Genomic DNA, 72089 nt, shown 5'->3' with positions numbered 1-72089 from the left:
ATGCACTGTATATTCTAATGGGGGAGGGGTGGCAATCCTAGTACTTTGTTGATATTTCTACTCTCAACCATCGTCCATTTGATTCTGCTGTGAGAATTCTGTCAGTATATTTGCATGTGTTTGTGTTTGGGCTGAGTCTGATAGTGTGTGTGTGTGAGTCTGAGTGTTAAGCTACCCGTTTCATTACCCTCTATGTTTCATTCATGAGTGCACTCCCCCTGCCTCACCCGTTCTCCCAGCTCTCTCCCCCCTCTCTCTCCCTCTCACCCCTCGCTCTCTGCTGGTCTGATGCAGGGCCCAGTCACGGAATGATACACCAGCCAATCACGCCAGACAGGACCAGAACCCAAACACACACACACACACACACACACACACACACACACACACACACACACACACACACACACACACACACACACACACACACACACACACACACACACACACACACACACACACACACACACACACACACGGATCCATTTATTTTTAATTGCGATAGTCGCATTTTCAACATGAGAGTGGAGGATGACAGGATGGAAGGGGAGGAGGAGAAGGAGGAAAAATATGAAGAGGGAGTAGTCGCGAGATTGGTACTGTTCTTAAAGAGTGTGATGCTGGGTCATTGTGTCTATTTGGTACGAGCAGTCAGGTAAAGTGTTCCGTGAGAGTGTGTGAGGCTGGGTCTGGGTATGCGTGCAGCGCTCTCCAACCCAATACCCTGGAGACCCCCAAGGCTAAAATGTGAGGCCACACACACATACACACACATACACACACATTGCTGAATGTGGTGGCTGGGATCCTGGCTTCGGGACTCATCGAGAAGGATCTGTAAGGCGGATGCACAGCATAGTACGTTTAATTGTGTAGTAGTTTGATACGACTGAACCTTTGACAGCCTATCAGCCCCTGAAAAGTAAGTGTTTAGCAAATACACTGCTCAAAATGAAGGGAACACTAAAATAACACATCCTAGATCTGAATGAATGAAATAATCTTATTAAATACTTTTATCTTTACATAGTTGAATGTGCTGACAACAAAATCACACCAAAATTATCAATGGAAATCCAATTTATCAACCCATGGAGGTCTGGATTTGGAGTCACACTCAAAATTAAAGTGGAAAACCACACTACAGGCTGATCCAACTTTGATGTAATGTCCTTAAAACAAGTCAAAATGAGGCTCAGTAGTGTGTGTGGCCTCCACGTGCCTGTATGACCTCCCTACAACGCCTGGGCATGCTCCTGATGAGGTGGTGGATGGTCTCCTGAGGGATCTCCTCCCAGACCTGGACTAAAGCATCCGCCAACTCCTGGACAGTCTGTGGTGCAACGTGGCGTTGGTGGATGGAGCGAGAAATTATGTCTACCAGACAGACAGACTGACTTGTATAGCATCTACCAGACAGACAGACAGACTTGTATTGCATCTGCCAGACAGATAGCCTTTATAACATCTACCAGACAGACAGCCTTTATAACATCTACCAGAGAGACTTATACAGCGAATAAACAAGTCCACCAAACAGACATTCTCATTAATAGAGGAAGGGATGAGCCACATGACGTTTGAGAGTCAATTGGCACTCTAGTTGGAAGGTTTGGAACAGTGTTGTCCTTTTTTTACACCCGTAACCATGTGTGTGAGGTTTATACTTTCGTTTCAATGTAGATTTGTGTCAGACTACCAAGAAACACTCTGTGTGACCTTGACTTAGCCCACTAAATCACAAAACTAACATAAATGAAAGAGTGAAAAGAAGGAAAAATATTCCATAAATGGAATAGAGCTAAGCAAAGGCAAAATCCTAGAGGAAAGCCTGGTTCAGTCTGATTTCCAACATAGACTGGGAGAAAAATGCACCTTTCCACAGCAAAGTAGCCTAAAACATAAGGTCAAATATGCACTGGAGTTGCTTACCAAGAGGACATTGAATGTTCCTTAGTGGCCTAGTTACAGCTTTGACTGAAATAGGTTTGAAAATCTATGGCAAGACTTGATAATGGCTGTCTAACAATGATAATCAACCAACTTGACAGAGCTTGAAGAATTTTTTAAAGAATAATGGGCAAATATTGTACAATCTAGGTGTGCAAAGCTCTTAGAGACTTACCCAGATAGACTCACAGCTGTAATTTCTGCCAAAGGTGATTCTAACATGTTTTGACTCAGGTGGTTGAATACTTATCTAATCAAGATACAGTATATTAGTGTTTTTTTACCATATATATTTTTTTAAATGTTACAATTTTCCATCCACTTTGACATTACAGAGTATTTTGTGTAGATTGTTGACAACAAAAGGGGCAGCCAGCGGAAAATACGGAGCGTAGGGGTTAGTAATGTTCTCTAGTTGTGCCGTGATTGGCTCAGTGTTCTGTCCCTCATGGGGACACTACGTCACTGCTAAATCTACAGGGAGAGCTCGGAAATTCAAGCTCCATGGGTGCTGCCATAGAGTTATATTAGAAGTGCCCATCCAAGAAGGCTCACGGTCATTGGCCACAGATAAAATGACGTCAAATCACATTATAGCTACTGTATCTTTGATCGGACTGATGTCGACATCATACTTTCAAAATCTTAGCTAGCTAGACAAGCAGTCATCGTCATGAATTCTGTCGACAATCTAGTGGCAAATCCTTTTCAAACCTTGTCATATGAAGAGAATTAACAGATTAAACGTATCGGTGATCATCGGCCATTGGACATAAACATTACACAACAAGTTGAAAATTGTAAATTCAACAATGAGTGGTTTGGAAGGAATCAGTAGCTAACTGCAAGCATTGCAAAGCAATCACTAGCCGGCTATTCAGTGGAGTGGGTGTGTGGTCCAAGTCTGGGTTTAAGGGTCTCTTTTCCAAGCTTAAAAGGATAAACATTCAACAGCATGGGCCAGAAAAGGTTTAATACATTGGCCATGCTGTCAATCCAGCATGACTTCTGGCGCGTAAAAAAAAACAGGAAACTCGGAACTGGGTATCTCAGAATTCAGTAAGTTCAAGACAACTGGGAACTCAGAAAAAAATGAGAAAATAAAATAAATTCCAAGTTGGGAGCTCAGGCCTCTTTCTAGAGCTCCGACCTGAAGATCACTGACGTCATGATTCAACCTTGTTGAGTCCCCAGTTGTCTTGAAAGCACCATAAATCCAGAGAATGCCAGACTTTGATGACAACGTTTGATGACAAAATTTGCAACCGCGCCACCTTCCTGTTCAAGTAAGCACAGCACAACAAAGTGAGTCCAAAAATGTATTGTATGCTGCTTCATAAATTATGTAATATACCAGGGAGATATGTATACTGTAGCTAAGAAAGTGAATTCTGTCGCTGTACATAAAAGAAATCCTGAAGAAATAGTTATATTGACTATGTCCATCCTAGCTCGCTCATTAATGTCTTAATTGAAATCCTCTTATCCACTCATCGTCCCCTCATGCCATAGTTTGTACATCTCAATTGTCACTAGAAATCACATTTGGTTAAGCAAGTCAGCCATATCAGGTATGTTTCGTTGCCAGACAAGGCTCCTCTGATAGCCAGGTGTAGCAGTGGTAAGGTGTTGGGACTGCTTGTTGGGACACTGCTGTTGGAACAGCTTTATGTAGGCCCTAACAGTTTGTGGGCACCGTTTGTCACCGTTATAGTGCAATTAATGTATTGATTAATGTTGTGTTGTGGCTTTGCTTGCATGCATCAACAACAAAAAAATTGAGTTTTTCCCACTAAGATTTACATGCTGGTAAAAAAGAAAATCGCCACTGGTAGCAAGGGTAGAATTATAGTTTGGTAAAAAGAAATAGGGTGTCACAACGTCTACGGAAGGTGGCACCTCTCCCCGTTCGGGCGGCACTCGGCGGTCGTCGTCGCCGGCCTACTAGCTGGCACCGATCTCCTTTTCATTTTCATTTGGTGATGTCTGTTTTGTGTTAGCACCTGTTTTGAGTTAGTTCGTTAATGGGGGTATTTAGTCTGTCTTTTTAGGTTTAGGGTTGTGCGGGATTATTTGTGTCTACTATCGTAGGGTTGGGGATTGGTTTTTCTCTGCCTTTCATTCATTTTGTATACGGGTTTCCTGGGCTGTCCCGACTCGGTTTGCGTGTTTTTGCCTATTGTTGGATTCCTTGTTCCTTGCCTTGTGTTTGGCAATTTTGGACTGGTGTCTATTAAACGTGTTTTCACGTACCTTGGTCTCCTGCGCCTGACTTCACCACTCCTGCATTTATAGAGTTCTTGACATAGGGAGTGAATCAGTGACAACTCACTTTAACATCCCCTGCTCTCTCTCGTTTCGCTCTCATAAAAGCAGATATGCTTTCAAACATGTGTGAGTAAATTCTTTAGCGTTTTATTTATATTGTCCTACCCCTGCTCATTCAGGGGTAGTATGTGACAGGGGTAGCTCTCTCTCCTTATCTCTTAATATAGCAACAGGGGAGCTATTGCATGCTGTGAACACTAACCATTGGCAAGATCTACGGTTAAACTGGGACATTCCATAAACATAAACACGCATTCACATACACAGCACTTTCTCTGACATACTGAGGAAAAAGATCTGATTCTTCCAGGTGGAGTTTTTTGTTGTTGTTGGTTGCTCTCCTTTCCTTTTCTTTCATTAAAGAGTGTCTGCCCAAATGTACCAGTTTTCATGTAAAGGGGTTGGTAGAGAGATAAAGAAGTTGTGTTTTTTCCCCTCCTCATTAATAGTTCGGTGACTTAGAGCCAGACAGGAATTTTGTCACGCTTCTTCTTTATGCTCCTTGACGTGTTCTTCAAGTCACGGAGGTGGAAGTCAGAGGTTTGCTGCTTCTTGTCAACAGCCACCTACACAAGACGCTTTATCTACCATACTGCAGCACCATGGCCTGTTTCTATTTAAGCTCCTGTCCCCTCCTTCCTTCATCTCTAATTGTAGCTTAGTGACACTATTCTGTGCACATGAACAGTCCCTACCTAATGTGTAGGGGACAAATCCTAACTCTAAATCTGCACATGATTTGCAAATCTCTAATTTACATTAAAACATGATGTATGTGAAAGGCTGAGTTGCGAGCATGTGCCTAAAGTTTCAGGAGGAGAGAAGAGGGGATGATGGGAGAGGAGATAAGGGAAGAGGATGGGAGAGGAGAGGAACGGAGGAGAACAGAGGAGTGAATGGGATAGGCGAAGAAAGGAAAGAAGAGGATGAGGAAGAGAGGAGTAGATGGGAGAATAGAGGAGAGGAGAGGAGAAGAGAAGAGAAGAGATTAGAACGGAGGGAAGAGAAGAGAAGAGATTAGAACGGAGGGAAGGTAGAACATTAGCCCAAAAAGCATCTACCGCCCCCTTCTCACCCGTCTCTCTCTGAGACTGTTATGGCGACGCCCACACTGCTGAAAGAGAATCAGGTTTCTGATTAAGCCCCGTGAAGTTGAATCTGAGGTCAGGATGTGTGTGTGTGTGTGTGTGTGTGTGTGTGTGTGTGTGTGTGTGTGTGTGTGTGTGTGTGTGTGTGTGTGTGTGTGTGTTGAACGCAATAATCCACAAACAGGAGCTTTCTCTTTCTATCTCCCCTTTTCATCCACCACTTTTTCATCCTGCTTCTCCTACTAGCCCAATTGTCCCACCCCTCTCCCTGGCCTTCTCTTCCCATCACCTCTTTACAACCATCTTCCTCCTCTTCTGCATCCCCCCTCTCATTCCCACTCCTCTCTTACCTCCAATCCCTCCTCTCCATTTCTCCTCCCCCTCTCTCTCTGATTCAACATTCCCCTTGGCTATACTGTTGGAAGCCTGGTTTATCATCATCATTATCATCATGTTAATTTTAGAATCTTATCTCCTTAAATAAAGAGTGTGTTTTGTTCTGTGTGCTCATATCCCCGGGGTGTGATCACTGTAAGTAGAGCAACGCTAGCTTGTGTTATGTAGCGTTAGCTTGCGTCAGCCCCGTGTTGCTCTGAACTATGCTGAGTGTAGGGTAGCATATCTTGCGTCAGCCTAGTGCTAGCTTATAGGGGCACCGGTGGCAGGCAGCGCGGGGGAACATCAAAGCGATAATTTCCCCCCCAGAATGGAAAGTTGGGTGCACACAGCGGGCACACACAAACACACACACACTAAACACAGGCTGAGTGCATACAGCGGGCATGAGGGGAGAGGTGGCTGCTCACATCCACGCAGCAGTTACTTTTATGGAAATTAATCCTGATTAACAGACAGTGTTGTTATTAAATCATGATGTTTGACTGCATGCTTAGGGAGGAAGGTCCACACGGGAGAGGGTCAGGGAAATGGGTACACTCAGACAGACATATTGCTGAATCTTCTTTAAGTCATTGATTTACACATACTAAAGTGCATGCATGTACATACTGTAGGCACACGCACTTGCATGCAGGCAGGCAGGAAGGCACACACTCACACACACACAATTGATTTTCTGCTAGTGTCTGTGTTAACACTGATATGAATGATGTCTTTGATGTTTTAGCACCTTGGCTGGTTTATTGACGTGTTTGAAAGCACATCATTACCCTGTCAACGTTTTAATGTGACGTCTCTTCTAAAACCTTAGCAACTGGGACATGAATTATGAAATGTTCAGTCACACTCCAAAGTTATATTAATAGTTTATTTGAAACAATGCCGCTTTTGACCAGATCATTTATCTTCTTTAGTGTCTGTGAAGAATAGTTTGTCTTGTCTATGGTCTGCTGTGACAAAAACAACACATTATGCTATCAAAGCAATCATACATTTAGTAGATGCTTCGTCCTTTAATTTAATTTGCTTTGAATGAGGCCATTAAGGAGAGAGGGAAACGGTCCTGCTTATTGCCATTTTAATAATTCATAATTGTTTAATATGTTTGATAAGGGACTTGGAAATCAGGATTCCTCTCCAGGGAGTTCATTCAGCACAAATACTTATATAAATAGATGAATAAGTAAGTAAGTAAATCAAAAGAGGAAATTGTCTTGTGCCATGCTCTTGTCTAAGCTTATGCGCAATTCACAGCAATTCAGAGCATTATAGAAAGTCATCTTAAAGTCTTACTGATAGTGCTTCTGGCCTAAAGCCTCATACATATTTTTTTTATATCGTTTTTTCCCGGTCAAGAAGGTTAATACCATTTCTCTCTAATACGCATGAATACAGAAGGCTACGGCTAGAATAGAACAGAGTAAAATAGAATACTGTAGCAATTTGCCCATTTAGACTCAATGCCCACTGCTAGAAATGACAGCACCGATGTGAGCAAATTATCAGTGGCATTTGACCAACGGAGAAAACAATGTAGAGTGTCATAATAAGCTTAATGGTAATCTGAATGAGTTCATGTGATTTGTTCTGCACAAATATTAGAAAGATTGGACATGGCCAATGGGTTAGCATTTGGTCACTTATCATAGAGTAAACATTTAGAGAGCAATTACTATTCATTTCATGGCAAACATCCTGTACTAGATAGATATAGTAGCCTACAGCTTATATCCTAGCTGGCGAGACCGTGTTTACAGTATAGGCTCTTACAGAGAGGATGAGTGATAGAACGTCTTTGTTTATGGAACGTGGGGCTAAAAAGAATGGGGTTTGTCTTGAAAAAGTCCTTGCAGCTCTAACATTGACAGTACAAAGTCTCCTTTCAATCCCCCTTCTCTTTGATCTTCTATATGGTATTGACTGATACTGTACTACAACCCTGATATCACCTCATCTACATACTTTACCTAGGACACTGTCAGAAAATCCAAACAACTCAGCACTGTGTACATACTAAAGTTAATGTGTTCACATTTATATTTAAATGTTGATTTATATATTTATATTTACACTGTCAGGCTATGTGTACCTCATGCATAATACATGCCATATTTACCCAACAATAGCATGAGGTCATGAATGCATAATATGGTTTGTGTATAATAGTGCATATCAACCATGTTTGATTTATCTGTTTTCTTGTTAGTCCTGTTAGGGGACACAGATCTAGGATCAGTGTACCTTCCCATATCACTAACCTTAACCATTATGCCTGGAAATCTGCAAAACTGATCTTAGTTAATTGTCAGAGGGCACCTGGACACCAGAACCACACATTTTTTTTCACCTCTCATTGTGAGTAAGCAAAGAAACACTCAAATATTAACTCAGATGCAACTCTATATGCCCCTTCTATCAGCTACTGTTTTAGCAGTGGTAAGCATCTTTTATAGCAGAAAAAGAGTGAGCTGTTGTTCTGAGTGTTTCTCCATTTCCCTGGCTGCATGGCATTAGCTTTGCTGTAGGATGGAGGATGGGGGATGCTACAGGGGAGCCAGGCTGTACTTTGCTGCGTTCATCTTTCCCCTCGATCCTGACTAGTCTCTCAGTCCCTTCCGCAGAAACACAGCCCCACATCATGATGCTGCCACTACCATGCTTCACCGTAGGGATAGTGCCACGTTTCTCCAGATGTGAAGCTGGGCATTCAGGCCAAAGAGTTCAATCTTGGTTTCATCACACCAGAGAATCTTGTTTCATCTGTCCTTGTGTTTGTCTCCACCCCCTCCCGGTGTCACCCATCTTCCCCACTTATCCTCCGGGTATTTATACCTGTGTTTTCTGTCTGTCTGTGCTAGTTTTTCTTGTTTGTCAAGCTTACCAGCGTTTGTCCTGTCAGCTCCTGTCTTTTCCCAGCTTCTCTTTTTCTCGTCCTCCTGGTTTTTGACCGTTGCCTGTCCTGATCCTGTACCTGCCCCCCTTGACCCCATGCCTGTCCCTGACCCTGAGCCTGCCTGCTGTCCTGTACCTTTGCTCCTACTCTGGATTATCGACCCCTGCCTGCCTTGAACTGTCGTTTGGCTGCCCCTGTTGTTACAATAAACATTGTTACTTCACACCGTCTGCACTTGGGTCTTACCTTGATAACAGATAGTTTCTCGTGGTCTGAGAGTCCTTTAGGTGTCTTTTGGCAAACTCCAAGCAGGCTGTCGTGTGCCTTTTACTGAGGAGTGGCTTCTGTCTGACCACTCTATCATAAAGACTTGATTGGTGAAGTGCTGCAGAGATGGTTGTCCTTCTGGAAAGCTCTCCCATCTCTACAGAGGAACTCTGGAGCTCTGTCAGAGTGACCATCGGGTTCTTGGTCATCTCCCTGACCTAGGCCCTTCTCCCCCTACTGCTCAGTTTGGCTGGGCAGCCAGCTCTAGGAAGAGTATTGGTGGTTCTAAACTTACATTTAAGAATGATGGAGGCCACTGTGTTCTTGGGGACCTTCAATGCTGCTGAAATATTTTGGTACCCTTCCCAGATCTGTGCCTTGACACAATCCTGTTTCGGAGCACTATGGACAATTCTTTCGACCTCATGGCTTGGTTTTTGCTCTGACATGCACTGTCAACTGTGGGACCTTATATATACAGGTGTGTGCCTTTCCAAATCATGTCCAATCAATTGAATTTACCACAGGTGGACTCCAATCAAGTTGTAGAAACATCTCAAGGATAATCAATGGAAACAGGATGCACCAGAGCAACATTTTGAATCTCATAGCAAAGGGTCTGAATACTTATATAAAGAAGGTATTTCTGTTTTTCCTTTTTAATACATTTGCAAACATTTCTAAGAACCTGTTTTCACTTTGTCATTATGGGGTATTTTGTGTAGATTTATGAGGAAAAACAATCATTTAATCAATTTTAGAAAAGGCTGTAACGTAACTAAATGTGGAAAAGTCGAGGGGTCCGAATACTTTCCGAATGCACTACATGTACTTTTTACTCCCATACAACTTCCGTGACACCTAAAAGTACTAGTTACATTTAAAATGCTTAGACAGGAGAGCAATGTGGTCCAATTCACGCACCTATCAATATAACGCGATGTCATCCCTACTACCTCTGATTTGGAGGACTCACTAAACACAAATACTGCATTTGTAAATTATGTCTGAGTGTTGGAGTGTGCCCCTGTCTGTCCGTAAATCAATAAAAAAATAAAGGATAATTGTGCAATCTGGTTTGCTTAAAGATGCACTATGCATTTCCTGGTTGCTAAAATTCAAATAGTTTGCCTAATTTCAGTTTATGTGACAAAACCAGTAAGTATAGTGTAGAGAATCATTGTACCATCTAACCCGCTGCAAAATATATTTTCCATAACCAAAAATATTGTATTTTCAGCTGTTTGAAGCTGGTGTACAAAACCGAAAGTAAGAACAGGAAGCATAGAAATAGCTCACATAGAACAGATCGACCACTTCTTAGACTTGCTTTCATTGAGAATTACAGATCTATAACTCTCATTTCTCTGTGAATTTGGTTGTTGCCCAAAAAGTAACATATTGCAGCTTTAATATCAGACATTTTATGTATAGTATTTACTTTTAGTTTATACTTTTACTAAAGTATGACAATTTTGTACTTTTTCCACAACTGTACTTAAAGAGATTTTAAACCAGATACTTTTAGACTTTTTCTCAAGTAGTATTTTACTGGGTGACTTGCAAGGGAGTGATTTTCTATTAATGTATCTTTACTTTTACTCAAGTATGATAATTGAATACTTTTTCTACCACTGCAAGCACACACACTCTCAGAACTCCTATACACACGAACAGTCAAATTGTTGAGGGAGTTAGCACATAAGTATTTTGCTGCACCTTTTATAACTGGCGGAAGGCTTTAACAGTATGTGGGTTCTTTTTATATCTTTCCTCTGCCCTGCTAGTGTATCAATCCCATTCTCAATGTGGTAATTACAGTTCAATCTAGCATATGCGTCTCTAGTATTTTAACAGTGACACTGATGCAGCCAGCAAAGTCTCTTGAAGTCAGTTAGCTAGTGTAAAAATAGAATATATATGATTCCTATTTTCAGAATAAGACAGAGAGATGGAGGCATCAGTAGGAGCTAAGTTTGTGTGCAGTTATTAAACTGGTAGGAGATTCACACCCTGACCTTATACAACCCTATGGCTCCCAGCGCTCTATCATGTACTGCTTGAACGCTCTCAATCAACCCATCTCTTTCTTCAGATGTCAGACGAGGCTACTGTGTCCAATTAACACAACAGCCAACCCACAATCACACCCTGCTGCCACAGACACATACCTTGACAAAAATGTCTGAAACAACCAGGAAACAATACACAGTATTGGACAGTCCCTTCTGGCTCTGTGTCAAGGGCAAACTTAATTATTTATTGGATGTGATGCATTGACAGCAGCACATTAGGATACACAACAATTTAAATGTAGTGTTGCATTGTTCCAAGGTTGTTCAAAAGACTTCATTATATAGCGGAGATGAAATTTACATTGAATGCTCAAGCATTTTAATGAAAGTGTATTTTTGATGGGGAGTTTTACATTAAATGCTTAAGGATTATAATGAATCTCTAATGTTGGCGGTTTCTTTTGCAATGAGGACCTGAGTATTAGCGATAACAAACAGCAAACACACTCTGTCATGACTCATCATGACCCACTCTCTGTCGCCCAGCGACAAGTCAACCAGGGGACAGTCTAGAACACTCACAGTTATCATGAGTAGGAGGGGTACAGTGTCGTCATGGGGATGGGTCAGCAACTGATAATTCGGTGTGGGATTCCATGGTAACAAAGCACATGGCCATAATGAGATTAATAGTGTTCTTTCTGTCTCGTTTCACTTTCACTGAGGAGAGGATTAGCTCTAGCTCTCTTAAAGGTGAATGAGAGGCCAATTACTCAGACACCCTGACCAAGATTCAACAGTGATTTTTTTGTTAAGTTTCTCTGGTTGAAGTGAAGTTTAATTGCACAGAGAAGCACAGACGCACTCAGCAACAATAAGTCAAGCAGTCGAAGTCCATTGTTTCCGACCTGTGACAGCCTTGCAATCGGGCAGAGTTTTGTTCCAGCAGTCCCAGTCAGATCAAAGCATTCAGAACCACAATGTTGGGATTTTGCAACCCTGAACCTAGCTTCTTGTCCACAACTGAGATCAACCCCAGGACTAAACCTAACCCTAACCCTAGCCTCTTGTCCACAACTCAGATCAGCCCTAGCACTAAACCTAACCCTAGCTTCTTGTCCACAATTCATATCATATCAGACCATGAGACATCCCAAAAATCAGTCTTCTCACAAAATCGTCTGTAGCGTCCGAAAGGTTTGGCATACAAACTATTACAAGCACACAGTGGTGTAAAGTCCTTAAGTATAAATACTTTTTGGGGGGTATCTGTACTTTACTTTACTATTCTTTCCGTGGCCTCCAACTGCTCTTAAACGTTAGTAAAACCAAATGCATGCTTTTCAACCGTTTGCTGCCAGCATCCGCCCACCCGACTAGCATCACTACTCTGGAATGTTCTGACTTAGAATATGTGGACAACTACAAATACCTAGGTGTCTGGCTAGACTGTAAACTCTCCTTCCAGACTCACATTAAACATCTCCAATCCAAAATTAAATCTAGAATCGGCTTCCTATTTCGCAACAAAGCCTCCTTCACTCACCGCCAAACATACCCTCGTAAAACTGACTATCCTACCGATCCTCGACTTCGGCAATGTCATTTAAAAATAGCTTCCAATACTCTACTCAGCAAACTGGATGCAGTCTATCACAGTGCCATCTGTTTTGTCACCAAAGCCCCTTATACCACCCACCACTGCGACCTTGTGGTGGCTAATTTCTGCATTACCAAATGAGGAGAGTTACAAACACACCTGTCTGAGTTAAACTACATCTTTAATACTTAAGATACTTTTGCAAAAGCACTTGACCTTCAATGATGCCATTGAAAAGGTGACTACACCTTCAATACAAAGAGCTTTTATACTCAAGGTCCACCCCTCTCAACGTACATGATGAACCACAGATACATAGAATGGGTCACAAGGTTAAGTTTTGTATGAAAAGATATCTATAAAACACAGTAGACAGCAACTGCTATCTCAACAGTGTTCATTATATAGACCGGTGTCTGGTCTCCCTAGAACCGTCCCTCCCTGGTACGGTATAAAACAGAACTATTAGCTCACTGGGATTCTCTGCCTCTACCCCTATTACGGGGGCTGAGTCACTGGCTTACTGGTGTTCTTCCATGCCGTCCCTGGGAGGGGTGCGTCACTTGAGTGGGTTGAGTCACTGACGTGGTCTTCCTGTCTGGGTTGGCGCCCCCCCTTGGGCTGTGCCGTGGCGGAGATCTTTGTGGGCTATACTCGGCCTTGTCCCGGGATGGTATGTTGGTGGTTGGAGATATCCCTCCAGTGGTGTGGAGGCTGTGCTTTGGCAAAGTGGGTGGGGTTATATCCTACCTGTTTGGCCCTGTCCGGGGGTTTCATCGGATGGGGCCACAGTGTCTCCTGACCCCTCCTGTCTCAGCCTCCAGTATTTATGCTGCAGTAGTTTATGTGTCGGGGGGCTAGGGTCAGTCTGTCACATCTGGAGTATTTCTCTTGTCTTTTCTGGTGTACTGTGTGAATTTAAATATGCTCTCTCTAATTCTCTCTTTCTTTCTTTCTCTCTCTCGGAGGACCTGAGCCCTAGAACCATGCCTCAGGACTACCTGGCTTGATGACTCCTTGCTGTCCCCAGTTCACCTGGCCGTGCTGCTGCTCCAGTTCCAACTGTTCTGCCTGCAGCTATGGAACCGTGACCTGTTCACCGGACGTGCTACCTGTCCCAGACCTGTTGTCCCAGACCTGCTGGAACCCTGACCTATTCACCGGACGTGCTACCTGTCCCAGACCTGCTGTTTTCAACTCTCTAGAGACAGCAGGAGCGGTAGAGATACTCTCAAAGATCGGCTATGAAAAAGCCAACTGACACTTACTCTTGTGTTACTGACTTGTTGCACCCTCGACAACTACTATGATTATTATTATTTGACAATGCTGGTCATTTATGAACATTTGAACATCTAGGCCATGTGCTGTTATAATGTCCACCCGGCACAGCCAGAAGAGGACTGGCCACCCCTCATAGCCTGGTTCCTCTCTAGGTTTCTTCCTATGTTTTGGCCTTTCTAGGGAGTTTTTCTTAGCCACCGTGCTTCTACACCTGCATTGCTTGCTGTTTGGGGTTTTAGGCTGGGGTTCTGTACAGCACTTTGTGATATCAGCTGATGTAAGAAGGGCTATATAAATACATTTGATTTGATTTGATGTCCTCTGGAATGCTTTTTAGGCGTTCTTATCAAAATACATCATAAATCTCCTCTGTCAGTGCTATCTCATAGAGGCCCATCCTCATTAAGACACCTCTTGTTCCCACTCCTGGACAAGCTCACTGAGGGGAGTGACTTGCACACAGACATTGTGGAGAAAAATAATTGGTTCCCCATTAATCACGCCATCCCTTCACATGGTTTAAGAATAGGTAAAGACATTCACATATGAAGACAATGTTTCATTCAGTCCTCCTCTCTTGCTGATATTCTGCATAGCAACAGAGACATGTAAAAAACAAGTCTGACCTCTCCCCTCTCTGGGCCCCAAGTGACAGCCCCAGCGAAGGGAAAGGTGCAAGTGAAAGACACCAGAGTCCAAAGGACACTTTCTAATGACAAGTATCTCACATAAGCATATTATACTAATAAAACACCTTAATTATCTATGTTACTCAACTAATTCTGATTCATCCACCACAACCTGTATGCTCTAGTCGGCTGGCCCTCGCTACATATTCGTCGCCAGACCCACTGGCTCCAGGTCATCTATAAGTCTCTGCTAGGTAAAGCTCCGCCTTACCTCAGCTCACTGGTCACGATAACAACACCCACCTGTAGCACGCGCTCCAGCAGGTATATCTCACTAGTCATCCCCAAAGCCAACACCTCCTTTGGCCGCCTTTCCTTCCAGTTCTCTGGTGCCAATGACTGGGACAAATTGCAAAAATCGCTGAAGCTGGAGACTTATATTTCCCTCACTAACTTTAAACATCAGCTAACTGAGCAGCTAACCGATTGCTGCAGCTGTGCATAGCCCATCTGTAAATAGCCTACTCATTCTACCTACCTCATCCCCATATTGTTTTTATTTACTTTTCTGCTCTTTTGCGCACCAGTATTTCTACTTGCACATCACCATCTGCTCATCTCTCACTACAGTGTTAATTTGCTAAATTGTAATTACTTCGCTACTATGGTGTATTTATTGCCTTACCTCCTCAAGCCATTTACACACACTGTATATAGACTTTCCTTTTTTTATATTGTGTTATTGACTGTACGCTTGTTTATTCTATGTGTAACTATGTGTTGTTGTTTGTGTCGCACTGCTTTGCTTTATCTTGGCCAGGTCACAGTTGTAAATGAGAACTTGTTCTCAACTAGTTTACCTGGTTAAATCAAGGTGAAAAAATAAATAAATAATAAATTCATATTTTTTATAACTTTTACTTTTACTCCACTACATTCCTAAAGAAAATATGTTGTTTTTACTCCCATACATTTTTCCTGACACCCAAAAGTACAAGTTACATTTAGAATGCTCAGGCAGGACAGCAATATGGTCCAATTCACGCACCTATCAGTATAACTAGTCATCCCTACTGCCTCTGATCTGGCTTAACGGTCTGGCCTACAAACTATTACAAGCACACAGTGGTGTAAAGTACCCTCCGAACGGTTTGGCCCAGGAAAAATATTATGATCCCTCTATGGAAAGATAAGATCTCTTTTGCTCTATGACCCCCACAAGTGTCTTGTGACCTGTCTGAAGTCAGTACTGCCGATCTTCTAACTTCTGTCTGTAGCATCTGAACAGTTTGTGGAAAGGTAAGTGTCTCACGAAGACGTACTGTACATGTCGGTTGTTTTGCTCTAGGACGCCCACAGGCCTCACGTCTCGTCTGAAGATCCCCGGTACCAGTGGAAAAAAATCATGGAAGTATGTGTGGAGACTGTTTAGTGCCAAAAATAAGGGGTTAAATATGTTTGGATATATATATATATATATATATATATCCTGATCTTTCTTATATCTCTCAGATATACTAGGACAGACACTTCAGAACAAACTTCCTTTAGATTTGTTTTTTGGGACTATCTGTTGTTCCATGTAGTGAATATGTTATTCAATGTGTTTGTATCGGCTAATAGCAGTAAGGCCAAATACAATTTTTCATCAAATATCTTTTTTTTTTACCCTAACCTTAACCCTAGCCTCGGTGAACTTCAAGTGAAATGTTTTAAAACTTACCTCAATCCAGGGATGGAATGTGTAGCTCCAAGGCCACACCATGGATCAACCCGAACACTAACCCTAACCTTAACCCCAGCTTCAATTAACTTCTGGTGAAATGGTTTAAAACATACCTAAATCCAGGGATGGAATGTATAGCTTCAAGGCCACACTCCAGATCAAACCATAGCTATTATCATAACCCTAACCCCAACCTTAACCCAAACTACATGCCCACATCCTGGATAGACCCTAACCACAACCCTAAGCCAAGCTTCATGTCCACACACATAGACCCTAACCCTATCCATTACTGTAACCCTAACCCTGTTTTGTTCAATTTCTATTCATTCCTACATTAGTCACTGTGTTGTGTTCCGAATTGGAATGTGAAACATTCTGCAACATCCCAGGCGAGACAGGTCAGTTGTGTTAAACCCATTTTATTTATTCCCAGGTGAATCATGGCAGTGGACTCAGCACTGAGCCGTGCATACAGAGGGGTATTGCTTTTTCAGTCACTATTTGTATTATATGATTCAACATGACAAACAAGGATGATCCATCAATCTTTGCAAAAAGCGTTTGTCTTTTGAATTTTGTTTGAGAGCAAATAGACCTAGGGCTCTATTCAATCCGTATTGCGGAAGTTCAGCGTTACAGCGTGATTGAAATTTAAAGGCAATGTTCCTGCGTTAGTGGAGACGTTCACGTTAAACGCTGCATATTTCGGCTTAATCATAAATGTCCTTAAAATATCTATTGAGCAATCTGTAACGATTCAGCGATACTGATTGAATAGAGCCCCTAATTTCAGACAGAGGTTAGTACATCCTGTTGTAGTGACCGTAGGTATGTACTGGTATAGAAAACAGTTGTAGTGACCACAGATGTACTGGTATAGAAAACAGTTCTAGTGACCGTAGGTATGTACTGGTATAGAAAACTGAAGGCTGTTTGTCAATTGATAGATCTAATAAAACATACCTTCATAAAATATGGAATTTCTATTGAAGTCCAGTTTTTTATTTAAAAAGTGTCTCAGGAGAAAAATCTGGAAACATTATTGAAATGTCACCATAGTTATACAATGCATAATCAGGGAATATAATGAGCTTCTTCTCTAATAAAAAGAGACATAGACCACTTATTCAGGAAATCAAACATAGGTGCATTAGAAAACCATTCTCTTGATTGCACAGTGGAACTAGGATCGTCAATAATATTGTTTTCAGAGTATTTAGATAAAAACATTCCACATTCAGCACTTTCCCTATTCCTTGTTTTGTCCTTACCACCACAGAGTCAAAACACTATAATCACAATGAGTCATCATCCATACATCTGTTCTACAGTAGTTGTGCGCTACGCAGCTGTACCAGGGAGAGAACACAGTGCTTCTCTCCTAGGGTCCTTCGAAAGTTTACTGTGTGAGATTGTGACTCCGTACAGTCTTTCATAGCCAAATTGGAGCTGGCCTCCTTCTTAGTGGAGGAGACTTGGAATTTCTGGTGAGTCGACTAGGTTGTTGCTGTTTGTCCACTGTCAGGTTCAGGTCCAGGGTCTTCTTGTGCCACGTAAGTGGACAGGGGCCTGGGGCCGGTTCTCAGGGGAACCATAGGAGAAGCTGTGTGCTGGGGGACACAGCTCAGTGCTCCAGCCCTTGCCAGTCTCTTTCTTACTGTATGCTAGGCTATCACTCAGATCCATTGTAACGTATACTTAACTGATACATTAATATGAATAGAATCTCTCTTTGTATACAACAACATTTAAATCATTTGTGGAGATTAAGGCAGTCCATACATTTTTACAAACAAGACATGAAACATATCTGAATAGGAAAAACAAAGGCTATGGTACTCAAGTCCCTTCATCCGTACTCTTGAAGTTTCAATCTCTCAAAGAAGAGGTCTTGAAAAGTTAACCAAAATGTCACCCGGACATTGTAGTTTCTCTGATAGTCATAGATCAATTCCCATGAGTTCCGACTAGGCCTCAGAAGCCTGGGGCTAGATTTGAAAATCGGCTGGCTGGAGAAGCCTTGAGGCTGAAGTTATACGTGCACCGAGGGCACACTTCTGTTGAGCACCTGGACACGCATCAGCTGTACACTGGTCATGATCTTCTTCTGGTGGCCCATCAGTGTCACCCCCAGCCTGTGGATATCCCTGTAGGACACACAGAGATGGGACAGAGTCACACATGAACACACTCATCAGACAGCCTAAATTACTCTTAAGCATCAATGACATGTGGATGATGTGATTGGAGAATGATGCTATGGCCTTGCCTCTCACCCTTGGTTCATGCCTATGACGTGGCCTAGGGTCAGGTAGCCTCCTGCAGCAAAATGGTCCTTGTATCGGCCCATCTTGATGGTGTCCAGCCACTCATCCACAGAACTACAGCTGCTGAAGTCTGGGATACTTCTGTCCATAATAGGAGGTGTGCCTAACCTGAGAGACAGAGAGAGAGAGAGAGAGAGAGAGAGAGAAGGGACAGAGAGAGAAAGAGTGAGAAAGAGAGAAAAGAGGAAGAAAAGGAGATAGGACAAACACACAGACAGAAGGGAGAGGGGAGACATGAAGAAAGGGAGAGATGGGGAAAAAAGAGGTGGAGAGGAAAAAAGGTGTTGAAATGCACTAGCAGCTAAGGCAGAAAATCAATAGCTGTTAAAATGATAGAGAAGGGGTGGCTGCTCTGATTGCAGGATGGCTGGTTTGGCTAGATTAATACAGAGAGAAATCCTTAACACCCCCTCCTCCCCCTCTCCTCCTCTTCTCCTCATCCCTCCATCTCCCCGACATGCACCAGTAACTCTATGGGACCATGGATCTGAAAGAAGCAATTTAACACAGGTCCAACTCTAACTCGAGCCGCTCTTCACTCTGATGCTCTCTGATTCCCGGACTATCAATGTCAATATCACAGCCAGGCTCTTATTTAACAGAGCGCATGTCTATCAGAGATGAGCTTATTGGAAAACTAACAAGGCCGTTCCTTGCTCTCTTAAGGCAACCTGTCTCCCTCGCGTCAGCCGGGGAAGTTTGAGGGAAACTTTGGGGTGTAACTTTATCCCACAGCTCATGTTTGACAGATAAGTTGAGAGTGGATTTGCAGTGCGTTGTCCAGACAATGTATTGCCCAAGCGATGGTTGCCCCGGCGATGGTTGCCTAGCAGCATGTTCACCTGCACAGCGTGTCCATGGACTTGAGGTTCTCCGGGTTCCGGATCAGCTTGTCTAAAACTGTAACAATCTGGCAGAACCGGGGCCTCTCGTTGCGGTCCTTTTGCCAGCAGTCCAGCATGAGAGTGTGTAGAGCACCTGAACAGCCCATAGGAGCAGGTAGCCTGTAGCCCTCCTCTACTGACTTTATCACCTACACACATACACACACACACACACACACACACACACACACACACACACACACACACACACACACACACACACACACACACACACACACACACACACACACACACACACACACACACACACACACACACACGAAAGAGAGAGATATGCAGGTATCATTACACACATGTTTTCTTATGAGTGTATGTGTGGTTTGCATGTACTGTATGTGTGTGTGTGTGTCCTCTCCAATCCACTCACATCTCTGTTGGTGAGGTTCCAGTATGGCCTCTCCCCATATGACATGACCTCCCACATGACCACGCCATAGCTCCACACGTCACTGGAAGAGGAGAACTTCCTGTAGGCGATGGCCTCCGGCGCTGTCCAGCGGATTGGAATCTTACCACCCTGAAGGGAATAGAAACGCACTAGAACCAGAACTAGAACAACCACTGGCATCACCACGGAATAGAAAACAGAACCAGAACTAGAGAACTCGGGCTACAACAGTATTATAATGTAGTATATATTAGAGTTTTAGAATGTATCTAACATTAAAGTGTGAACTCACGCTGGTGGTGTATGCTGCATCAGGATCGTCCTCCAGGACTCTGGACAGGCCGAAGTCAGACACCTTACACACCATGTTGCTGTTGACCAGGATGTTACGAGCTGCCAGGTCGCGGTGTATGTAGCCTAGGTCTGCCAGGTAGGTCATACCCGCCGCGATGCCACGCATCACGCCCACCAACTGGATTATAGTGAACTGACCATCATGTCTCTAAGAGGAGGAGATGAGGAGGAGAAGAACGGGGATTGAGATTGAGAGAGATTGTAGTGTTAGTTAGAGGCATATTGATTGAGATTTCAGATGTCAAGTGCTTCAAAAACTATTTCTCTACAAGAGAAAGAAAGAGAGAGAGTGAGTGTGGGAGAGAGGGAGAGTGAGAGGGTATGGGAAAAATAGATGAAATCCTTATAAAAGCAACAAACCCTCAGGAAAGAGTCCAGAGATCCATTCTCCATGTACTCAGTGATGATCATGACTGGTTTACCTGGGGGGGGGGGGGGGGGGGTAAAATAGTAAGGGAGGGAGGGAAGGGAGTAAGGAGGGAGGGGGGAGGGAAGGGAGTAAGGAGGGGGGGGGGTAAAATTGCAAGGGAGGGAGGGAGAGAGAGAGAGAGAGAGAGAGAGAGAGAGAGAGAGAGAGAGAGAGAGAGAGAGAGAGGGAGGGAGGGTGAACAAGGGAATGAGGGGGGTAAGGGAAGGTAAGGGATGGAAGGGGATAAGGGAAGGTAAGGGATGGAGGGGGGTAAGGGAGTAAGGGATGGAAGGGGATAAGGGAAGGTAAGGGATGGAGGGGGGTAAGGGAAGGTAAGGGATGGAGGGGGGTAAGGGAGTAAGGGATGGAAGGGGATAAGGGAAGGTAAGGGATGGAGGGGGGTAAGGGAAGGTAAGGGATGGAGGGGGGTAAGGGAAGGTAAGGGATGGAAGGGGATAAGGGAAGGTAAGGGATGGAGGGGGGTAAGGGAAGGTAAGGGATGGAAGGGGATAAGGGAAGGTAAGGGATGGAGGGGGGTAAGGGAGTAAGGGATGGAAGGGGATAAGGGAAGGTAAGGGATGGAGGGGGGTAAGGGAGTAAGGGATGGAGGGGGGTAAGGGAAGGTAAGGGATGTGGAGGGGGGTAAGGGATGAAGGGGGGTAAGGGAGTAAGGGATGGAGGGGGGTAAGGGAAGGTAAGGGATGGAAGGGGGTAAGGGAAGGTAAGGGATGGAGGGGGGTAAGGGAGTAAGGGATGGAGGGGGGTAAGGGAAGGTAAGGGATGTGGAGGGGGGTAAGGGATGAAGGGGGGTAAGGGAGTAAGGGATGGAGGGGGGTAAGGGAAGGTAAGGGATGGAAGGGGGTAAGGGAGTAAGGGATGGAGGGGGGTAAGGGAGTAAGGGATGGAGGGGGTAAGGGAAGGTAAGGGATGTGGAGGGGGGTAAGGGATGAAGGGGGGTAAGGGAGTAAGGGGGTTATGGAGGGAGGGGGAGTAAGTGAGGGAGGGAGGGAGGGTAAGTGAGAAGGTGGGATAAGGGAATAAGGGAGGGAGGGTGTAAGGTAGTAAGGGAGGAAGGGAGAGAGGAAGAGTTATTCCACAGTAACTATACAGGAGTAACTTACATCAGGTCGGCATATGCATAGAAATAAGAATGAATACAAAGGGCTTCTCCATTCAAGTCAATGATGGCATAATGGTTGGACTGGCAGCCATTTTGAGTGTATCCATGCCAGGAAGTAAAAGCAGGAAGTGTACCCTTCAATCTGTGCTGTGATAACTGACATTACAAAAATACATTCCATTGCAGGAGCCTTACCATTATTTGAATGAACATTCTACATTACCATGGCAATCCAGCATCAGTTGATTGAACATTCCAAAATACCATGGAAATTATTGCATCACAATACCAGTCAGCCATTGCGAGTGTACCCAGTGTTAGAGCTTCCAAGCCCATTCTATTAATTCTTATTTCTATGGGCGTATGTACTTACTTCTTGAATTGAATTCATACGTAGTAAAGACATTGAATTGCATCAAACTGAAAATGGAGTTGAATCAAATCAAATGGAATCTTACTGCGTGTGACCACTCCCTCCAGGTGAATGACGTTAGGGTGGTCGAACTGGGCCATGATTGATGCCTCAGCCAGGAAGTCCCTCCTCTGCTTGTCACTGTATCCTGCCTTCAGTGTCTTCAAAGCCACCGGAATGTCTCTCTTCCCTGGGAGACGCATCCGCCCGTAACACACCTCCCCAAACTCACCTGCACACACACACACACACGTTTAGGTGTACTCCTCCAGGACGACCACAATATAGACTCATCTATTCATTGAGTGATAGATTCATTCGAACAAAAATAAATTGTTTCCTAATCTCATCTCCTGCTTTATGCTTTGAAAAGTCACAGAACACATCATTACATTCCTTCCCCTTTCCCTTTCTGTCTAATGTGTCTTATCAACAACTACAACCCTAAAGGTCACTGTTAACAGCCATGATTATGATGCCTGTGTGTTACCATGTCCTGCTGTGCCAGTGTGATGTTATTATTCCCTGTGTGTCTCGGTGTTTGATTGACAGCCCCATGCAACGCTCTGATTCCACTGTGCCATTCCTCTCCGCTGCACACCGCAGCCTTTACTTCAGCCAATGATTTTCAGTTTACCTGACCCAATGATTTTCTCTATTCTGATCCTGGAAGCTTCAATTTCTCGGGCAAACTCGTGGACGGCCTGGCAGGGGTCCTCGTAGGTGTGTGGGTCGATGTAGAATCGCACGTCGGGGAATGACACTAAAATAGACAACATTAGCATCTGGTCACATACCACTGGATGGAAACAATATGCTACATGAGACTGTCACTGGAAAGAGAGGGAAGAGGGAGAGGGAGAAAGAGAGAGAGGGGGAGAGAGACACAGAGGGAAAGAGAGAGAGAGAGAGAGAGAGAGAGAGAGAGGGGGAGATACAGAGAGAGAAAGGGGAGGCTAGGAGAGAGAGAGAGAGGGAGAGGAGGGAGAGAGAGACTGCAGTACTGAGATTTTGTACCTCAATAAATCTGAATCAAACAGGAAGTGAACTGTGTACACTGAGGATGAAAATATAATAATCCAAACATACCATGGCCATTCTGGTAGTGCATCTTCTCCTCATCAGAGTCCTGGAAGGCCTTGCTATAGCCACAGTGTCTGTATATCAAACAGTAGTTTGGAATAGTTTAGAGTCACACGGGGATACACCACACTTCTCACGGTTTTCCTCTCATTCTATCTTTCAGACTCCGCTTGAAAATGCTAACATGCGTCGAAGTTGGAATTAATTAAATCCACAAATTATTTATGGAAGATGTAAATTATAGACATCAAAAGAGAGAAGGAGAGGGATAACTGAAAACATTAGCATTGTTATTTAACTAACATGAACAGCCATAATAATTAAACTGACTGTTTAGAAGTACAAAACTCAGCTGGGTCTGAACATTACCCATGCAGAAACTCTGGGAGATGACCTGACTTTCCACTGCTAACTAACACATGCCATAATCTAGAGTGAGAACTACTCTGGGCTATTTAAAAGCATTAACAAAGTTAGAGAGACTATCTCCTTGGTTTCCTGTGCTGAGGGATTGTGGGACTGTTGGATTGAAAATAGACAGTTACTGTAGCACTGGAGCCTATGGGGGTAAAAAAATTATCCATTTATCAGACGCTTTTATCAAATGCACCTTACAGTCATGCTTGCATACGTTATTTATGGATGGGTGGTCCCAGGAATCAAACCCACTATCTTGGAATGGCAAGAGCCATGCCCTACCAACTGAGCTAGAGGTCCTCAATAGGGGATTAGAGGTCATCCTACGGATTTCAATGCATATGGGTATACGACATCAGAGACAGATTAAGGATAGAACATAAAATACTAATATGAATGTTGATTATAAAATAAATGAATCCTATGGAGACAGTGGTATAATTTACTTGAACCCTTGTTAAGGTAGAGTGAAAAATATCCCACATACGTATATGAGTGACGTAGAGTCAGAGAGGACTCATCCACATCACGGGTAGTGGTGTAGTGTAAGAAAGGGTTGCCTTGCCGTTTCCTGCAGATGACGATGGCCAGGAAGGTGACCAGGCCAGAGACCAACGCCATACAGATCCAGATGATAGTCATAGTGTCGTAGCGCAGAGGAACTGGACACACACAACAACACAACCAGTTTGTGTGTGTGTGTGTGTGTGTGGGTGTGTGTGTGTGTGTGTGTGTGTGTGTGTGTGTGTGTGTGTGTGTGTGCGTGTGTGTGTGTTCAGTGCTCTTTGAGGCTTAGGCCCGCAGCAGCAGCTTTCCTGACAGGGGTGGCCCTCACACAAAGCACAGATCTATAGCATTACAGGATTGTCTGAAGGCTTCCTGGTCCCACTGACATTCATGGCTCTTTAACCCAGCACCATTCTGTCCCTCATGAAAATATACAATAATATATTATGGTATAAATACTGCAGTATTACTATATTTATATACTATAGTATTCACTGTAGTGTTTTTGCAGACATTACTGTAGTGTTCACAGCAGTGTGTATGAAGCCATTACTGTAGTATACCGTAGTGTTTACTGTAGTGTTTTTGTGTACATAAGTGTAGTATGCTATAGTACTCATTATAGTGTTTTGCAGACATGACCGTAGTATACTATAGTATTGTTTTTGTGGAATATACGTTAGTATTTATTGTAGTGTTTTTGCAGACTTTACTGTAGTATTCACAGCAGTGTTTTTTCTAAAGTACTATAGTAAATACTATAGCATACTATAGTAGTCTGCAAAAACACTACAGTAAATATTACAGTAAAGTCTGTAATAACACTGCAGATAGGTTGGCACCAATAGACACCAATAGAATACAAAGCACTTCTAAACCTTCTAAACCTAGTGAGAGATTCTACAAATGAAAATAGTGCTCCACTCATTCTCTTACTTGCTTTCCCGGTCTGGATCTCCACATTCTGGCTGAAGCGTCCGCAGCCTGCCGAGGTTCTGGCCCGGACCTGAAAAATGTACCTGGTACCAGGCTTCAGGCCAGACACCCTGGCCGTGGTCCCCTTTGCCTTCAGGGTGGAATAACTTTGCTGCTCCTTATCCTGGTGGAGGAGAGCTGTGATAAAGACAGTCTGTACAAGCAGTGTTTATATTGCAGATTTATCCAGTAGTAACCCCAGGAGTTTGCACAGATTACGATAACAACACAGCAGCCACACTAATCTGTCTGTACTATCCAGACGTGTGTGTGTGTGTATGACACTTTTCACTCTATACACACAACCTCAAGTCTCCAGTGACCTCCCCCACTGTGGGGATCCTGGTCTGTGTGTGTGTTGCTCAGATCTTTCTTACCTCATTAGCTGTGAGTCAGAGCATGCAGAACCACAAAGCAATTAACTTGTCTTTGCTGCTAGGCTGTCACTTTCACGAATCAATCAGCATACATCAGCATACATAAACACAGACAGAGAGACACATACACGCATATATGTATCTACTGTATGTATCTACTGTATGTATGTACAGTACATACAGTAGATATGTTTGTATGTATGTATGTATCTACTCTACCTTCTCATAGTATTTGATGTCATACTCTAGTATGACTCCATTGGGCTGGTCAGGCTCGTGCCACTGCAGAGTGACGCTGTTCTGACTGGCGTTCTCCTGGCGAATGGCGATCACCTGGGAAGGGGCTGAACAGAAAGCAGGAACAGGAAGTACAGAAACAATTTTTTTTAAATAGAAAACAGAACATACATACATCAATGTTCCATGGAGCACAACTACAACACGTCAATATATGTCAAAACATGGTGCATTTAGAAAGTATTCAGACCACTTGACTTTTTAGACATTTTGTTACATTACAGCCTTATTCTAAAATTGAATACATTTCCCCCCCCCCCCCCCCCCCCTTACCAATCTACACACAATACCCCATAATGACAAAGCAAAAACAGTTTTTTATACATTTTGGCAAATTTATTAAACATTAAAACTGAAATATTACATTTACATAAGTCTTCAGACCCTTTACTCAGTACTTTGTTGAAGCAACTTTACAGCCTCAAGTCTTCTTGGGTATGACGCTACAAGCTTGGCACACCTGTATTTGGGGAGTTTCTCCCATTCTTCTCAGCAGATCCTTTCAAGTTCTGTCAGGTTGGATGGGGAGCGTCGCTGCACAGCTATTTTCAGGTCTCTCCAGAGATGTTCGATCGGGTTAAAGTCCAAGCTCTGGCTGGGGCACTCAAGGACATTCAGAGACTTGTCCAGAAGCCACTCCTGCATTGTCTTTGCTGTGTACTTAGGGTCATTGTCCTGTTGGAAGGTGAACCTTTGCCCCAGTCTGGAGCAGGTTTTCATCAAAGATCTCTCTATTCCTTGCTTCGTTCATCTTTCCCTCGACCCTGACTAGTCTCCCAGTCCCTGCCGCTGAAAACCATCCCCACAGCATGATGATGCCACCACCATGCTTCACCGTAGGGATGGTGCTAGGTTTCCTCCAGACGTGACGCTTGGCATTCAGACCAAAGAGTTCAATCTTGGTTTCATCATACCAGAGAATCTTGTTTCTCATCGTCTGAGAATCCTTTAGGTGCCTTTTGGCAAACTCCAAGCAGGCTGTCATGTGCCTTTTACTGAGGAGTTCCTTCCGTCTGACCACTACCATAAAGGCCTGATTGGTGGAGTGCTGCAGAGATGGTTGTCCTTCTGAAAGGTTCTCCCAGAAGGAGAGTGACCATCGGGTTCTTGGTCACCTCCCTGACCAAGGCCCTTTTCCCCCAATTGCCAGCTCTCGGAAGACTTCTTCCATTTAAGAATGATGGAGGCCACTGTGTTCCTGGGGACCTTCAATGCTGCAGACATTTTTTGGTACCCTTCCCCAGATCTGTGCCTCGACACAATCCTGTCTCGGAGCTCTACTGACAAGTCCTTCGACCTCATGGCTTGGTTTTTGCTCTAACATGGACTGTCAACTGTGGGACTTCATATAGACAGGTGTGTACCTTTCCACGTCATGTCCAAACAATTCAATTTACCACAGGTAGACTCCAAACAAGAATGGTCAATGGAAACAGGATGCACCTGTTTCAAGTCTCAAAGCAAAGGGTCGGAATACTTATGTAAATAAGGTATTTCTGTTTTTTATTTGTAATACATTTTTGGCTTTGCCATTATCGGTTCTTGGTTGCAAGTAGATGAGGAAAATGTTTTGTTTAATCCATTTTAGAATTAGGCTGTAACATAACAAAATGTTGAAAAAGGCAAGCGGTCTGAATACTTTCTGAATGCACTGTATGTATCATGCAGCCTAGCTGTTGAGATGTTATTTTGAATGTGTAAACTGTATGTGTTTGATCCACAGGTAAAACAACCTACATGCATACATTTATATGTTTTAAATCGATACAGGTGTCCCCTACCTGCCTGGTTCGTGGTGATGTTGACAGATATGAAGGGCACCGGCTCATTGCTTAGGTGAGTCACCGCATTCATCGCTAGGATACGGAAGGTATAGTTGGCGTGGGCAACAAGGTTTAGAACGGTCACCCAGGGTTCGGTCAGCGAGCTCTGCCGGGGAACAAACCGCACCGGGACCACTCCAGAGCGGTCCACTGTCCCTCCACCCCCTCCTCCCATCCCCTCTCCCCCACTGGTTGACCCCATCCCTGCTGTACAGTCCTCACACTGCCCCCCCTCACCAGGGCACTTCTGACAGAGCACGCTGTACACCAGGTCACTGCGACCCCCCGAGTCCATCGGTCGACCCCACTCCAGATTTACTGACGTACCGTTAACCGACGATATCATGTTTACTGGAGCTGTTGGGGGGCCTAAGGAGAGGAGAGAGAGAAAAAGAGATGGAGGAGAAAAATTTGAAGGGAGAAGAGAGAGAAAATTGTGTATATTTTGATGTGTTTCCTCGTGACTAGCACCTGAACCAGTGGAATGTGCTTCTATTTTCTCTTTCAGATGTTTATTTTCATCTGTGTGTGTGCATGACTGTGTGCATTTGTGAGTTATGTACTTGTGCAGGGTGCGGCAGGGGGGTCTGTAGGGGCCCTGTAGTGGCTGGAGTCACAGGGGCAGTAGAGGGCAGCTCTGGTCTCTGAGTGGCTTTGTAGAGGACACCTCCCACACAACCCATCACCTGCCATTGGCTTATAGAAACCCACTTCACACGCTGCATGGGAAAGAGAGGGTTGGAGAGAGAAGGGGGGAAGAGAGGAGGGGGGAGAGAGAGAAGGAGAGTGCAAAGGGGAGAGAGAGAAAGAAAGGGAGAGAGGGAGAGAGAGACTATTTGCACATCATTACAACACTATAATATTACATTTTTGTAAGTGTAATGCTCACTGTTAATTTTTTGTTGTTTATTTGACATTTGTTTATTATCTATTTCACTTGCTTTGGCAATGTAAACATACATTTCCCATGCCAATAAAGCCCTTAAATTGAATTGAAACATTTTAATTGAGAAGGGAAGGGAGAGAGTGGAAAGAAAGGGAGAGACAAAAATCTATATGAATACGCATAATAATATTGGAAAATATTATTCTTTGGTCCACCCCATTATTTCTTGGGAAACTCCAACAGTCAATATGTAATTGGAACCCTGCATAGACTCACTGACTGGAGAGGAGGGAGAAGAAAGTTAGACTTTAACACAAACATTTGGGCCAAAGAGTCAGTGCACTGTTCATACTCCCGTAGGAAAAATCTAAATGTAGACCACGTTTCAACCTTATTCAGCACACATACTACATATTAACTTTCAATTATACAGGCTCCACTGATAAATGTGGGTTATGTGGCAGGGTAAACGGAAATATCTGGCAACACCATGGTTTCATCGTGCCTCCTCAGTAAAAAAGAAAAAAGCTTACCAACATGTCTCTGCTCTGTTAAGGATGCAACAAGATCTCATGGTTTTACCAATTTGACTTCAGATTTGGATGTTTTTCCACATTTCTCCAAATTTCAAAGTTGCTCCAAACGTCAGATTTCTTGGTGTTTTTCACACCCTGGGTTGACTCCTCCTGCTCAGCATCATTACATTTCCCCAACCTCAAATGTAAAGTTGCTCCAAATGTTAAATTTAGAAATGAAAGGTTAAGGTTTTGGATAGTGTTAAAACATTAACCCTTTACACTCGTGGGAATTGGCCTATATGGACTGGGATAAATTGAAATGTTTCTTACAGAAGAAATGCATATGAAATGCATATGCATAAGCATCTTAGCAATTGAAATGGAACAGTTTCGAAATAGTGGAAACATTATTAGACCAAAGATGAGGACACTACACTGTTGACTTTATGTGCATGTTACATTTACTATACTTTCTGCTGCGTTTGTTGATAACGAAAACTGACAATATTCTGGATACACTTAGTAGCATAATACATTTGGGGTACGTGCAACATAAGACAAAAAAATGACAAGGGTCTGAATGAGAGGAGTACGTGGTGTCTCCAAGTGACCACACACCTCTCCAAAGAGTTCCTAAGTCATTCCAATACATTTTTACGACTCAAAGAAGAGTCTTCAACAATAAGGTGCTTCACTGAACCCTCCTAGCTGTGCCATTGAGGGACTAGAGCAAGCACTCTTGTTTTGTTGTTTTGCATCCCCGCCATCCTAAAATTACTGTTGTTGTTTCCGGCCCATTATAAATCGCAATCTGGGTCAGGTGGGTCATTTTGAGGAGCCTACTGAACGTGCTAACAACATGGAACAACTTGGAGTTATTTGGACATAAATTATGAACTTTGTCGAAAGAAACCACATTTGTTGTGGACCTGGGATTCCAGGAAGTGCCTTCTGATGAAGATAATTAAAGGTAAGGGATTATTTACAATAGTATTATTGATATTAGATGGTTCCAAGATGGTGCTGACCTGTATATCCTAGCCTATTGTTCTTAGCATAGCACCCTGTTTATTGCAAAGTGTGATTTCCCAGTAAAGTTATTTTGAAATCTGGCAATGCGGTAGCATTTACGAGATGTTAATCTATAATTCTTTGAATGACAATATTATAATTTACCAATGTTTTCGAATAGTAATTTTGTAAATTGTAACGCTGTCACATCCTGACCAGCAGAGGGAGCAATTGGATTAGTTTTGGTCAGGATGTGACAGAGTTTTTGTGTGTGTGTGAGAATGGTTGTTGGTGATTAGGACTCCCAATTGAAGGCAGGTGTGTTGAGTTGCCTTTGATTGGGAGTCCTATATAGGAGTGTGTGTTTTTCTTTGGGGTTGTGGGTAATTGTTTCTTGTTTAGTGTGGTTGCACCTGACAGGACTGTTGGCTGTCAGTTTCCTTGTTTTGTTCTTATATAGTGTTCGTTCTAATTAAATTGAAGGATGAATACTAACTCTGCTGCATTTTGGTCCATTTTTGAAGACAGCTGTGACAAACGCTGGTTCACCGGAAGCATTTGAGGGAGAAAAAAATCTGAATTTCACCGCCACTGTAAAATGCTGTTTTTGGATATAAATATGAACTTGATGGAACCAAAAAATGCATGTATTGTATAACATAATGTCTTAGGAGTGTCATCTGATGAAGATTGTCAAAGGTTAGTGCATAATTTTAGCTGGTTTTCTGCTTTTGGTGATGCCTGTCTTTGAATTGACAAAACATTACACACAGCTATTTTCAATGTACTCTCCTAACATAACCTAACTTTATGCTTTCGCCGTAAAGCCTCTTTGAAATCGGACAATGTGGTTGGATTTAGGAGATGTTTATCTTTCAAATGGTGAAAAATTGTTGATTGTTTGAGAAATTGGGAAGCGGGAAGGGGTCCTCTAGAGGTTAATCACATTTTTATTTGGCGTACCCCCGACGGCATTGCGTGTACCCCAGTTTGGGAATACCTGCAATAGACAAACAGGATCATTCTGTTCAGAACAACCCAGGGTATGACATCATGTCATCTTGTAACTGTACATCAAACATAGTGATCATAAATGTTGAAACTGTATATGACATGGTTTTATGATATGGAAATGTAAAGTGCACATTTGGACTCACAGGTGTTTGGCTTGCTTGTATGACATGAAAACTGTATTTATTATACTCCTCAACGTCTCATCTTTAAAAATACACAGAATCTTCTTAATTTATAGCATTTCCCTCACTTGACAAGAAAACATTACCAAAAGATGCCCAAATAGCATGAGGGATGGGGGCAACATCGTCAGTCAAAACCCATACAGCATTGTGAAGCGCAGAGCCTGACATCATTTATAGCATGTTACTGTACAGCCACTGCATTCCAATTTAGGAGCTTATCACAGCCCAAATCTGCTATTTTCAAACCGTATATGGGTACAAGTGTAATGGGATACATTTAGGCATTCATTCCAAATATCTAAGGTAAGAGTTAAGGTTTGGGATAGGGTTAAAACAAAGAAATAAAACATTTGTGTCTATCACTTCAGATCCGGAGTCATGGGATTAAGCCCATCCACCACCCCTGTCCACTTGATGGTAATAGTGCTCGCTGTTGCCCCTAGTGGGCTGCTTTAAAGGCATTTCCCGACGTCCTCACGACATGGGCAGACGTCCAAATTCGAAGTCAATCTCGAGCGATCTGCCAGAAGGATGAACATCCTATAACCTCATTTAGACCATTATTTAAAAAAAATACAGAATATGGATGAAAAAAAAACGTGTGTGTTACTATATTGTATTACTGTATTGTACAGCACTCAATGTTGTTGATTATATTTCTTTATGTCTTTCCGTAGTTTACTAAAGTCTCTCAATACCTCTTAATTTTACTGCAGTGTGTTAAAAAAAAGTGATGCTTATTTATAAAACCCTCTTAGGCCTCACTCCCCCCTATCTGATATATCCCAGCATCCGTCCCCGCAGGAGGCCTTTTGCCTTTTGGTAGGCCGTCATTGTAAATAACAATTTGTTCTTAACTGGCTTGCCAAGTTAAATAAAGGTTTAATAAAAATAAAAATAAAAAAAAAATCAGGGTCACAGAGAGTGCTCCTTGGTAGTCTTAAACAAATGTACTTTGAAACAAAAGTATACACCTCACACCTCCTGTACCATGTCAGATATAGAGTTTAGATGTATTACATTTTGAGTGTGCATCCCAATATTAAACGTTGTATACATCACAGAAGACTGAAATATAACAAAACTGTTTGACATAGGAACACCGGATTTTAGGCGTAAAAAAAAAAAAACGTTTATTAATTCTGAAATTCAGAAAAATATTAATAACATTCCACCCATGAAGCCACTAGGTCATTTGATTGCAGGAAAGGGCTACATTAACAATTAACCCTGACAGTAAGAGTGCCAGTAGCATACTGATGCTGAATGTACCATCTGGAACACACAGACACAGACAGACAGTTTGGATCACAGACAGATTAACAGACGGGGCTGATACGGCACCTCTCTCTCACGTCAGTGTCCCCCAGGGAACCGGAAACTATTTCTATTTGTAATATTATTCCCACACTGTTTTCTCTCTTCCTTTTTATCCCGTTAATCCCTCCATCCCTTGATGTTTCTGTGAGGCTCCTGAGTTGAAAAGCTGGTCATGATAAACATCGGAATAGCTCGCTCATCAAGGAGGGAGGTGGCTAGCGCTTTGAAGTCTCTGACAGATTTACCAGGAGCATGCACGCATTCACACACAGTTCGAAATAACGATAATACTATACACATGTCACACACCACATGCACTCAAGAACACACACACACACACACACACACACACACACACACACCACACACACACACACACACACACACACACACACACACACACCCCGATAATGAAAGCAGTAAAACTATAAACTTAGTAACACCCACACACACACAGATATGGGAGAATTGAACGGAGGGCTGGTGTAGAGATTTTCATTTTGTATTTCACCTTCATTTAACTAGGCAAGTCAGTTAATAACAAAATCTTATTTACATTGACGGCCTACCCCGGCCAAACCGGGACGACCGGGGCAATTGTGGGCCGCCCTATGGGACTCCCAATCACGGCCGGATGTGATACAGCCTGGATTCAAACCAGGGACTGTAGTGATGCCTCTTGCACTGAGATGCAGTGCCTTAGATAACCCCTGATGGATGATCGTTCAATCCTGATTCACTCTGGTCTGACACACTGAATAGAGAGAGGAAATGAGGGAGAGAAGAGCGGGAGAGCGAGAATGGAGAGACCAGAGACAGCGTGTTTGTGTGTGTTTGTATTGTGTATTGTTTGGCATGTCAGTGTCTGTCAGCCTAGTGTTAGAGATGCAGGAGTATTTGCATTACAATGAATCTTAGTGGCTATGTGTTGGCTTTGTGTGCTGACCTTGATTTATTCTCAGAATAAGTGGGTAAATAAACAACATGGTATAGAAAGAGGAGTTGGAAAAGCAAATCATTCCTACACACGTGAGGAGACTGAGGGGGAACGAGGGTCTGCTGGCAAAAGGTCACATATTGCTATTTTCTTACTAGTCCAGGTGATGTTTGAAAATTCTGTTAACTTATTCATAAAAGCATGAAACTTGTACAGTTATGGGTCCTGTACACTTTCAGAAAGGGAGCCATCGTAAAAACTACTCTTGGTGGTTGTGGCAACCATTTTTATTTCCCACCATATAGCAATGTATATTTTCCTTCATATCTGCTGAACCAAACATGATAACGCATAAAAGGTTATGTCAACCCCTATGTTTTTTAATGGTCAAGGATTACAATGTCGCCACGTACAACCTCAAAAACGCCTCCTGGCGGCTGTGGCGGCCAGTTTTCTTTCCCACCATATACTGTACAGTAGCAGGACAATGCATTTTCCTTCACATCTGCTGAACCAAACATAACACAGAAAAGGTGACGTCTACAGCTATGTTTTAATGGTAAAGGATTACAATAACGCCAAGTACAACACAATGAACAGTTCAGATTATGATATATTGGTGAATGTGGGTAAGAAGAAATACAATTAAATCGCTGTGTCTGACAATGTACACAATATAATTATTTTTTATTTTTTATTCTGGAAAGTGAAGCTCGGTTTGGGGGTAATGTATGGCATCAGCCATTGACACCAAGCTAAGGCAGGAGCAAGCATGATTCTGATTTGCACAAGGATGTATGGTCCACCGACTTCCCCATTCTCACTTCATAGACTTCAAGGCATTTGGTAGTGGTGACACTTTCTGGAAGATCTATATACTATTCAACGTATACTATTCAAGATTGTTACAATCATAGGGAACATTTTAGACCAATTAGAATGCAACGTCATTATGAAATCAAATCATATCAAATCAAAGTTTATTGGTTGTGCACACAGATTGCGCAAGTCTGAGTGGTTCACTGTGCAGTCTGGAGTGAGACAGTGTTCCTTCATCTCTCAGATCCTCTTCCTTATTACCATTGACTGCATCATGATCAAAACCACATCATATAAACCCAGAGGTATTCAGTGGAGCCTGTTCTCCCAGCTGGAAGATCTCTAAACTTAGCCAAAAACCTCACATTGTGCATTTGCCCAACTCATCCCATCTGGAGGTCTGAACAGAGCAGCCTCAAAACAAATATCCACCTACATAACAGCAATGTCAAATCGGTTCTATTGTATGGTTTGGATTACTGGCGTGTTGTCAAGAACGACATGAGACGGATTAAGTATTTCAGCAGTGGATGTCCCAGGAGAATATGCTGCATCTTCTGGCTGAACAAAATACATAACAGTGAGCAATACAAGAAAACCGTTTGCAAAAATGTCACACAACACATCAAGAGAAGTTGACTGATGTTTTGGCCACATTCTCAGAATGCCCACATATAGACTCATTTTGGGATGACGTGGATTGAATAAGTATACACTGCGTGCACAATTATTAGGCAAATTGTATTCCTCGGGATTCATTTTTTTTGTTGAACAAACACAATGCTCTCAGTCAATCCAAAATTTTATTGAACCTCAAACCTGAATGTTTAACAAAGGAAAAGTGAGTTTTGTCTTTTTCAGGGAAATATATAAGTGTGCACAATTATTAGGCAACTATTAGTGTGCAGAATTATTAGGCAACTAAATTACTAAAATAATTTCTCTCAACTCACTTGTTTATGCTCAGTTTTTAAGAGTAAGTGTAACAGATAGGTAACACAAAATGACAATTATATACAATTTTTGGCTTTTCAAAAATATTCAGTGACCAATATAGCCACCCTTATTTTCAATAACTGCCATGAGCCTTCCATCCATGGAGTCTGTCAGTTTCTTGATCTGTTCACGATCAATTTTCGCTGAAGCAGCAACCACAGCCTCCCAAATTCTGTTCAAAAAGGTGTATTGTCTTCCATCACTGTAAATCTCACGTTTGAGAAGGGCCCACAAGTTCTCAATAGGATTTAAGTCAGGTGAGGAAGGGCGCCAGGTCATTATTCAGGTATCTTTGAGGCCCTTGCTGGCTAGCCAAGCAGTGGAGTACTTGGATGCATGTGATGGAGCATTGTCCTGCATAAAGATCATGGCCTTCTAGAATGCTGAGGACTTCTTCCTGTACCACTGTTTGACGAAAGAATCTTCCAGAAACTGGCAGTAGGTTTGAGAGTTGAGTTTCAGTCCATCTTCAACCTGAAAAGGTCCAACTACCTCATCCTCAATGATAGCAGCCCATATCAGTACCCCTCCTTCACCTTGTTGGCACCTGACTCAAAGTGGTGCCCTGTGTCCATTACTGATCCAGCCACGGGCCCATCCATTTGGTCCATCAAGAGTCACTTTCATTTCATCTGTCCATATAACCTTTGAAAAATCTGTCTTCAGGTATTTCTTTGCCCAATCTTGACGCTTCAACTTGTGAATCTTATTCAGTGGTGGTCTTGTGTCAGTCTTCTTGACCTTGGCCATGTCTCTGAGCACTTGACACCTTCTACTTCTAAACACTCCAGGTAGGTTGCAGTTCTGGAATACGGTGGCACTGGAGGATAATGGGTTCCTGGTAGTTTGACTGTTTAATTTTTCTCAAGTCTTTTGCAGTTAATTTGCGCCTTTTCTTCCCCATGCGTTTTTTGCGCCCCAGTTGACTATTCGCAACAAAACGTTTGAATGTCCGGTGGTCACACCTCAATAGTTTAGCTATTTAATGAGTGTCGCATCCGTCTGAAAGGCATTTTACATTTTTGGCTTTTCAGTGTCAGTTACATTTCTTTTTTGGCCCATTTTACCTGAGGTAATGAGGCTGCCTAATAATTATGCACACCTTGATATAAGGTGTTATTCACTTTCGCCACACCCTCCCTCATTAATACATATCACCTGAAAATGATTAAATCCAATAAGCATTCAAGTTTATATGATTTGGAGTTCAAAAATGTGAATAGAAACAATGATAAGATCAGAATACTCACTTGCCTAATAATTGTGCACGCAGTGTATAGAATATTAGATCTATGTACGCATATGTGGGCAACTCTCAGACTAGGGTCTTGTACACTCTGATCTACTATGACCTTGTTGGTCATCCATGCCATTAACTTATTATGACTTGTCTTGTCTAAATGTCTGGTTGTCAGATATACTGTACTTTCTTGCCAAAATTGACAGTGTGTCACAGCTTGCACTCCAACCATCTTCTCTGTACGGCTAAAGAAGGCTCCTTCCATCTTTTCTTTATCTTGCCACATAGTGCAGCTGCTGATTGCTCTTTGGTGGTTTAGGCCGGGTTAATGTAAAGCACTTTCTGACAATTGTTGTTGTGAAAATCACTAAATAAATGCAATTTGTAGTTATTGATTTTGATGTGATGCAAAATGAGTTTGATTTCTGTTTTATTGACTGCTAGTGCAATCACAAAGGAGAATTGTGAATTGCTCGAAACTGAGAATGTTCCCTTCTGAAATATAATTTGAGGAGTGGTGGGTGGCATTTGGGACCAGCAAGCACTTGAGGTACATACCGACAAATTAAATCAAGTCCCTGGGTCCAGAGAAATCAAATGCCCTTCCTGTTTTCTGTGAATTTACACACAGTACCCACTTTCACAACCAGGGGCAAGAAGACAGTAGCAGACCACTGTATGGCTCTCTATGCCACAGAAAGACATTTCCTTCCATGGCTACCATGGCAGTCCACCATTATATAATAACCTGAATAGTTTATGATGTTGTACATGGCACCATTGTAATCTTTGATCATCAAAACATCAGGAATAGAAAAATGTCCACCACAGCCACCAGGAGGCGTTTTTGCAATGGCTCCCTTTCTGAAAATGTTCAGGACCCCAAACTGTACAAGTGTACCAAGTTTCATGCTTTTATGAAAAAATTAACGGCATCTAAAATGTGGCACATATGACCTGGACTATACTGACATACATAGTTATAGACAGCATTGAGTTAGTAAAAAGCTAGTGTGGCCAAACTCAAAGAAATCTAGCCAGGCACAGGCACATGCACACACACTTTTATAGTTCTCTACAGGGACAAAACAACGGTCAATGATAAGCAGGTAGAACTGTCATTCTGGTAGGAGTGATGGATAACTTTGTCAGTAAAGTCAAGTGGAAATGGGTTAGGGTTAGTCTGGTGTGAATCTCTCCAAACTCCTAGACAAGGTTGTGTCCCACTATCTGAGTTACTAATTTGACCCAATGCTGAGGCTTTAGCGTGATACACTACACCCTCTATGGCTCTTGCCGTAAGTACTGTATTGCACTATATGGAATAGATTGAGTCATTTGAAACACAGTCGTTGTCTCAAATGAGATGTTCTGCTTTCAATTTAGATACGCTTTGATTGACTGACTGTGTCTATGTACATGAGTTCAGAGCTGGAAGACTGTGGACAGAGTGGTGGATGGAGGGATGGGTTGTTGAGGAGTGATAGAGAATGGGTGGATGGGATTGTTTTTTCTCAACAGGGGTCGGTAAAGGAAAAAGAAGCTGTGACCATTTCATTAAAATATGAATGTAACTAGAGACAGCACAAGAGAATTCTGAAGGTATTCTGGATAAAAAGTAAACTGTGTGTCTAAATTGAACTAAATCTCCTTATTCAAATTTAAAACATTCACACTAACTTTGTCCTGATATTAGACAGTAGGCTAATTAATTCAATGGTTTATCATTGGATATAAACGTTAGACCTTAGACCAGATATAATTAAATTATGTAACTGTTTTCCACCACCATTAACAAAACAACAAATAATAGAATTTCTCGTGGTCGAATGGTGTCGCATCCCTCCAATAGAGTTGCGGACATTTGTAGAATCTATGCCAAGGTGCATTGAAGCTGTTCTGGCAGCTCTTGGTGTCCCAACACCCTATTAAACACTTTTTTCTGGGCGTTTCCTTTATTTTGACAGTTACCTGTGGTGAAATTACATTTCAGGTGGTGAAATTGCATTAAGGATGGAAAACAAAACAAAACCAACACTATTAAAACAGTGTTAGAAGAGATCGGGGCAGCAGTACTCTGACACCAGAGCATGACTTCATTTCACCAAGTGCTTTGCATTCCCCTGGAGACAAATGACACATCTGAAGTTGTCCAAGTAGAACATCTTTTTTTTTTATCCCAGAGGCTGGAATTTGACCGTAATATGTCTTTATAGTCACTTTACCAGCTAATTAAATGACCTAAGTACAACAAACAGTCAGGAACATATTTAAACAAACAGCTTAGAAAAAAAAGGAAAGAGAAATCATTTTGTCTAAATGACAACGCAAACCTCCAAAAGGAAGATGTGCAAATACAATAGATTGTATTCTATTTCTATTTCGAGGAAATGAACAGACATAATCTGATACACGGGCAAGTAGAGTACAGTAATTTATGATAATAGACTCCTGATTTCCCTGTAGGTTTAAATCAATGGCACTGATAAAGCCACCACAAAGAGAGCGCTACACAGATCTAAACATGTTATCCTTTGAAAAGGCCTCATAATTACAAATCAAACGAGACAAATGCATTGTGGGTAATGAGCATTAAACTGGTGTTAATTATCCAATTGAATGGCTGTCACCATCTAACCGTGTCTGATGGAACAGAGCGGAGAGACAGAGGGGAGAGGGGGGTCAAAAGGAGAGGAAGAAAGAGGAAAAGAGGTTAGAGGAGCGAGAGTGATACAAAGAAAGAGTAAGAGCTGAGGACAGTCAGAAAGAAAAGGTGAGACGGAGAGAGAGAGGAAAATACCACACAAAAAAGGAGACCTTCAAAGAAATGTAGGGAGAAAGAGTTGACGAATGTGTGTAAAGCACACAGCAGGCAAATAGGAGAGGGAGGGAGAGAGAAAGTGAAAGAGGAGCCTTGTCTCCACTTTTGAGTCTGTTTCATGATTCACTGTGAAGTATCAGAGAGGAAATTAAGCAAGTGTTTTTATTTATTTAATTCAAAAGGACAAAGTGGGCTGTGAGAGATGGTACAAAGACAAGAAGCCTGTACCTGTCACAGCTGTCTCTACTGAGCATAACAAGTCATATTTATTAATTCATATTAATTCGACAGTCTCTAAAAGCACTGGCATAGTTGATAGATATCTCTGGTCTGAGTCCAGAGCAGTCCAGTCTAACTAGACAATCAAACAGAAATGCATGCTGTATCAAATTATCTAGCTATAGTATCTATTTATTTGACAGCTTAAAAATGACTGTATAACTCCAAGTATTTTATTTTAAATTTTTATTTAACCTTTATTTAACTAAAGGTTAAATAACAATTGCTCGTTACCCCTCGTTACCCTATATATATATATATATATAGAACAAAACACACATCATGACGAGAGAGACAACACAACACTACATAAAGAGAGACCTAAGACAACAACATAGCATAGCAGCAACACATGACAACACAGCATGGTAGCAACACAACATGACAACAACATGGTACCAATATAACATGGAAGCAGCACAACATGGTAGCAGCACAAAACATGGTACAAACATTATTGGACACAGGCAACAGCACAAGGGGCAAGAAGGTAAAGACAACAATACATCACGCGAAGCAGCCACAACTGTCAGTAAGAGTGTCCATGATTGAGTTTTTGAATGAAGAGATGGAGATAAAACTGTCCAGTTTGAGTGTTTGTTGCAGCTCGTTCCAGTCGATAGCCGCAGCGAACTGAAAAGAGGAGCAACCCAGGGATGTGTGTGCTTTGGGGACCTTTAACAGAATGTGACTGGCAGAACAGGTGTTGTATGTGAAGGATGAGGGCTGCAGTTAGTATCTCAGATAGGGCGGAGTGAGGCCTAAGAGGGATTTATAAATAAGCATCAACCAGTGGGTCTTGTGACGGGTATACAGAGATGACCAGTTTACAGAGGAGTATAGAGTGCAGTGATTTGCCTATAAGGAGCATTGGTGGCAAATCTGATGGCCGAAGGGCAAAGACCATCTAGCTGCTACAGGAGTACGTGCAGTACAGCACAACCATGTATTTCAAAACATGTCATTGCACGGCAATAATTAACTCAACTCAATACTTCTTTCATTGTCCATGGAGGGCAATGTGTACTTGTTGCAACCCAACCTTGTTTTGAAAATGGCTACAGGGAATATTCAAAGTGATATAGTGACAGTGGTTGTCAAAATGTCACCCTCCATTTCTGTGATGATATTTCAGCACACACTCACGCAGGCCATTTCAGCAGGCAGAGGTCTGAAAGAGGAGACAGCTCCTGTGCTGCCATCAGTTTAACTCAAAATGGTAAAGTCAGAGCAGGAAATAATTTAATAAAGTCCTCTAACTCCCCCCAGACCCAGGCTGGCTGGCAGTGCCTCAGTGTATCAGTGATCTCCTGTCTTGTATTCATGTCTTTACACTGTAGTTGTTAAGCTCAGGCCTGTACGTGGTCATGGGTGGACAGTGTTGTGTAGGCCAGAGGTGGCACACACTCCATTAATAATTCACCCACTACCAGCCACTTTTTTACTACCTGTGTGTGTGTGTGTGTGTGTGTGTGTGTGTGTGTGTGTGTGTGTGTGTGTGTGTGTGTGTGTGTGTGTGTGTGTGTGTGTGTGTGTGTGTGTGTGTGTGTGTGTGTGTGTGTGTGTGTGTGTGTGTGTGTGTGTGTGTGTGTGTGTGTGTGTCAGCACTCTGAGTAAGCTCTGTTGCTTTGTGCCATGATGTGAATTGTAGCCGTCCGTACCTGCTGTGGAGATATCCGTCTGACCAATCAGAGTGGAGATTGGGGGAAAGTTTGAGTGACACGACGTTGCCTCGTCTGGTCCAGATATGATTCATTCTATTCGCTGCTCTCTCTCCCTTTCCCCCTCTCTCCTCCTCCCCCCCACCTCACTTACACTGCCTATGTTACAATGGCCCAGAAGTGAGAGAAGGCTTTTAATAATGGCCTCTCCTCTCCTCTACTCTAATCCCAGTTTATTATGTTGGCCAGAAGAAAGCGTCAGGACCAGACCAACAAACAAAGACGGCTAATTAGTCCTGGCAAAATAACAACATTCCCCACCACAACACACACACAAGTACCCTCCCAATGCCCTCTTCTCTCCTCTCGCTGCCAGCAGCTGCTGCAGTTATCAGTTACGATAGTGATTGTTGTTGTTACTGTTTTATGTTTTGTTATTGTTTTGCACAACCCAAACCGGCCAATGGGGCACAGCACAAATTGTTATTGGCATGTCTATAATTGTGTGTGTAAGTCAGTGTGTGTGTGTGTGTGTGTGAGTGTGTGTATATATGTGTGTGAGAGAGAAAGTGAGTGTTTGCTTGACTGTGTTTTTGCGTGAGTGAGTTTAGTGTTGAGAGTTGAACAGTTCCAACCAAACTAATGATATTTGATCAGTTTATGATTAAACAATGACAATGAATTGATGAAATAATCATTTCCTTCATGGGAGTTCACATTAAGGTGGAGATGTTGACAGCCACTTGAGAAAATGAGATCATACTGTATGTATGTGTGTGTATCCCTACCTTCAGGCTATGCTCAAATCCTACACCCCAACACTGTCACTCCTGCTTCCGCTCCCCCTCCCTGGCGCTCGAGGGGGCGCCAGGCTACCTGTCATCATACTCACCTGTTACCATCATTAGGCGCAGCTGCACTCATTGGACTCACCTGGACTCCTTCACTTTATTGATTGCCCCTGCATATATGTCTGCTCCTCTGTGTTGTTCCCTGTAGTAGCACTGTTTGTCGTGTCGTGTTTATGTCCAGACGCTGTTCCTGTTCCGTTGCATGTCCGTCTATATTAAATGGATCACTCCCTGTACCTGCTTCTCATCTCCTGTGCGTTACAAACCCGAGCACTCAGTTTTGCCACCTCTGGTCTCTTGGCCCTCCTACCTCTAGGGGAGTGCAGCTCCCGCTCAGCCCAGTACAAGCTCTTCTCTGTCCTGGCACCCCAATGGTGGAACCAGTTTCCCCCTGAAGCTAGGACATCAGTCCCTGCTCACTCTCCGAAAACACCGGAAACCCTACCTCTTCAAAGAGTATCTTAAATAAACCCACAGCAACCCCCCTTCACACCCCCTGCTCACCCCGACCCCCCCCCCCCCCCCCCCAAAAAAATGCCTTTTGTGAACTAAAACTCACACTTGACTCTTTTCCCCCTTACTAGCTCTGACTTCTCTTGATAGCTACTTTATTGAGGGAAAATGTACTTACTATGACTGTGATGGGGTTGTCCCACCGAGCAATATTAAGATGAATGCACTCACTTTAAGTCGCTCTGGATAAGAACATCTGCTAAATGACTAAAATGTCAATGTGTTTTCCTACCCTGAGGGTATCACTGTGTGTGTGGGAGTTTTCTAGTGGCCTTGTGTCGTTCATCTCACAACAGAAACACTGCTGTTGATCACGAGATGTTTACACGATCACATTAGGACACGACGAGTTCATATTCAATTTCTTAAGGCTCTTATCATCTCAACTCTGCATTCCCCCTCCAATTATTTTAGACAGTGATTATAACTATATGATACACTCAAGTGAGCATCTTGAAGAATGATGTGGTACTCTTACAATCTCCATCTGGCACAGCCAGAAGAGGACTGGCCACACCTCAGAGCCTGGTTCCTCTTTTTCCTAGGTTTCTGTCTTTCTAGGGAGTTTTTCCTTGTAAGGATCTATGTGTAGCTGGTGCAGAGGAGTCAGGCGCAGGACAGCAGAGATGAGTAAATAAAAATAACTTTACTCAAAGTCATCAAAATACAAGAGAATTACCAAGCCCACAAATACGGACCACAATACAACAGACAATCACTCACAATTGAAGATTGAAGATCCCAAGAAGCACTGTCAGTTCCCAAGAACACAGTGGTCTCCATCATTCTTAAATGGAAGAAGTTTGGAACCACCAAGACTCCTAGAGCTGGCCTCCCGGCCAAACTGATCAATCAGGGGAAAAGGGCATTGTTCAGGGAGGTGACCATGAACCCAATGGTCACTCTGACAGAGCTCCAGAGTTCCTCTGTGGAGATGAGAGAACCATCCAGAAGGACAACCATCTCTGCAGCACTCCACCAATCAGGCCAGGCGGAAGCCACTCCTCAGTAAAAGGCACAACAGCCTGCTTGGAGTTTGCCAAAAGGTACCTAAAGGACTCCCAGACCATGAGAAAAAAGATTATCTGGTCTAATGAAACCAAGATTGAACTCTTTGGCCTGAATGTCAAGTGTCATGTCTGGAGGAAACCTGGCACCATCCCTACGGTGAAGCATAGTGGTGGCAGCATCATGCTGTGGGGAGGAATGGGAGACTAGTCAGGATCTAGGGAAAGATGAATGGAGCAAAGCACAGAGAGATCCTAGATGAAAACCTGCTCCAGAGTGCTCAGGACATCAGACTGGGGTGAAGGTTCACCTTCAAACAGGACAACGACCCGAAGCCACTCCTGCATTGTCTTGACAAGTCTCTGAATGTCCTTGAGTGGCCCAGCCAGAGCCCGGACTTGAACCCGATTGAACATAGATAGACCTGAAAATAGCTGTGCAACGACGCTCCCCATCCAAACTGACAGAGCTTGAGAGGATCTGCAGAGAAGAATAGCAGAAACTCTCCAAATACAGGTGTGCCAAGCTTGTAGCGTCATACCAAAATGTTAGAGGCTGTAATCACTGCCAAAGGTGCTTCAACAAAGTACTGAGTAAAGGGTCTGAATACTTATGTGTCACACCCTGATCTGATTCACCTGTCTTGTGCTTGTCTCCACCCCCCAGGTGTCGCCCATTTTCCCCATTATCCCCTGTGCATTTATACCTGTGTTTTCTGTTTGTCTAATGCCAGTTCGTATTGTCTCGTTCAACCCTACCAGTATTTTTCCCCGTGCTCCTGTTTCTCGTTAGTTCCTGTTTTCTAGTTCTCCCGTTTTTTACCATTCTGCCTGCCCTGACCCTGAGCCTGCCTGCCGTTCTGTACCTCTTGACACTGCCTTAGATTACAGATTATGCCTTGGATTACTGATTATTTCAAACTGTCTGTATCTGGGTCTTATCCTGAGGTCTGATTGTACGAACTGGCCATGACTGACCCAGTAGACTCGGACCAGCAACGCAACGCCGTCTCCTCCCAAGGAGCCACCATTGGGAGACACGAGGAGTTACTTCAAGGTGTTATGGAAGGATTCCAGACCTTGGCAGAACCCCATGACCGTGCCCTGAATGCATTGCTGGAGCAAGTCCGTGGATTATCTGTAAGGCAGCCTGCCACAACAGTAAACTCACAGCCCCTCAGTAACACTGCTGTCAGTAGTGCATCTCTCCAGACCACAATGGCTTCCCGAGAACCCCGCTTACCTCCTCTAGAACACTCCGCTGGAGGGTCAGGAACCTGTCAGGCGTTTCTTTCACAATGTTCCCTCATCTTCGAGCTGCAGCCCTCTTCCGTCCCCTTGGACCGCTTGAAGCTCATAACGCTAATGTCCAGGAGGGCTCTCGCCGGGGCTTCGGCGTTGTGGGAACAACAATCTGCCGTGTGTTTCGGCCTGGAGGAGTTCGTGGCTGAAGTAAATAAGGTCTTAGATTCTCCGTTGTCAGGGAGAGCGACTGCCCAGAAGTTATTCCAGCTTCACTCCCGCAGTGTGGCGGACTATGCGGTTTATTTCCGCATGTTGGCTGCAGCGAGAGCCTGGAACCTGGAATCCCTGTTCGACACATTCCTGCATGGATTATCGGAGGAGGTTAAGGATGAGCTTGGGGGCTGCCCGCCTTCCGGTCCTGGAATGGGCTCATTCCTCCAGGCTTGCCTGCCACCCTGGCTCCCGTCGGACCCTGGTCTTGGTGCAGCAACCCTTTTGGTGGCCCAGCATGGTCCCTGATTTCTCAGCATTCGTCGCCGCCTGCACTGTCTGTGCTCAGAACAAGACTCCTCTGCATCTGGGTCTTATCCTGAGGTATGATATTATGTAAATGTGTTATTTCAGTTTTTAAATTTGAATGCATTTGCAAACATTTCTAAAAACCTGTTTTTGTTTTGTCATTATGGGGTAAATTGATGAGGAAAAAAATCTATTTAATCCATTTTAGGAAAAAGCTGAAATGTAACAAAATGTGGAATGAGTCAAGGGGTCTGAATACTTTCCGAATGTGTGTGTGTGTTGGGGCATTTGTGTGTGTGAGAGAAAGAGAGAAAGAGAGAGACAGAGGAAGGGGGGAGGTGTTGACAGGCCAATGAAAGGACAGGCAGTATAAAAGTCCCCTTTCAGGATCGTCTTTGTGTGATGAATTTAATAAATAATAAATGCGAATTAAATATTCGTTGTTGACTCGCTGCGCCTCTCTGTGATATTTTCTACAGCGGCCATTGACAGATAATGATCACATTACGTGGAAAAGTCTCCCTCTTTCTCTCCTTTCTCTTTCCCTTTTCTTTCTACCACTCCTTCAATCTCTCCCTCTCTACCCCCTCCATCTCTCTCTCCCTCTCTACCACCTCCATCTCTCTACCCCTTCCATCTCTCTACCCTCTCTCTCTCTCTCTTTCTCTCTGAGTGACAGGGATGAATGTGCGCTTACCGGAGAGTCAAAGAGGCCCCAAACAAACCCACAATCCCTCAGTGTCTGGAAGAGCCAGTAATTGTTGTCTAAGAGAGAAAAGTGACAAATTACAAGAGCTGCCAGCCGCTGTGAAACACTCATGCACGCACACACACACACACACACGCACACACACACGCACACACACACAGACACACAGCTGGGAAAATGCAATTCAAAAACAGACAGCTTTGGGGATTCTCATAGAGGAACTGTCGGAATTGCCTGACAATTTATGTAAATATGAAAAACTAAATATTTCACTCTGATATTTTTTGGTCCCTTGGAAAGCATAGTTTATTCAAGACATATTTGACACAGTCTAGTACCTGAATAAAATCAAGGGTAACCAAAAATAATGACATAACTGACCAAAATGGTTCCGCTTGTCACGGTTATCGTCGGTGAAGGAGGACCAAAATGCAGCAGGACTGTGTTTGTTCATTTTGAACATTTATTAAATCAAAAACGAACAAAAAAACAACAAACAAGAGAACGAACGATCCACTGACAGTCTGGCAAGGCACAAGGCTAAACACAGAACAATTTCCCACAAACACACAGACAAACACACCCAACTAATATAGGACTTCCAATCAAAGGCAACACCACACAGCTGCCTTCAATTGGAAGTCCACCCCAATTAACTCCACATAGAAACACACTTACTAGACAACACATAGAAATACATAAACATAGATCATAAACCAAAAACCCGGAAATATTAAATCAAACACCCTTTTTCCAAAACACCACCCCGGACCACATAAAACAAATACCCTCTGCCACGTCCTGACCAAACTACAATAACAATTAACCCTTATACTGGCCAGGACGTGACACCGCTTAAAATGACTTGAAACTTATTTATATGTATATTTATTATGGATCCCCATTAGCTGCTGCCAATGCAGTTTAGGCAGTTTATTCAAGGCAGTTTATACAATTTTAAAGACATTACAATACGTTCACAGATTTCACAACACACTGCGTGCCCTCAGGCCCCTACTCCACCACTACCACATATCTACAGTACTAAATCCATGTGTTTGTATATTGCATATGTTATCGTGTGTGTGTGTATGCATGTCTGTGCCAATGTTTGTGTTGCTTCACAGTCCCCGCTGTTCCATAAGGTGTTTATCTGTTTTTTCAATTTCTCTCCTCCACTTTCAGCCAGGAGAGATTGACATGCATATTATTAATATTAGCTCTCTGTGTACATCCAAGGGCAGCCATGCTGCCTTGTTTTGAGCCAATTGCAATTTTCCCAAGTCCTTTTTTTGTGGAACCTGATCACATGACTGAATAGTAGTCAAGGTGCGACAAAACTAGGGCCTGTAGGACCTGCCTTGTTGATAGTGTTAAGAAGGCAGAGCATCGCTTTATTATAGACAGACTTCTCCCCATGTTAGCTACTACTGCATCAATATGTTTTGACCATGACAGTTTACAATCTTGGGTTACTCCAAGCAGTTTAGTCATCTCAACTTGATCCATTTCCACATAATTTATTACAAGATTTAGTTGAGGTTTAGTGAGTGTTTTGTTCCAAATACAATGCGTTTAGTTTCAGAAATATTTAGGCATAACTTATTCCTTGCCACCCTCTCTGAAACTCACTGCAGCTCTTTGTTGAGTGTTGCAGTCATTTCAGTTGCTGTAGTAGCTGACATGTATAGTGTTGAGTCATCGCACACATAGACACTCTGGCTTTACTCAAAGTCAGTGGCATGTCATTAGTAAAAATTGAAAAAAAGCAAGGGGCATAAACAGCTCCCCTGTGGAATTCCTGATTCTAACTGGATTATATTTGAGAGGCTTCCATTAAAGAACACCCTCAGTGTTCTGTTAGACAAGTAACACTTTATCCACATTATAGCAGGGCTGTCACGGTAGTCGTAATGTAGAGACCAAGGCGCAGCGCGTTGCGTGCTCATCCTTATTTTATTTAAACGTGAACACGGGGAAAAAAACGAGAAAAACAAAGAAGCGACAGAATGACAGTTTTGCTGGCTAAACTAACAGCAGCGCAAAGATAACTACCCACAAAGGGACAGGTGAAAAACAAGCTCCTTAAGTATGACTCTCAATCAGAAACAACGATGTACAGCTGTTCCTGATTGAGAGCCACACCAGGCCAACAAAGAAATACACAACATAGACAACCTAGAATACAAAACAAGAACATAAACCAAAAACCCCGGAACACATAAATACAACACCCCTCTAAGTACACACACACCTCGAACCATATAAAACAAATACCCCTCTACCTAAATACCTAGCCCAAACCACATGAAACAAACACCCCCTGCCACGTCCTGACCAAACTAAAATAACAAATAACCCCTTATACTGGTCAGGACGTGACAAGGGCGTGTAAAGCCATAACACATACGTTTTTCCAGCAGCAGACTATGATCGATAATGTCAAAAGCTGCACTGAAGTCGAACAAGACAGCCCCCACAATCGTTTATCATCAATTTCTCTCAGCCAATCAGTCATTTGTGTAAGTGCTGTGCTTGTTGAGTGTCCTTCCCTATAAGCATGCTGAAATTCTGTTGTCAATTTGTTTACTGTGAAATAGCATTGTATCTGGTCAAATACAAATTTTTCCAGAAGTTTACTAAGGGTTGGTAACAAGCTGATTGGTCGGCTATTTGAGCCAGTAAAGGGGGCTTTACTATTCTTGGGTAGTGGAATGACTTTAGCTTCTCTCCAGACCTGAGGGCACACGCTCTCTAGTAGTCTTAAATTGAAGATGTGGCAAATAGGAGTGGCAATATCGTCTGCTATTACCCTCAGAAATGTTCCATCCAGATTGTCAGACCCTGATGGCTTGTCATTGTTGATAGACAACAATATTTTTCTTCCACACTGACTTTACGGTATTCAAAAGTACAATTCTTGTCTTTCATAATTTGGTCCGATATACTTGGATGTGTAGTGTCAGCGTTTGTTGCTGGCATGTCATCCCTAAGTTTGCTTATCTTGCCAATGAAAAAGTCATTAAATTAGTTGCAATGTCAGTGGGCTTTGTGATGAATGAGCCATCTGATTCAATCAATGAAGGAGCCGAGTTTACCATTTTCCCCAAAATATCATTTAAGGTGGCCCAAAGCTTTTTACTATCATTCTTTATATAATTTACCTTTGTTTCATAGTGTAGTTTATTTTTATTTTTATTTAGTTTAGTCACATGATTTCTTAATTTGCAGTATGTTTGGCAATCATTTGGGCTGCCAGACTTAATTGCCATACCTACATTTACATTTTAGTCATTTAGCAGACGCCCTTATCCAGAGCGACTTACAGTAGTGAATGCATACATTTCATTTCATACATTATTTTTCTGTGCTGGCCCCCCGTGGGAATCGAACCCACAACCCTGGTGTTGCAAACACCATGCTCTACCAACTGAGCTACAGGGAAGGCTACCTTTTGCCTCATCCCTCTCAAACATACAGTTTTTCAATTCCTCATCAATCCAATGGGATGTAACAGTTTTTACAGTAATTTTCTTAATGGGTGCATGCTTATTAGTAACTGGAATAAGTCGTTTCATAAATGTGTCATTTGCAGCGTCTGGTTGCTCTTCATTACACACCACAGAACAGCAAATATTCTTCACATCATCAACATATGAATCACTACAAAACTTCTTGTATGACCTCTTATACACTATATTAGGCCCAGCCTTTGGAACTTTGGTTTTCCGATATGGCTATTATATTGTGATCACTACATCCTATGGATTTGGATACTGCTTCAGAGCAAATTTCTGCAGCATTAGTAAAGATGTGATCAATTCATGATGATTATTTAATTCCTGTGCTGTTTGTAACTACCCTGGTAGGTTGACTGACAACCTGATCCAGGTTTCAGGCACTGGTTACAGTGTGAATTCTTTTACTGAGTGGGCAGCTTGATGACAGCCAGTCAATATTTAAATCACCCAGAAAATATACTTCTCTGTTGATATCACATACATTGTCAAGCATTTCACACATATTGTCCAGATACTGACCGTTAGCACTTGGTGGTCTATAGCAGCTTCCCACAAGAATGGGCTTTAGGTGAGGCTGATGAACCTGTAGCCATATTACTTCAACAGTATTTAACATTAGATTGTCTCTAAGCTTTACAGGAATGTGGTTCTGAATATAGATCTCAACACCGCCTCCGTTGGCATTTCTGTATTTTCGGTAGATGATGTTATAACCATGTATTGCTACCACTGTATCATCAAAGGTATTATCGAAGTGTGTTTCAGAGATAGTCAGAATATGAATGTAATCTGTTACAAGCAAGTTATTGACTTCATGGACCTTGTTTCTTAGGCTACATATGTTAATATGTAGTATTTTAGCACTTTTCTGGGTTGCTTGATTGTTTTTAATGCTTTACTGGGAAGCGTATCAGAGGTAGACTTACTCATGTTATTTACATTGGAGCTGATAGTGCAGGGTGAGCCGCATAAAGTGGTCTTCCTACTATTGCACACCACCTCAGTGCTAACAGTGTAACTCTGGTTTATAGGATCATGACTAATGCTTACAACATCTGTAAGATAAACAGATGTATTCGGTGCAATTAGGGGTACATAAATTAAATTACTTACATTGTGTTTGCCAATGCCCCTAAGATCATGTACATTTGATGCAGCATTATGACAACTCATTGGTACAATGGTAGGGATTAACTGAGCTGGTCTTGGATCATTTACCAGTCATTGTTTCAATGCATCCTTGAAATATGTGGACAGAGTCCAGGAGCCAAGATGATTTGGATGGACATTCCTGTAGAGTATGGTACTGGACGGCTTCATAAAGCCTTCATAAAGACTACATAAATGTGTTACAAATCATCTATAACAGTATGTAATGCTTTATAAAGGGTTCATAAATGTGGCATAAATGTGTGACATAACCACCAATGTCAAATATGACAACCCACTATGTCAAATATGAACTTATAAATCATATTAAATTGAGGCTTCACAAAGCATTTAACCCTGTCATGCATCTTGGTAGAGCATTGCAACTCCAGGATATTGGGTTCAATTCATGGGACCACCCATATGGAATAATGTATTCATGCATGACTGTAAGTTGCTTTGGATAAAAGTTTCTGCTAAATTGTTTATATTATATAACAATAAAACATTTCTAGGATTGCCCAACCTCTTTCCCTCTTGGGTGAATAATGAATATTGGACCTGACCTCAACATCCCCCAAAATGCTGTGCTGCAGGATGCATACACTCTAAAGAGTAAAAAGCAACAAAAAAAAACTTTGGTAGGGCCTTTTAAAATCCGTTTTTATTGTTTGCCTACATTAGTTTTTTTCAACAACAAAAAAATCACACCTTTTTAATAAAAAACATTTGATTTTCTGTTTTTCACAACAATGCTTAAACCACGTCAGGGGATGACTTGAGGTCTGAGAAAAATCGAATAAACTTCGATTTTTAACTGTAGTTGCCCTTTAATTCAGTGAGCATGCCGTGCACTGTTGTTTTCTGTAGTGCATTAAGCCATATGTGACGTGATTCGGAGTCCAATGGAATGGGTGGAGTAAAAGGGCAGCAACACTCCGTATTAATCAGAGCCCCATGAAATAACACCATATCATATACATTCTATAGATCCTACTGAGTATTCCTGACAATACTTTTACTGTTTCACCCAGAATAGGTCTTGCTCTAAGCCAATATGTATTCCATATACAGTGATTTCCATTGGAGAGATTTATTTGACCTTGGGACATGTTTTAAAACCCACATGTAATGCAAATGTCACTTAATGTCACTGGCGTCGAAATGAGTAGACCAAGGCGCAGCGTGTATAGTGCTCATTTTAAACTTTTAATGAAGACACTTGAACCAAAACAATAAAACGACCGACAACAGTTCCGTAAGGTACACACTGACAAAACGGAAAACAACTACCCACAAAACCCAAAGGAAAAACAGGCTGCCTAAGTATGGCTTCCAATCAGAGACAATGAAAGACACCTGCCTCTGATTGGAAACCATACCCGGCCAAAACATAGAAAACAAAACCTAGAAATAGAAATCTAGAAAAACCCCACATATAAACAGAAAACCCAAAACCACCCAAAACACCCACCTGTCACGCCCTGACCACTCTACTATGGCAAATGACCTCTTACAAGGGTCAGGACGTGACACTTAAATATGAACAAATATGAATCATTGTTACTGTTTAGGCAATCATTTTTCATATATGGATCATTCTTGGGCTGCTGTAATATTTAAAAAAAAAAAAACTTTTTTTTACTAGAATAAATGCATTTTCTGAACACCCCACAACACTAAGTAAATACTAAACCTTCAAGAAAACATATTTTCCCACATCAGGCATTAAAACGCTTTTATAATTGTCCATTTATGTCTGATTTGGACATCTTCAACCCCGAATATGATTATAAAAGATACTTGGTATAAAATCAACATTTACCTAAATCACATGTCCCCCCCCCCAAACTAATTCAATTATTATAAATATAAAATGTTTGTAAAATCTCAGAATGTTGCTATATTAAACCCTGAAATAGACACGTCAGCGGGCTCATCATTTAAATAAAAAAATGCTTTTAATTCAGAATTTTGACATAAATCTAATGTTCTTGGGATTGTCCTTAACATTTCAGACTGAGCTCAGAAAACATTCAATTCATATTTATTAATCTTTGCCATTTTATTTAACAAATATTGTCATGTGACGGGGTTGAGACTAGGGTGACAGGGTTGAATACTGTAACAGGGTTGAAGAGGCACATCGGTTTCCATATAAACTAGTTTAGTTTACTATCAAAATCCCTCCGAGATTTACCCCAAAACATTGCATTTCATTGTATGCAACCATGTAACAAGGACAATAGATATATTTAGAATCATCTGGATTTTATTAACCAAACTGCAGTAAATATAGAAACAAATAAAAACACAGGCATTAGGGTGATTAATAACATTCAACAGGCTTCATCATAACATTTAACGAGGAGGTCAAAGAGAGAGAGAGGAAGCGGGAGAGCTTGAATCGGTTAAAAATGTTGGGAAAAAGGGAGATGGTTTGTTAAAGAAGAATGGTAGAAAGTGTAAGCAGAATGAGCTGGACGCCAGATCGAAGACAGGAGGAGAAATAGAATCGTCGGGGGTAGGTGTGGTGAAGTTCTGAGCCCAAGGCTTGCACCGAGGGTCAGGATAAAGATGAGTCTGTGACGGATGGAGTGACATTTTTGGAAAAAGTGGACCCTTGCCTTTGTCTGATCCATTTGTCGTTTCAGGGTGGGTGAAAACAGAGTTGGGTGCTGTGGAATCGGTGAAAGTAACCAGAAGTGGTCTGGTGATAATTGTTTGTTTCTGATGGTCAGAGTGAGCAGGTGGTCCGTGTTAAAGCGAATGGGGACAAGAGATATGAATTGTTTTGCTCTCAAGAAAAGGGCTTAACTAAAAGGAGTGGTTACTGGGGTGGCGGTAAATGTAAAAGTTGACCAACTGAAGGGGAAGATTCCCGGTGTTTGTGATGCTCGTCGTTTGGTGTGATGCTCGTCGTTTGGTGTGATGCTCGTCGTTTGGTGCGATGCAGACAGGGTGGCGTGAGTGGTGAAACAATAGAGTTGTCTGTTCTTTTGAGTTTTGATGTTCAGTCTTTGCCCGAGAAAGTGATGTTAGGATATATACGTTTTACCATACAAGCTTTTGTGCTGAATACATTACATTGTTACAGGTGTCAAGCTTATGGGCATGTGGCAGCAGTGTGTAGGAGGGAGGCTCCTAGCTGTGAGAAGTGTGCAGAAGGGTATGAGACAAAGGAATGTGTAGCATTGGGGAAAGTAGTGATATGTGTTAATTGTATGGATGCCCAGAGGTTTCCAGGGTTAGAGTAGTGCAGAAGCTGTCTTATGCTGAGGCAGTATAGAAAGTGTGCTGGTGTCCCGTCCTTTCAGGCTGTTGGCCTGAGGTAGGACTAGATATATTTAAATAGTGGAGTAGTGTGGTGGGTTTTTAGTGAGTGTAGGGATTGATCGCAGGTTGGTGGGTTTTTAGTGAGTGTAGGGTTAGATCGTAGGGTGGTGGGTTTTTAGTGAGTGTAGGGATTGATCGCAGGTTGGTGGGTTTTTAGTGAGTGTAGGGTTAGATCGCAGGGTGGTGGGTTTTTAGTGAGTGTAGGGATTGATCGCAGGTTGGTGGGTTTTTAGTGAGTGTAGGGTTAGATCGCAGGGTGGTGGGGTTTAGTGAGTGTAGGGTTAGATCGTAGGGTGGTGGGTTTTTAGTGAGTGTAGGGTTAGATCGCAGGGTGGTGGGTTTTTAGTGAGTGTAGGGTTAGATCGTAGGGTGGTGGGTTTTTAGTGAGTGTAGGGTTAGATCGCAGGGTGGTGGGTTTTTAGTGAGTGTAGGGTTAGATCGCAGGGTGGTGGGTTTTTAGTGAGTGTAGGGTTAGATCGCAGGGTGGTGGGTTTTTAGTGAGTGTAGGGTTAGATCGTAGGGTATTAAATAGTTTGTTGATTCTTTTTTTATTTTTCCAAGCAAAGTATAAGGGAGTTATACAACAATCTAATAGGTGGCGGTAATGCAACATTTATTGGATGCCAACCGTTGTTAAAACTCATCGAAGAAGATGTTGATCATGTGATGAGTTCGCAAATCAAATGCACCACTTGTGCTTCCACTGGATTGAAAAAAACAAGCCAAGTAATCTTTATTTATTGTAATTTAAATTAGTTTGTAGTAGTTAAGTGTTGAGTTAGATTACGTACTGTAGCTACTTCAATCAAATAAAATACAATTTTATTTGTCACATGCGCCGAATACAACAAGTGTAGACTTTACTGTGAAATGCTTACTTACAAGCCCTTATCCAACAATGCAGTTCATGAAATAGAGTTAAGAAAATATTGACTAAATAAACATAACAATAACGAGGCTATATACAGGAGTCAATTTGAGTGGGTACAGGTTAGTCAAGGTAGTTTGTACATGTAGGTTGGGGTAAAGTGACAATGCATAGATAATAAACAGCGAGTAGAAGCAGCGTGAAAACAAATGGGGGGGGGGGGGGTCAATGTAAATAGTCCAGGTGGCCCTTTAATTAATTGTTCAGCAGTCTTATAACATGGAGGTAGAGTGTGCATTACCCTCTGTAGCACCTTACGGTCGGATGCCGAGCAGTTGCCATACCAGGCAGTGATGCAACCGGTCAGGATGCTCTCGATGGTGCAGCTGTAGAACTTTGAGGATCTGGGGACCAATGCCAAATCTTTTCAGTCTCCTGAGGGGGAAAAGGTGTTGTCGTGCCCTCTTCACGACTGTCTTGGTGTGTTTGGACCATGATAGTTTGTTGGTGATGTGGACACCAAGGAACTTGAAACTCTCGACACGCTCCACTACAGCACCCTCAATGTTAATGGGGGCCTGTTCGGCTCTCCTTTTCCTGTAGTCCACGATCATCTCCATGGTCTTGATCACATTGCGGGAGAGGTTATTGACCTCCCTATAAGCTGTCTCATCGTTGTCGGTGATCAGGCCTACCACTGTTGTGTCGTTAGCAAACTTAATGATGGAGTTGGAGTAGTCCTTGACCACGACGTCGTGGGTGAACAGAGAGTACAGGAGGGATACTAAGCACACACCCCTGAGTGGCTCTGGTGTTGAGGATCAGCATGGCAGATGTGTTGTTGCCTACCCTTACCACCTGGGGGCGGCCTGTCAGGAAGTCCAGGATCCAGTTGCAGAGGGAAGTGTTTAGTCCCAGGGTCCTTAGCTTAGTGATAAGCTTAGTGGGCACTATGGTGTTGAACTCTGAGCTGTAGTCAATAAATAGCATTCACTCATAGGTCTTCCTTTTGTCCAGGTGGGAAAGGGCAGTGTGGAGTGCGATCGAGATTGTGTCATCTGTGGATCTGTTGGGATGGTTTGCGAATTGGAGTGGGTCTAGGGTTTCAGGAATGATGGTGGTGATGTGAGCCATGACCAGCCTTTCAAAGCACCTCATTGCTACCAACGTGAGTGCTACGTGGCAGTAGTCATTTAGGCAGGTTACATTTGCATTCTTGTGCACAGGGACTATGGTGGTCTGCTTGAAACATGTGGGTAATACAGACTCGGTCAGGGAAAGTTTGAAAATGTCAGTGAAGACACCAGTTGGTCCACACATGCTCTGAGTACACGCCTTGGCAATCCGTCTGGCCCACACTGCCTGCCCTTCAGGACACCTACAGCACCCGATGTAACAGGAAGGCCAAAAAGATCCTCAAGGACATCAACCACCCGAGCCACGGCTTGTTCACCCCGCTATCATCCAGAAAGCGAGGTCAGTACAGGTGCATCAAAGCTGGGACCGAGAGACTGAAAAACAGCTTCTATCTCAAGGCCATCAGACTGTTAAATAGCCATCACTAGCTGGCTACCATCAGGTTACTTACTCAGCCCTGCACCTTAGTGGCTGCTGCCCTATATACAGTGCCTTTCATAAGTATTCACTCCCCTTGCCGTTTTTCCTATTTTGTTACATTACAACCTGTAATTTAAATAGATTTTTGTTTGGATTTCATGTAGTGGACATACACAAAATAGCCAAATTGGTGAAGTGGAAAAAAAAAAGAGAAAAAAAACAAAAAAATATAGAAAATGTAAAAGTGGTGCGTGCATATGTATTTACCCACTTTGCTATGAAGCCTCTAAATAAGATCTGGTGCAACCAATTACCTTCAGATGTCACATAATTAGATAAATAAAGTCCATCTGTGTGCAATCTAAGTGTAACATGATCTGTCACATGATCTCAGTATATATACACCTGTTCTGAAAGGCCCCAGAGTCTGCAACACCACTGAGCAAGGGGCACCACTAGCAAACGGCACTATGAAGACCAAGGAGCTCTCCAAACAGGTCAGGGACAAAGTTGCGGAGAAGGACAGATCAGGGTTGGGTTATAAAACAATATCTGAAACTTTGAACATCCCACGGAGCTCCATTAAATCCATTATTAAAAAATGTAAAGAATATGACGCCACAACAAACCTGCCAAGACAGGACCACCCACCAAAACGCATGGACCAGGCAAGGAGGGCATTAATCAGAGAGGCAACAAAGAGACCAAAGATAACCCTGAAGCAGTTGCAAAGCTCCACAGTGGAGATTGGAGTATCTGTCCATAGGACCCCTTTAAGCCGTACACTCCACAGAGCTGGGCTTTACGGAAGAGTGGACAGAAAAAAGCAATTGCTTAAAGACAAAAATAAGCAAACATGTTTCGTGTTCACCAAAAGGCATGTGGGAGACACCCCAAACATATGGAAGAGGGTACTCTGGTCAGATGAGACTAAAATTGAGCTTGTTGGCCATCAAGGAAAACGCTATGTCTGGTGCAAACCCAACACCTTTCATCACCCTGAGAACACCATCACGCTGTGGGGATGTTTTTCATCGGCAGGGACTGGGAAACTGGTCAGAATTGATGGAATGATGGATGGCGCTAAATACAGGGAAATTCTTGAGGGAAACCAGTTTCAGTCTTCCAGAGATTTGAGACTGGGACAGAAGTTCATCTTCCAGCAGGACAATGACCCTAAGAATACTGCTAAAGCAACACTTGAATGGTTTAAGGCGAAACATTTATATGTCTTGCAATGGCCTAGTCAAAGCCCAGACCTCAAGCCAATTGAGAATCTGTGGTATGACTTAAAGATTGCTGTACACCATTGGAACCCATCCAACTTGAAGGAGCTGTTGCAGTTTTGCCTTGAAGAATGGGCTAAAATCCCAGTGGCTAGATGTGCCAAGCTTATAGAGACATACCCCAAGAGACTTGCAGCTGTAATTGCTGCAAAATGTGCTGTACAAAGTATTGACTTTGAGGGGGTGAATAGTTATGCACACTCACGTTTCAGTTTTCACTTATTTCTTGTTTGTTCCACAAACATATTTTTTTTTGCATGTGGTGTAAATGAAATTATACATACTCCCAAAGAAATCAATTTTAATTCCAGGTTGTAAGGCAACAAAATAGGAAAAATGCCAAGGGGAGTGAACACTTTCGCAAGCCACTGTACATAGACATGGAATCCCTAGCCGCTTTAATAATGGAACACTAGTCACTTTAATTAATGTTTACATACTGCTTTACTCATCACATATGTATATACCGTATTCTATTCTACTGTATTTTAGTCAATGCCACTCCGACATTGCTCGTCCTAATATTTATATATTTCTTAATTCCATTAATTTAATTTTAGATTTGCGTGTATTGTTGTGAATTTTTAGATATTACTGCACTGTTGGAGCTAGGAACACAAGCAATTCGTTACACCCACAATAACATCTGCTAAATATGTGTATGTGATCAATAACATTTGATTTGATTTGAAAGTGCAGTGTCTGGTTGCTCCTTATTACACGCCACAGACCAATAAATATTCTTTACATCTACAACATAGGAATCACTACAAAACGTATTGAATTACCTCTTATACACTATATTAGGCCCAGCTTTTGGAATGTTGGTTTTCCTAGATATGGCTGCTATATTGTGATCACTACATCCGATGGATCTGGATACTGCCTTCAAGCTAATTTCTGCAGCATCAGTAAAGACGTGATCAATAGATGTTGATGATTTAATTCCAGTGCTGTTTGTAACTACCCTGGTAGGTTGACTGATAACCTGAACCATGTTGCAGTTTGAAGCTTTTTCTTGAGTGAGCAGCTTGATGAAAGCCAGTCAATATTTAATCACCCAGAAAATATACCTGTTATGAATGACCGAAGGTGTCTCAAATAGGTTATTAAGGTAAGTGTTTTTTGTTGTAACATTGTCCCCAAGCTATTGCACACACAGCACATATAAGCCTGGGATATCAGCCATTCAAAGTTGGCCTTAGTGGGCGTGACCATAGAATTCTATAGGAGTGACCTTAGTGAGTAAAGTATTTCTCATCGTCACTACTTAACACAGTCAAAAAGTCATAATTATTGCTTAACCCTGCCCATTTCCATAATTTATCTTCTTAAAATTAGATTTTAAACCTAACCAATGAAGTCCAAGTTTGATGTATTGTTCCACCAGACATTTCGCGCGTTTGGGCAGACGCGTCTGAGATTAGGTGTAATGTGACTTACATGACATCACTTTAGAGCATATGCCGTCCTTCAGCACAACATGTCATCCTTTATAAAGCACATGTTTATATCATATTCATCATAGTGGGTTATGTCACATTTGACATTTGTAATTGTGTCACACAGTTATTCCAAATGTATGAACCCTTTATAAAGCATGACATACTGTTATAGATGCTTTGTAAAACATTCACGTAGTGTTGATGAAGGCATAATGAAGGGCTTTATAAAGCCTTTATAAGCTGAACGTCATTTAAAGAGGAACCGGTATTTAAAAAATAAAAAAAAGACCTCACCAATTATACTCATTTAAAATATGTTTGTTTGTCTTTGAAATGATCATACCATTGTCGCTCTCTCTCTGTCTCTCTGTCGCGCTCTCTCTGTCTGTCTCTGTCGCGCTCTCTGTCTCTGTCGCGCTCTCTGTCTCTGTCGCGCTCTCTGTCTCTGTCGCGCTCTCTGTCTCTGTCGCGCTCTCTGTCTCTGTCGCGCTGTCTGTCGCTGTCTCGCTGTCTGTCGCTGTCTCTCTCGCTGTCTCTCTCGCTGTCTCTCTCGCTGTCTCTGTCTCTCTCGCTGTCTCTGTCACGCTCTCTCTCGCTGTCTGTCGCGCTCTCTGTTGCGCTCTCTGTCGCGCTCTCTGTGTCTCTCGCTGTCTCTCTCGCTGTTTCTGTCTCTGTCTCTCTCCCTGTCTCGCTGTCTCTGTCTCTCTGGCTGCCTGTCTCTCTCTTGCTTTCTGTCTCTCTGTCTCTCTCTCGCTGTCTCTGTCTCACTCCCTGTCTCTGTCTCTCTCGCTGTCTCTGTCTCTCTGTCTCTCTCTCTCTGTCTCTCTGTCTCTCTCTCTCGCTGCATCTCTGGCTCTCTCGCTGTCTCTCTGGCTCTCTCGAAGTCTCTTTCTGTGTCTCTCTCTCTCTCGCTGTCTCTGTCTCTCTCTCGCTGTCTCTGTTTCTGTCTCTCTCGCTGTTTCTGTCTCGCTGTCTCTCTCTCTGTCTCTCTCGTTGTCTCTCTGTCTCTCTCTCGCTGTATCTGTCTCTCTCTCGCTGTTTCTGTCTCTCTCTCGCTGTCATTCTCGCTGTTTCTGTCTCGCTGTCTCGCTGTCTCGCTGTCTCTCTCAATGTCTCTCTCTCTGTCTCTCTGTCTCTCTCTCGCTGTCTCTCTGTCTCTCTCTCGCTGTCTGTCTCTCTCTCTGTCTCTCTCGCTGTTTCTGTCTCGCTGTCTCTCTCTCTGTCTCTCTCGCTGTCTCTCTCGCTGTTTCTGTCTCGCTGTCTCTCTCTCTGTCTCTCTCGCTGTCTCTCTCTCTCTGTCTCTCTCTCGCTGTCTCTGTCTCTCTCTCGCTGTCTCTCTCGCTGTCTCTCTCTCGCTGTCTCTCTCTCGCTGTCTCTGTCTCTCTCTCGCTGTTTCTGTCTCGCTGTCTCTCTCGCTGTCTCTGTCACGCTCTCTCTCACTGTCTCTCGCTGTCTCTCTCGCTGTCTCTCTCGCTGTCTCTCTCGCTGTCTCTCTCGCTGTTTCTGTCTCTCTGGCTGTCTGTCTCTCTCTCTCTCGCTGTCTCTCTCTCGCTGTCTCAGTCTCTGGCTGTCTCTCTGGCTGCCTCTCTGGCTGTCTCTCTGGCTGTCTCTCTGGCTGTCTCTCTGGCTGTCTCTCTGGCTGTCTCTGTCTCTCAGTCTCAGTCTCTCACTCTCTCTCTGTCTCAGTCTCTCACTCTCTCTCTGTGTTGCTGTCTCTCAGTCTCTCTCGCTTTTTCGCTCTCTGTGTCTCTGTGTCTCTGTGTCTCTCTAGCTGTCTCGCTCTCTCTCTCTCTCTCGCCGTCTCTCTCTCTCTCGCCGTCTCTCTCTCTCGCCGTCTCTCTCTCTCTCTCGCCGTCTCTCTCTCTCTCGCCGTCTCTCTCTCTCGCCGTCTCTCTCTCGCTGTCTCTCTCGCTGTCTCTCTCTCTGCTTGTCTATGTGTGTGTGTGTATGTCCCCACCTCTTTCTATGTAACAAGGTCAGATAGGCTGGTTGACTTGAGTGAATGTGATCAGGCTAAGTGTGTGTGCCCATATCAGTGTGTCCTCAGTCGCTCTCGCCGTATCTCTATCTCTCTGTATGGGCCATTTTACTCTATTCTCTCTGTCCGTCTCTGTCGCGCTCTCCGTCTCTGTCGCGCTCTCCGTCTCTGTCGCGCTCTCCGTCGCTGTCGCGCTCTCCGTCGCTGTCGCGTTCTCTGTCGCTGTCTCTGTCGCTGTCTCTGTCGCTCTCTCGATTTCTGTCTCTCTGTCTCTCTCTCGCTGTTAATGTCTCGCTCCCTGTCTCTCTGTCTCTCTCGCTGTCTCTGTCTCTCTCGCTGTCTCTGTCTCTCTCGCTGTCTCTCTGGCTCTCTCTCGCTGTCTCTCTGGCTCTCTCTCGCTGTCTCTCTGGCTCTCTCTCGCTGTCTCTGTCTCTGTCTCTCTCTCGCTGTCTCTCGTTGTCTGTCGCGCTCTCTGTCTCTCTCGTTGTCTCTCTCGCTGTCTCTCTCGCTGTTTCTGTCTCTGTCTCTCTCCCTGTCTCGCTGTCTCTGTCTCTCTGGCTGCCTGTCTCTCTCTCGCTTTCTGTCTCTCTGTCTCTCTCTCTCTGTCTCACTCCCTGTCTCTCTGTCTCTCTCGCTGTCTCTGTCTCTCTGTCTCTCTGTCTCTCTCTGTCTCTCTCTCGCTGTATCTCTGGCTCTCTCGCTGCCTCTCTGGCTCTCTCGCAGTCTCTTTCTGTGTCTCTCTCTCTCTCGCTGTCTCTGTCTCTCTCTCGCTGTCTCTCTCTCTGTCTCTCTCGTTGTCTCTCTGTCTCTCTCTCTCGCTGTATCTGTCTCTCTCTCGCTGTTTCTGTCTCTCTCTCGCTGTCATTCTCGCTGTTTCTGTCGCGCTGTCTCGCTGTCTCTCTCAATGTCTCTCTCGCTGTCTCTCTGTCTCTCTCTCGCTGTCTTTCTGTCTCTCTCTTGCTGTCTCTGTCTCTCTCTTGCTGTCTCTGTCTCTCTCGCTGTTTCTGTCTCGCTGTCTCTCTCGCTGTCTCTCTCGCTGTCTCTCTCGCTGTCTCTCTCTCGCTGTTTCTGTCTCTCTCTCGCTGTCATTCTCGCTGTTTCTGTCTCGCTGTCTCGCTGTCTCGCTGTCTCTCTCAATGTCTCTCTCGCTGTCTCTCTGTCTCTCTCTCGCTGTCTCTCTGTCTCTCTCTTGCTGTCTCTGTCTCTCTCTCTGTCTCTCTCGCTGTTTCTGTCTCGCTGTCTCTCTCTGTCTCTCTCGCTGTCTCTCTCGCTGTCTCTCTCTCTGTCTCTCTCGCTGTCTCTCTCTCTGTCTCTCTCGCTGTCTCTCTCTCTGTCTCTCTCTCTGTCTCTGTCTCGCTGTCTCTCTCGCTGTCTCTCTCGCTGTCTCTGTCACGCTCTCTCTCACTGTCTCTCGCTGTCTCTCGCTGTCTCTCTCGCTGTCTCTCTCGCTGTTTCTGTCTCTCTGGCTGTCTGTCGCTGTCTCTCTCGCTGTCTCTGTCACGCTCTCTCTCACTGTCTCTCGCTGTCTCTCGCTGTCTCTCTCGCTGTCTCTCTCGCTGTTTCTGTCTCTCTGGCTGTCTGTCTCTCTCTCTCTCGCTGTCTCTCTCTCGCTGTCTCAGTCTCTCTCTCTGTCTCGCTGTCTGTCTCTGGCTGCCTCTCTGGCTGTCTCTCTTGCTGCCTCTCTGGCTGTCTCTCTGGCTGTCTCTGGCTGTCTCTGTCTCTCTGGCTGTCTCAGTCTCTCAGTCTCAGTCTCTCACTCTCTCTCTGTCTCAGTCTCTCACTCTCTCTCTCTCTGTGTTGCTGTCTCTCAGTCTCTCTCGCTTTTTCGCTCTCTGTGTCTCTGTGTCTCTCTAGCTGTCTCGCTCTCTCTCTCTCTCTCGCCGTCTCTCTCTCTCGCCGTCTCTCTCTCTCTCGCCGTCTCTCTCTCTCTCGCCGTCTCTCTCTCTCGCCGTCTCTCTCTCGCTGTCTCTCTCTCTGCTTGTCTATGTGTGTGTGTGTATGTCCCCACCTCTTTCTATGTAACAAGGTCAGATAGGCTGGTTGACTTGAGTGAATGTGATCAGGCTAAGTGTGTGTGCCCATATCAGTGTGTCCTCAGTCGCACTCGCCGTATCTCTATCTCTCTGTATGGGCCATTTTACTCTATTCTCTCTGTCTGTCTCTGTCGCGCTCTCCGTCTCTGTCGCGCTCTCCGTCTCTGTCGCGCTCTCTGTCGCTGTCTCTGTCGCCGTCTCTGTCGCTCTCTCGATTTCTGTCTCTCTGTCTCTCTCTCGCTGTTTCTGTCTCGCTCCCTGTCTCTCTGTCTCTCTCGCTGTCTCTCTGTCTCTCTCGCTGTCTCTCTGGCTCTCTCTCGCTGTCTCTGTCTTGCTGTCTCTGTCTCTGTCTCTGTCTCTCTCTCGCTGTCTCTCGCTGTCTGTCGCGCTCTCTGTCTCTCTCGCTGTCTCTCTCGCTGTCTCTCTCGCTGTTTCTGTCTCTGTCTCTCTCCCTGTCTCGCTGTCTCTGTCTCTCTGGCTGCCTGTCTCTCTCTCGCTTTCTGTCTCTCTGTCTCTCTCTCGCTGTCTCTGTCTCACTCCCTGTCTCTCTGTCTCTCTCGCTGTCTCTGTCTCTCTGTCTCTCTGTCTCTCTCTCTCGCTGTATCTCTGGCTCTCTCGCTGTCTCTCTGGCTCTCTCGCAGTCTCTTTCTGTGTCTCTCTCTCTCTCGCTGTCTCTGTCTCTCTCTCGCTGTCTCTGTCTCTGTTTCTGTCTCTCTCGCTGTTTCTGTCTCGCTGTCTCTCTCTCTGTCTCTCTCGTTGTCTCTCTGTCTCTGTCTCTCTCTCGCTGTTTCTGTCTCTCTCTCGCTGTCTCTCTCGCTGTCTCTCTGTCTCTCTCTGTCTCTCTCTCTCGCTGTCTCTGTCGCTGTGTCTCTCGCTGTGTCTCTCGCTGTGTCTCTCGCTGTCTCTCGCTGTCTCTGTCACGCTCTCTCTCGCTGTCTCTCGCTGTCTCTCTCGCTCGCTGTCCCTCTCGCTGTCTGTCTCTCTGTCTGTCTGTCTCTCTGGCTGTCTGTCTCTCTGGCTGTCTGTCTCTCTGGCTGTCTGTCTCTCTGGCTGTCTCTGGCTGCCTCTCTGGCTGCCTCTCTGGCTGCCTCTCTGGCTGCCTCTCTGGCTGCCTCTCTGGCTGTCTCTCTGGCTGTCTCTCTGGCTGTCTCAGTCTCTCTGGCTGTCTCAGTCTCTCAGTCTCAGTCTCTCACTCTCTCTCTCTCTCTGTCTCAGTCTCTCACTCTCTCTCTGTGTTGCTGTCTCTCAGTCTCTCTCGCTTTTTCGCTCTCTGTGTCTCTGTGTCTCTCTAGCTGTCTCTCTCTCGCCATCTCTCTCTCTCGCCGTCTCTCTCTCTCGCCGTCTCTCTCTCTCGCCGTCTCTCTCTCTCTCGCCGTCTCTCTCTCTCTCGCCGTCTCTCTCTCTCTCTCTCTCACTGTCTCTCTCTCTGCTTGTCTATGTGTGTGTGTGTGTGTGTGTGTGTATGTCCCCACCTCTTTCTATGTAACAAGGTCAGATAGGCTGGTTGACTTGAGTGAATGTGATCAGGCTAAGTGTGTGTGCCCATATCAGTGTGTCCTCAGTCGTTCTCGCCGTATCTCTATCTCTCTGTATGGGCCATTTTACTCTATTCTCTCTGGCAGGCAAAAGCCCTGGGGTGGGCTTACACACGCAAACACACACACACACAGTAGTGACATGCGCTATTTCGAATGTCACTTTAACCGTGACAAGAGAGCTGTCGACCGACCTCCTGTATCAAAGAGAGGGATCTGTCTCTGTCTATCAGTCTCTCTCGCTTTTTCTCTTACTCTCTCTCTGTGTCGCTGTCTCTCAGTCGCTCTCACCTTTTCTCTTTCTGTGTCTCTGTGTCTCTGTGTCTCAGTCTCTCTCGCTTTTTCTCTTTCTGTGTCTCTGTGTCTTAGTCTGTCAGTCTCTCTCGCTTTTTCTCTTTCTGTCTCTCTCTCTCTCTCTCTCGCCGTCTCTCTCTCTCGCCGTCTCGCTCTCTCGCTGTCGCTCTCTCGCTGTCTCTCTCTCGCTGTCTCTCTCTCGTTGTCTCTCTCTCTTGCTCTCTCGTTGTCTCGCTGTCTCTCTCTCTGCTTGTCTATGTGTGTGTGTGTGTGTGTGTGTGTGTGTCCCCACCTCTTTCTATGTAACTGTCATGTCCTGACCATAGTAAGTTGTTATTTTCTATGGTAGAGTAGGTCAGGGCGTGACAGGGGGTGTTTGTCTGTTTTTGTATTTATATGTTTAGTTTCTAGTTTTGTATTTCTGGATTAGTTTTGTTTGGCATGACCTCCAATTAGAGGCAACCGGTTGTCGTTGTCTCTAATTGGAGGCCGTAATTAAGTTGATGTTTGTCTCACTGGTGTTTTGTGGGTGATTCATTTTGTGAGTAGTGTATGCCTGCTCTGCGTCATGGCTTTCTTATTTTGTATTCCAAGTTTGTTTATAGCATTAGTTTCACTATTGAAATAAAGATGTGGAACTACGATCACGCTGCGTATTGGTCCAATCCTTCCGAAAGCCCTGACAGTAACAAGGTCAGATAGCCTGATCACATTCACTCAAGTCAACCAGCCTAAGTGTGTGTGCCCATAACAGTGTGTCCTCAGTCGCTCTCGCCGTATCTCTATCTCTCTGTATGGGCCATTTTACTCTATTCTCCCCGGCAGTCAAAAGCCCTGGGGTGGGCTTACACACAAACACACACACAGTAGTGACATGCGCTATTTCGAATGTCACTTTAACCGTGACAAGAGAGCTGTCGACCAGCTTCCTATATCAAAGAGAGGGATCTGTCTCTCCTCTCCTCTTCCTCCCTCTATCTTTCTCTTCACCCTTTTCTATTTCCCCCCTTTCCTTTCTGTGACACTTTTAATGCTACATCATGCAATCATTCAGATAGATGATCTCATGCTTACAGTGAAACCCAGGGGCTCTAGTGAGCCTTTGTTAGGGAAGAACTACTTAAACACACACACTTTCATTTTCTCTTGCATACATACTGCTTATCCACTTAACCCATCTCTCTCTTTATCATTCTCTCTCTCGGGTTCTCTCTCTTGTGCTCAGGGTTGTCTGCATGGCAACGACTTGTGTCGTGTCCTGGGATGTGCGTGACTGGAGAGAGGTGAATTAGCACAGTGACACAGTTTGGTCACAGAGAGACAAGTCCTACACACACACACACCAGCTCTCTACTACAGCCACTACTGCTACTACAAAGCACTAGGATGATGTCTTGACTACAGACAAATGGAGAGATTCATGAGATAAGCATCTAAAACGTAACAAAACTCTGTGTGTGTGTTTGCCACTAGCCGTCAATGCCTTGTTCGCAGGTGAGTGTGTTTCCTTCAGGCAGTAAACAGGTACTGTAAACAGGTATGTAGATGAGTGGAGACGTGTGTGTGTGTGTGTGTGTGTGTGTGTGTGTGTGTGTGTGTGAAACAAGGCAGGTGAACCAGTGTTCCGTGCCTCGTTCGTTTGGCACATTATGCCGACAGAACGCTTTTAATTATCCAGCGCCTGTGATTAATCGTTTTTAATTACCATAACCCTGGCAACCTAAAATATGCACAGGTCCCTAAATGAAGTCAGTCCATCAGAGAAAATAAACAAAACAAAAATATAAGCAAGACAAGGAATGAAAAAAAATACTTGAGGTATCTTTCATGACTCACCACAGCTTATCATCTTAAAAGTTGAAAGGTTATTCAGGACTATGAGCGATTCAACCTAACCATAGCTGGACTAGTTATTATGGGTTTGAAAGAACTTGAACCACACAGAAAATGTCCAAGGCTGAACATTCACCATAAACACACAGATAAGGTAAAGTAAAGTAAGATTAAATAAAAACTGCAGGACAGTAACATAATGTAAAACAAGAGAGCCAAATATGTCCCTAATTCAGAGTGTGACTCACCGATGCAGGACTCCCTGTGCTCCTCAAACCCCGCGCTGCATATACACCTCCCGATGGGCACCAGCCACTCCCCCTCAGCGCTGCAGTACATCTTGGGCGTGTCTCTCTCTTCGGCGTGGTCAACACACTGACCCCTGACCTCCACTAGGGAGGAGGAGTCAGCGCCAGTCACTACGTCAGTGAACACCGCCAGGTTGCGGCCCACGCCTGAGCAGCGCTTGTAGTACACCCTGACCGAGGTCAGGGCGATGCACGCCCCGATGTCCTGGAAGGCCAGGTAGAAGCCTCGTCTAGTGAGGGGACCCACACCTCGCACCTGGGAGGAGACAATGGACATTACATCACACTAATCCATCTCAAAACGTTTCAGTAAATGTGGAATGGGAGCAAAGTCAGGTGTGGCACTGTGAAAGGCACTCATTTCAGCACCAAGCACATCGCTGGAACACTGCTCACTCAAAACATGAATGGCATATTCAAATAAGTTAGCATACTTCTGTGTTGAGTTTGAGTCTCCTGACTCCCAAGTCCACTCCAGTAAAGCTCTCATCAGCAGCGATGGTATCGATCTTGGTGAACTGGGTCTCTCTGATGGTCGTGCCTACAGCTCGGTCCGACTCATAGTAGTACAGGTTAAATGTCTCCTGCTCATCATAACACACACAAAGAAATGATCAAAGACAGAGCTGTCAATAGTCTGTGTTGATCTTTGAAGCAAACCACGTACTTATCTTCATCTCTCTTTTTCCCTCCCGTCCTCCCTCATCCCACATTCCCAACCACTCTCTCCTATCCCTTGTACCTTGCAGGTTCCCAGGACTCCAGGCATGCTGTTACAGTCCCGGAGGGTGAACTTGACCTCGATGTAGATCCTCCTGGCTCCGTCACGAGGGATCCAGCCTGTCCTCAGCCAGTTGTTCTGACTGGGACTCATCACATTACACACCTGGTACGTGTGGATGGGACTGAAATACTCATCCATCTCATTTATAGCATCCCACTGCAAGAGATGGAGAGATAGAGGGAGGAGGATAAGGGGAAAAGAGAGAGAGAAAATGGAATGGAGGAAAGGGTTAAGGGAATAAAGTTAGTCAGTAAGGGGGAAAGAGACGGTCCTATGCAATCAAAGGTGGTGAATGATTATCCAAGGTTTCCAAAATACATTTGGTGTCACATGTTCCTTAACTGCTCTGACAGAATGTTTTTTGTCTAATTACAGAAAACAGTACAGGCTAAGTAACATCATAGGGTTAGTCATACAGATCTGCTACAGTAACAGCATGCTTACATTCACAACACCCATTAATAACCACTGATACACATGATCATAACCCCTTTTACAACAGAATACTGCTTTAATTAGTCTCTTAGTATGGTTACACACTCCCTCAATGTGTCAGGCATAAAGACTTCATTCATTCTGCCAAGTGTACAAGTGTCTGGAGACAGACCTCTATACGACAGGCATATACTATATCAGTTGAAAATCTGTTCTAAGTGACTCGATTCCCATTACTTGCTGTATGCCAGTCTGTGTTTCTTCTAAAAGCAGTGTGTTTCATTGTATATCTGAAGCATTGCATCAATCTCTCTTCAGTACTGTTTAAGTGGTGTGTTTGTGTTACTGCTGTCTTGTTGTAATGCTGAGAACTTTATGAGTGCGCTGTGATTAGCCCAGCTGTCTAGAGGGAATACAAGCAATGGCTACACTTAAACTTCTTCTTTGAGGAAGCAGTCTTTACTTCTATAGATTACCTTTATATGACCCCCCCCCCCCCCATCCAGCCGTGACCAGGAATAGTGGGCTCACACGTAACCGCAAACAAACACAGTTACACACTCAGTGCTAGACAAAAGTACTATTCCTAGTCCACATTTAAATGTATCAAACTCCACAACTTTCAAGTGATTCTACTGATGTAGAACTCAGGTCAAATAGAGTAATTGGCAATAAGGTTGCTGAGGCAGCTTTTACCCTATTTGATAGAATTCCTCAATGGTTATCAAAAATGATTATTTTCACTGAGCAGTGTAGTGTAGGGAATAAAAGAGAGAGGGAGAGAGAAAGAGCAAAAGAGAGCGATTGTGTGCTTGTGTGGATGCCTGTGTGTGTGTGTGTGTGTGTGACTTTGTCTGTGTGCATGCGTGCATGCGTGCATGCGTGTGTGTCTGTGTGTAGGTGTGTGTGTTTGTATGTGTGTGTGTGTGTGTGTGTACCTGTATGTATCCATCCTTGGGGCTTAGTGGGTTCCTCCTGAGCTAAATGCATTATGTGAGTGTCTGGGTTATTGAAATGGAAAGAGATGACCTGGGAAGAACTTTTGGCCGGAGCCAACTGAACTTGGCCCCAGCTAAGAAGACGAGGCTTCACAAAGAGACCCACCACCCCTCCTCTCCTCACCCCTCCCCATCCCCACCTCCCTCTGAGATAGAAACAGTGAAGTAATTAAGATCTTGGACGTCTCACCCGTGTCAACCGCTCATCCTCTCATCTTTATCTGCTAAATTGAAATTGTCCTTGAACTCATGAAGCCCTGAATTAATTAGCCTCTCTCATTATCCCACCTTCCCATCAACATATTCTTTCCCACTCTCATCTTTAATGGGAAACTAACATTTTCGCTCCAGTAATACTCCTGTTAGAGAGGAAATGTTCACATAATGAATCAGGCACACCTGATACGGTTCCTTGGCACATTTGTGAGACGTGAGAGCTGGTGATTTGAATAGATTATGATCCGTATGGTATATGAGATGGCATTTCAATGTGTTGTGACAGTAGGATAAAAGGTTAAAGTGATTGACTGGCTGCTGTCAGCTCTACTGAGGGATCCAAGGAGTGTGTCTTTGTTTGCCTGGGTGACATGGAGATGATATGACTCTATCGCCCCGACAACACATATAAACGGCCACAGAGATATGTGGCTGTGTGTGTGTGTGTGTGTGTGTATGAGAAAGAGAGAGAGAGCAAGAGAGGAATTCATTGGGCTGTACATTGCACATCTGTTTCCTGCCTGCCAACCCAGACAATCTCCAATCAGGATTCATCAGATGTGGAATTCACAGACAACATACACATACACATGCTCACACTCAAACTCACTATCACACACACACACACAATAGTGGTAGCAGAAACTGTCAGGTCACTAAAGTAGTATTTTATTACACATCAGACATATACAATATTACCCTCTTAGCCTAAAGTGGTATTACTCACCAATTGCTGCTTGTGTTTTATTAAAGATGAACGAGGCCACAGATATGCAAATACATGTCACGGATTTCGTCGGTGAAGGAGGACCAAAAGGCAGCAGGACTGTGTTTGTTCATTTTGAACATTTATTAAATCAAAATGAACACAAAAACAACAAAACGAACTCACGATATACTGACAGTCCTGTTAGGCTTACACACGCTAAACACGAAACAATCTCCCACCAATACACAGACAAACACACCCAACTAATATAGGACTTCCAATCAAAGGCAACACCACACAGCTGCCTTCAATTGGAAGTCCACCCCAATTAACCAAACATAGACATACAACCAACTAGATCAACATAGAAATACGTAGACAAGGAACAGTGCCCAAAAACCCCGGAATACTAAATCACCCCGAGCCACATAAAACAAATACCCTCTGCCACGTCCTGACCAAACTACAATAATAATTAACCCTTATACTGGCCAGGACGTGACAATACAGTTGAAGTTGGAAGTTTACATACACCTTAACCAAATACATTTAAACCCAGCTTTTCACAATTCCTGACATTTAATTTTAGTAAAGATTCCCTGTCTTAGGTCAGTTAGGATCACCACTTTATTTTAAGAATGTGAAATGTCAGAATAATAGTAGAAAGAATGATTTATTTAATCACATTCCCAGTTGGTCAGAAGTTTGCATACACTCAATTAGTATTTGGTAGCATTGACTTTCAATTGTTTAATTTGGGTCAAACGTTTCGGGTAGCCTTCCACAAGCTTCCCATAATAAGTTGGGTGAATTTTGACCCATTCCTCGTGACAGAGCTGGTGTAACTGAGTCAGGTTTGTAGGCCTCCTTGCTCGCACACACTTTTTCAGTTCTGCCCACAAATGTTCTATACGATTGAGGTCAGGGCTTTGTGATGGCAACTCCAATACCTTGACTTTGCTGTCCTTAAGTCATTTTGCCACAACTTTGGAAGTATGCTTGGGATCATTGTCCATTTTGAAGACCCATTTGCGACCAAGCTTTAACTTTCTGACTGATGTCTTGAGATGTTGCTTCAATATATCCACATAATTTTCCTTCCTCATGATGCCATCTATTTTGTGAAGTGCACCAGACCCTCCTGCAGCAAAGCACCCTCACAACATGATGCTGCCACCCCCGTGCTTCACGGTTGGGATGGTGTTCTTCGGCATGCAAGCCTCCACCTTTTTCCTCCAAACATAACGATGGTCATTATGACCAAACAGTTCTATTTTTGTTTCATCAGACCAGAGGACATTTCTCCAAAAAGTACGATCTTTGTCCCCATGTGCAGTTGCAAACAGTAGTCTGGCTTTATGGCGGTTTTGGAGCAGTGGTTTCTTCTTTGCTGAGCTGCCTTTCAGGTTATGTCGATATAGGACTCGTTTTACTGTGGATATAGATACTTTTGTACCAGTTTCCTCCAGCATCTTCACAAGGTCCTTTGCTGTTGTTCTGGGATTGATTTGCACTTTTTGCACCAAAGTACGTTCATCTCTAGGAGACAGAACGCGTCTCCTTCCTGAGCGGTATGACTTCTGCGTGGTCCCATGGTGTTTATACTTGCGTACTATTGTTTGTACAGATGACTGTGGTACCTTCAGGCGTTTGGAAATTGCTCCCAATGATGAACCAGACTTATTTTTTTAGATTTT

At 43.6% G+C, this 72089-nt stretch overlaps 1 protein-coding gene across 1 annotated transcript; it reads right to left on the bottom strand.

Moving 5' to 3' along the window:
- Positions 1-16604: 16604 nt before the first annotated feature.
- On the bottom strand, positions 16605-68179 carry LOC106583107 (ephrin type-A receptor 8). The gene is made up of 17 exons (XM_082967461.1): positions 67993-68179; positions 67685-67834; positions 67191-67506; positions 28140-28295; positions 27535-27945; positions 25676-25800; positions 25041-25203; positions 24163-24259; positions 23187-23254; positions 22735-22860; positions 22144-22329; positions 20517-20578; positions 20095-20304; positions 19782-19931; positions 19352-19542; positions 18459-18617; positions 16605-18329 (listed from the first exon to the last, which is right to left on the bottom strand). The coding sequence occupies exons 1-17, from the start codon at positions 68170-68172 to the stop codon at positions 18215-18217; spliced, it is 2865 nt and encodes a 954-aa protein (XP_082823587.1). The 5' UTR covers positions 68173-68179; the 3' UTR covers positions 16605-18214.
- Positions 68180-72089: the final 3910 nt, after the last annotated feature.

This window comes from Salmo salar, chromosome 22 (genome assembly GCF_965601325.2).
Source record: "Salmo salar chromosome 22, fSalSal1, whole genome shotgun sequence".
Lineage (NCBI taxonomy): Eukaryota > Metazoa > Chordata > Actinopteri > Salmoniformes > Salmonidae > Salmo > Salmo salar.
This window is presented reverse-complemented; position numbering and strand designations above follow the sequence as displayed.

Bases quoted from the DNA above. Each gene is read 5' to 3' on its own strand.
- LOC106583107 (XM_082967461.1), bottom strand. From the start codon at position 68,172: ATGGATGAGTATTTCAGTCCCATCCACACGTACCAGGTGTGTAATGTG. The intron at 22,861-23,186 runs GTATGTTTGGAT...TGTCTATTTTAG, and splicing joins GCACTACCAGAATGGCCATG to TGTCATTCCCCGACGTGCGA. The intron at 20,305-20,516 runs GTTTGTTGCTTT...TCCTCCTCTTAG, and splicing joins CTCTGGACTCTTTCCTGAGG to AGACATGATGGTCAGTTCAC.